The 72,089-nt window shown below is 39.3% G+C and overlaps 5 protein-coding genes across 6 annotated transcripts; all 5 read right to left on the bottom strand.

Moving 5' to 3' along the window:
* Positions 1-17,526: 17,526 nt before the first annotated feature.
* Positions 17,527-24,388, bottom strand: LOC110897395 (uracil-DNA glycosylase, mitochondrial). Its single transcript, XM_022144146.2, has 7 exons — positions 23,911-24,388; positions 21,619-21,839; positions 21,331-21,489; positions 21,208-21,238; positions 20,314-20,449; positions 19,455-19,538; positions 17,527-17,764 (listed from the first exon to the last, which is right to left on the bottom strand). Exons 1-7 carry the CDS (start codon positions 24,371-24,373, stop codon positions 17,698-17,700), a joined length of 1,161 nt encoding a protein of 386 aa, XP_021999838.1. The 5' UTR covers positions 24,374-24,388; the 3' UTR covers positions 17,527-17,697.
* A 20,177-nt stretch (positions 24,389-44,565) lies between these two features.
* LOC110897394 (probable LRR receptor-like serine/threonine-protein kinase At4g29180) lies at positions 44,566-48,518 on the bottom strand. 2 transcript variants are annotated; one of them, XM_035981505.1, is made up of 8 exons: positions 47,991-48,518; positions 47,774-47,849; positions 47,585-47,632; positions 47,203-47,305; positions 46,768-46,830; positions 46,019-46,207; positions 45,067-45,146; positions 44,566-44,945 (listed from the first exon to the last, which is right to left on the bottom strand). In XM_035981505.1, exons 4-8 carry the CDS (start codon positions 47,291-47,293, stop codon positions 44,916-44,918), a joined length of 453 nt encoding a protein of 150 aa, XP_035837398.1. In that variant the 5' UTR covers positions 47,294-47,305; positions 47,585-47,632; positions 47,774-47,849; positions 47,991-48,518; the 3' UTR covers positions 44,566-44,915. The 2 variants fall into 2 exon arrangements, with proteins under 2 accessions (XP_035837398.1, XP_035837397.1); XM_035981504.1 differs by having other exon boundaries at positions 44,570-44,991.
* A 5,404-nt stretch (positions 48,519-53,922) lies between these two features.
* On the bottom strand, positions 53,923-54,679 carry LOC118485415. The gene is made up of 2 exons (XM_035981506.1): positions 54,503-54,679; positions 53,923-54,437 (listed from the first exon to the last, which is right to left on the bottom strand). Exons 1-2 carry the CDS (start codon positions 54,546-54,548, stop codon positions 54,148-54,150), a joined length of 336 nt encoding a protein of 111 aa, XP_035837399.1. The 5' UTR covers positions 54,549-54,679; the 3' UTR covers positions 53,923-54,147.
* A 6,284-nt stretch (positions 54,680-60,963) lies between these two features.
* LOC110900419 (zinc finger MYM-type protein 1-like) lies at positions 60,964-62,744 on the bottom strand. The gene is made up of 3 exons (XM_035982113.1): positions 62,272-62,744; positions 61,681-62,179; positions 60,964-61,215 (listed from the first exon to the last, which is right to left on the bottom strand). The coding sequence occupies exons 1-3, from the start codon at positions 62,742-62,744 to the stop codon at positions 60,964-60,966; spliced, it is 1,224 nt and encodes a 407-aa protein (XP_035838006.1).
* Positions 62,745-69,231: 6,487 nt separating this feature from the next.
* LOC110902417 (extradiol ring-cleavage dioxygenase) lies at positions 69,232-70,051 on the bottom strand. The gene has a single exon (XM_022149074.2). It carries the CDS (start codon positions 70,042-70,044, stop codon positions 69,232-69,234), a length of 813 nt encoding a protein of 270 aa, XP_022004766.1. The 5' UTR covers positions 70,045-70,051.
* Between the last annotated feature and the right edge of the window lie 2,038 nt (positions 70,052-72,089).

Raw genomic sequence — 72,089 nt, forward strand, 5'->3', positions numbered from 1 at the left:
AAGGGCAGGCCGCGAAAAGCGGCAAGAAGGCCGGAATGTGACTGGAAGGACGAGCAAGTCGTCTTTCCAAAAGTCCGAGGCGGACCGCGCGATAGGCGCGCCGTCGTCATTTCAGGCCAAATAGCACACTACTGCACCGAGCGTCTATTCATCGACCCGGGCAGTACATCTGATATAATCTACGAACAATGCTTCAATCAGTTCGACCATGAGGACAAAGATCGGTTGCAAGCAGTAGATTACCCGTTAACCGGGTTCGCAGGGGAAACTGTCTTTCCCCTAGGCCAGATTACTTTTCCTGTGCGTCTTTCCAGCGGAAACCGCACAAGGACAGAAGAGGTAAACTTCATGGTTTTACCTCACACCTCCAAATATGACGTACTCCTCGGGAGAGAATCCCAAGGAGATTTCAATATGATTACGTCGTTCCCCCACTCTGCGGTTGGTTTCCCAACCGAATCGGGGGTCGCGATAATCTATGCCCGCAGGTACGTCATGATGTCGGACGAAGTACGTCCGACCAAGGTCGCAAGGCCCACCCCCAATGACCAGCCAGAAAAATGGGTTCTCAACGCGAGATACCCAGAACAAAAAGTCACATTGGGTCACGCCTTGTCCCCGACCACCAAAGCGCAACTGAAGCAGCTCCTCTTCAGGAACCAAGACATCTTCGCGTGGACACCCGCAGACATGACCGGGGTCCCACGTGATATTGCGCAACATCACTTGAATACCATGCCAGGTATCAAGCCAGTGATCCAAGGCCAACGCCACCTTGGGTCAGCTAAAAATCAGGCGATGCAAGAGCAGATCGAAGAACTGCTCTCCGCAGGCATCCTGCGGGAAGTTAAATACCAGACTTGGTTGTCCAACCCAGTCATGGTAGAAAAACCATCCGGGGGCTGGCGCATGTGCGTCGATTACAAAGACCTTAACAAAGCCTGCCCCAAGGATTGTTACGCGCGTCCAGAAATCGACGAAAAGGTCGATAATCTCGCACCATTCAGGTGGAAGTGTTTCCTCGATTGCTACAAAGGATACCATCAAGTACAAATGGCAATCGAGGATGAAGACAAAACGGCATTCCGGACTCCCACCGGAAATTACTGCTATACAAAAATGCCGTTTGAGTTGCGCAACGCGGGCTCAACCTACCAAAAGTTGATGAACGACACTTTCCGTGGCCAAATAAGCAAAAGTGTCGAAATCTACATGGACGACCTGGTCGTCATGAGCATGGAAGAAGATACCATGCTCACAGATATCGAAAGAACATTCCAAACTCTGCGAAGCGTTAACATAAAGCTCAATCCAGGGAAATGCTCGTTTGGAATGGAAGAAGGCAAATTCCTTGGGTTCATCGTGACTAAAGATGGATTCAAGGTAAACCCGGAGAAGGTCCAGGCGATCGAGCGCATGCCATCGCCTTCATCGATGAAGGATATGCAACGGCTAGCCGGCAGGCTAGCGGCACTTAACAGATTCTTAGCCAACCACGCAGCTAAGTCTTATCCGTTCATCAAGACCCTGCGGAGCTGTTCAAAGAAAGAACAATTCCAGTGGACCGCAGAGGCTGAACAGGCCTTCCGGGAAATGAAGGAGTGTTTGATACAACTCCCAACTTTAACCGCACCACGCAAGGATGAGCCACTCATACTATACCTATCCGCCGCGGACAACGCGGTGGGTGCGGTACTAATTGTGGAGCGAAAGGGGGTTCAAACACCCATCTACTACATCAGCAAGATGCTCAACGACCCAGAGACGAGGTACTCAATAATGGAGAAATTGGTGCTAGCATTAGTGCACGCTTCAAGACGGTTGCGACGCTACTTCGTAAACCACGTCATCACAGTGCTAACCAATTACAGGATCGGCCCGATCCTCTCCAAACCAGACATCTCTGGGCGATTAGCGAAATGGGCCATCGAGTTGGGCGCACACACGATACATTATAAACCGCGCCCCGCGATTAAAGGCCAGATCTTAGCTGATTTCGCCGCCGAAGTACCGGTGAATCGCATCCAAGAATGCGAAGAAGCACAAACTCCTGCACCAACGCCACCCTCCTCAAAGACATGGGCACTCTTCACAGATGGTGCCTCCAACGATGAAGGAGCGGGTGCAGGTCTGCGACTCGTCAGCCCCGACGGCCAAGAACTCACATACGCAATCCGCCTCGAATTCAAAAGCACAAACAACGAGGCAGAATATGAGGCTCTGTTAGCGGGGCTACGTCTAGCAGTCAAAATCGGCGTGCAACATCTGGAAGCCCACGTCGACTCTTTGTTAGTTGCAGGCCAAATACGCGGCGACTATGCCGCAAAGGGGGATATCATGATCCTCTACCTCGAGCAAGTCCTGCAACTAAAATCCAAATTCGCTTCATTCAATATTCGCCATATTAATCGAAGCGAAAACAAGTCCGCAGATGCACTATCAAAACTTGCATCTACCAGCTTCCAACACTTGGCAAAGGAGATACGCATCGAAATCCTGCAAAATCCTTCGGTACCCCTGCGCCAAGTCAACGTCATTCAATACGGTTCAACATCATGGATGACACCTATTATCGCATATCTACAATCCGGTGTGACTCCCGAAAGCAAATCAGAAGCACGCAAACTACAATACAAAGCGTGCCAATATCAGATGGGATACGGTATCTTATACCGCAAATCATACCTCGGGCCACTACTACGATGCGTCAACCCCCAGGATGCCACATACCTCATTCGAGAGATACACGAGGGCATATGTGGCATACACGCTGGACCGCGCATGGTAGTGGCCAAAATCATGAATGTCGGGTATTACTGGCCCGGCATGCACCTGGATGCCGTCAAAGAGTTGCGCAAGTGCATCGACTGTCAACGTCATGCTCCAAAAACCTTGCGGCCAAAAAACAACTTAGTCCCCGTTACAACTGCATGGCCCTTTCAGAAATGGGCAATTGACGTTGTGGGACCTTTCCCTGACGCTCCAGGTGCGGTTAAATTTATCATAGTGGCGGTTGATTACTTCACCAAATGGGTAGAAGCAAAACCACTCGCCTCAACCACTGCTATGATAACCAGAAAGTTCATTTGGGAACACATCATCTGCCGTTTCGGATTACCAATGTGCATTGTCACCGATAACGGCACCAACTTCGCTGCCGACGAATTTCAAAAATGGCTAGAGGAACTACACATTGAGCACATATTCTCCTCAGTCGCACACCCGCAAGGGAACGGCCAAGTCGAGAGTATCAATAAAAGCCTAGTCGAAGGGATCAAGGCACGGTTGGGAACGGCCAGGCGTGGCTGGGTCGATGAACTCCCAAGTATCTTATGGGCTCACCGCACAAGCCCAAAAACAAGCAATGGGGAAACACCCTTCAGCCTAGTCTACGGTTCAGAAGCGGTGATCCCCGCAGAAGTCGGTCTCCCCTCTCCTAGAATGTTGGCTATTGAAAAACTAGACAACAACATGGAACGCAGGATCGATTTGGACCTCTTGGAAGAAAGGCGCGAAAACGCTGCCATTAACGAGGCCAAATATAAATCCAAACTTGAAAAGTACTACAACGCGCGCGTCCGCGTTTGTACTTTCAACCCAGGAGACTACGTCCTACGCGACAATGAGGCATCTAATGCCGAGCGCCCAGGCAAACTCGCCCCCAAGTGGGAAGGACCCTACCTCATCAAAGAGGTCTTAGGGAAAGGCGCGTACAGATTGCAAACACTAGAAGGCGAACCTATCGCACGCACATGGAATGCACAACAGCTTCGACGCTGTTATATGTAAGCCATGTTCTTACATTTCTCTATGTAACCTATTGGCCCGCAGGCCATTTGCAAATAAATAAATAAGCAATTTTCTACATTATTGTTTGTTATTACTATTACAAATGCGTGTTCCACTTTGCGGTATCCCAAAAACAGATTGGCAAAATCTTCATTCGTGATACCCATACAAAGTGGTAACCACACACAAATATTGTAATAGGCCAGCAAAAGGCAAAAAGACTTGCATGTTTTATCCGGCCGGATACACAAGTTTTTGTTAAACACTTAACACAATTCCTGAGCCCAAAAAGGCAAACAATGGAATTGACGCGGACTCATACGACAAAGGTATGGAGTACACTCGACCCCATTCACAAATGGGTAGAGTTCCGGTAATATACGCTTTTACAAAGCTTAAGCAATTCTAAAAACCCTCACACGGTAAATAACAGAATTGATGCATACCCATACAACAAAAGTATGGAGTATACTTGACCCCGTTCATAAATGGGTAAAGATTACGCATACACACGTTCAGACATGCAAGAATTAAAAACACTTGTACAAACTGAACAAAGAAACTTTATATTCAAAAAATTCAAATATCCACATGATGCTTACGGAATTTACATAAAGTTCCTATTCTATACAAGAGGAATACAAAAAAGGAGGCACACTCGCCAACCTAAACCCTATTTTGTACCGCTGGTCCCCGCGTCTCCTCCGGCACCACCAGCGGGTTCTTCCTCTTCCACATCAGGATAAAGCATCCGCAAGCGGTCAACATAGTCCGCAACCTCCAAACACTCGTCCAGCTCCCCTACACAGGCAAGTGGCGTGTCATAAAAGGAGGCTACGGCCGCTTTCAGACGACCTTCGGTATCCACATCACGGAACCCGGATGCCTGATCAGTATAACCGCCTGCGGATAATACATTGATATGCCCAATGCAGCGGTTATAACCAGCCTTGAAGCCAGCATCGCGCGCACGCTCCTTAACCAGGTCCAAACCAGATGAGGTCTCAGGGGCATTCATTATAGCCTCGACAATCTGCAATAAAAGAATCATAAGTCTTGAAATACTAATCCAAGCCAATGTAAAGGCAATGGATACTTACACGCGCGATGCTATGAGTCCGCAGCCACTCACGGTCAGCTTCCAGTTGGTTAAAAGAGGACACCAAGGCATCCTTGGCCTCAGCAGCAGCGTCCGCCCGGTTCTCCGCAGCAGACACACGGGCAGTAAGGTCCGTAACCGCGACCTCCCGGGCCTGAAACTCAGCCTGTTACAAGAACAGCAAACAGTTCACTCGATAAATATTTTCAAAACAATAAAGGAAATATACAACAGAGGTAACGAAACATACCTGAAGGCTGGAAACAACCTTATCCAAACGAATGCGTTCCGCATTCGCCTCTTCCAGAGCCTTGGAAGAACGGCTCTCCTTCTCCGCGGCCTCTTCAAGGGCCTTTGAGGCACGAGCCCCGGCTTCCTTGGCCTCTTCAAGCGCCTTCAGGGCGTCGGCCTTCGCCTGCAGCGCTTTAACAGAAATGGCCTCAGCCGCAGCTTTCTCGCTGCCCAAGGCAACATTTGCCGCCTTGACATTCGCCAACTCCTGCCGAGTATGAAACAGAACGTTATTCTGCTTAGCCCAAGACTCATTCCATTTCTTGCGCTCATTGGACAACTTTTCGTTCCAACTCTTGCGCTCATCAGCAAGGAGTTTAGCAAGGGTACGCACCTGTTTCAGCTGGGCAGCGGCAGCCCATTCAGAAGTCTGTTTCTGCTTTTCAAAAGCAGCCTTGTCTTTCTCGAGCTGCTCCGCACCCACACAAGCAGCCTCGACTAACTTCTCTGCTTCCGCCCGCATACGAGTGGCCTCCTCCTCGCGGCGGCCCAGCACCTTATAATCTTCCAAAATGGCATTAGCCACAATGGAAGTCCCCACCAGCATCGATGAAAGCTGGTTAATACGCAGCTCTCGGGGCGCGGCACGGGCACGCTCGACTTCAAACGGGGTCCCCAGACCACCCAAAATCTCCCTACATGCCGCAGGGTCGTTAGAAATATCATCCCCCTGCATAACAGTTCAGGGGGGACGGTGATACACCATACTGCGACCCGGGGAGTAGGTGCGGTAATAATACTCCAATTCAGACTCCCCAGGCTGAATTGGAGGCCCGTCATAACCCGCACCACCAGCAGACGAGCCGCTACCTTTCTCCCCAGCAGGAGACTTCTGCGGCTCAGCATCCTGCTGCCGCACCTCAGCATCAGACTTCTGCTTACCGGCATCTGAAAATCTCAAGTTCAATCCGTCACCCTCATCAGGAGAGATCAGATTGTCCGAGGAGTCCACAGTGTCAAAAATCCGGTCAGCAGTCGCCTCCACCGTCTTCTCCAAAGGGGGATCACAAACTGGCCCAGCAAAAGGGGCCGCAGGCTCCTTAGGCGCGACCTTCTCCTTCAAAACACCCGCACCCGCGGCAGCAGTGTGCGGAGGAGACGCAGGGATGTCGAAAAAAGAATACCCCGCATCTCGGGATTCTGCAATACAAAGAGTATTCAATGAGTATTTCCCACCCATTGTACATACAACACAAAGAAAAGGGATATACTTACCAGCAGTAGCTACAGGTTTCTTCTGCACCGGAGCAACTCTCCTGGTCTGCAGTCTCCGCCTCTTCGGTTCACCACCACCAGCAGCTTTCTGCTCTGGTCCCCTTTTCTCTCCAACAACGGGGGGAACCACAGCAGTTCCACCCGCGGCCGCACCACTACCTACAACACCCAAACCCTCAAGGGTGTCAGATACTACGACGTAATCGGTATATCCCCGAGAACAAGATTGATAGGTACCTGCGGCTTCAAAAACGGAAGAAGGGGCAGCTGAGCCTTCAAAACTCCCCTTGCCACGACCCCGCACGGTTTTCTTCACCGTCTTCTTCTCAACAGTCTTTTTGGGGACGCGTTTCTCAAACTTCCCCAAATCCGCAAGGACACCTGGATTCACACAATCAACAGAACCAGTCAAAAGGATAAACTGAAAAAACTAATGCCATGTAAGACATACCTCTTGCGTCTTCCGGAACCGGGGCATCCAGCACCGCTTTCGACGGCACACGGAAGTTCTTCAGAATTTCAAGGTTGAAACCTTTCTTCAGCTCAACCGCAATCAGTTCAACCTGGCCCTTGAAATCAGGCTCAAACATCCTCCATAAGCCAACCGCATCCGCTGATACATGCATGCAGGTTATTACAAAAGCTTAGGAAATAAGGAAAATAACAAAGGGTAACGAGCTTACCACCACCATGTTCCCGCAACACGGGCCTTTCCTTCCTATCCGGTCTAGAAAGCATCATCCGCAATATCCACAGTTGGTCATTATCCAACTTCTTGAGTTCAATAGGCCGCAGCCTAGAGAACCAGTCTGCGGTCTTCGCGGAAGCAACAGGAATATCTTCATCGGAAACTCCAACATCGACATTCCTGAAAGACATGCTAGCATAGACCGCACAGGCTTTCACGTAGAAGAACCTCTTCTTCCAGCCTGTCACACCCTTAGGGGGTGTCATCAACTTCAGACTCCCATGCCTTTGAGTGAACGAGAAAAAACCGGTGTTCACCGTCAACTGGTAGAACCGCCGGAAATTCTCTACTGTAATGGGCAGACCATGGGCACGGAATGTGTACTCAAAATTCCGAATTCGGAACATTCCGAAAGGACTAAGCTGGGAGATATGGAGGTGATAATACTCCAATACCTCCGCCACAAACACCGTCACCGGCAACCTAAGGTTGCCGTGGTTGAAAAAATCCGCCCACAAGGTTATATAACCGGCCGGAGCATCGGCACCGGTGTCCCCCACTTGTGGGTAAGTAGCATTCCAGTCTTTGGCCATCTGAACAGTGGCCATCAGGGTTTTAAAACTACCTTTTGTCCACTTTAACACCGGTAACCCACCACCGGGAACATCAACATCATCATCTTCGTCTTCATCAGCCGATACTATCGGCTGTTCAGGGTTTTCACCCTCCACATTGTGTGGATTCGATGGTTCAGCCATCAAAAATATTCAAGAAACAAAAGATGGTGAACGGAAACACCAGCAACCTCACCGGAATTTCAGAAAAAATAGTCGGAGAAGACAGATAACAGTTTCTCTCTCAAACGGCAAATTTTTTGAATTTTCGAACAAGTGAGGGGAAACCACGAACGGTTTCCCCTTATATACCCATCGCAATTAATGCGGAGGGAGAAAACAAATGATCACGTTCAAAAAGAGCGAATCATAGGACATCACGTGTCGAGCGCCGTTTCCGCTGACGGTTATCACGCGCGCGTGGCCACCCACGCGCCTGACACAAGAGACGTTTACACTCTTCGCTACCTTTTGCTGGGCCAGTTCGTGATCCCCCTTTGGAGAAGACGGTGGAGGCGACTGCTGACCGGATTTTTGACACTGTGGACTCCTCGGACGATCTGATCTCTCCTGATGAGGGTGACGGATTGAACTTAAGGTTTTCAGATGCCGGTAAGCAGAAGTCTGATGCTGAGGTGCGGCAGCAGGATGCTGAGCCGCAGAAGTCTCCTGCTGGGGAGAAAGGTAGCGGTTCGTCTGCTGGTGGTGCGGGTTATGACGGGCCTCCAATTCAGCCTGGGGAGTCTGAATTGGAGTATTATTACCGCACCTACTCCTCGGGTCGCAGTATGGTGTATCACCGACCCCCCTGGACTGTTATGCAGGGGGATGATATTTCTAACGACCCTGCGGCATGTAGGGAGATTTTGGGTGGTCTGGGGACCCCGTTTGAAGTCGAGCGTGCCCGTGCCGCGCCTCGAGAGCTGCGTATTAACCAGCTTTCATCGATGCTGGTGGGGACTTCCATTGTGGCTAATGCCATTTTGGAAGATTATAAGTTGCTGAGCCGCCGCGAGGAGGAGGCTACTCGTATGCGGGCGGAAGCAGAGAAGTTAGTCGAGGCTGCTCGTGTGGGTGCGGAGCAGCTCGAGAAAGACAAGGCTGCTTTTAAAAAGCAGAAACAGACTTCTGAATGGGCTGCCGCTGCCCAGCTGAAACAGGTGCGTACCCTTGCTAAACTCCTTGCTGATGAGCGCAAGAGTTGGAATGAAAAAATGTCCAATGAGCGCAAGAAATGGAATGAGTCTTGGGCTAAGCAGAATAACGTTTTGTTTCATACTCGGCAGGAGCTGACAAATGCCAAGGCAGCGAATGCTACCTTGAGCCAAGAGAAGGCTGCGGCTGAGGCCATTTCTGTGAAGGCACTGCAGGCGAAGGCCGACGCCCTGAAGGCGCTTGGAGAGGCCAAAGAAGCCGGGCCTCGTGCCTCAAAGGCCCATGAAGAGGCCGCAGAGAAGGAGAGCCGTGCTTTCAAGGCTCTTGAAGAGGCGAATGCGGAGCGCATTCGTTTAGGCAAAGTTGTTGAAAGCCTGCAGGTACGTTTCTTTAACGTTGTTGCTTTCGTCCTTATTGTTTTGAACATATTTATCGAGTGAACTGTTTGCTATTTTTGTAACAGGCGGAGGTTCAGGCCCGGGAGGTCGCGGTTACGGACCTTACTGCCCGTGTGTCTGCTGCGGAGAACCGGGCGGACGCTGCTGCTGAGGCCAAGGATGCCTTGGTGTCCTCTTTTAACCAACTGGAAGCTGACCGTGAGTGGCTGCGGACTCATGGCATCGCGCGTGTAAGTATACATTGCCTTTATATTTGCTTGGATTAGCATTCAAGACTTATGATCCTTTTATTGCAGATTGTCGAGGCTATTATGAACGCCCCTGAGACCTCATCTGGATTGGACCTGGTCAAGGAACGTGCGCGCGATGCTGGCTTCAAGGCTGGTTATAACCGCTGCATTGGGCATATCAATGTATTATCCGCAGGCGGTTATACTGATCAGGCATCCGGGTTCCGTGATGTGGATACCGAAGGTCGTCTGAAAGCGGCCGTAGCCTCCTTTTATGATACGCCCCTTGCCTGTGTAGGGGAGCTGGACGAGTGTTTGGAGGTTGCGGACTATGTTGACCGGTTGCGGATGCTTTATCCTGATGTGGAAGAGGAAGAACCCGCTGGTGGTGCCGGAGGAGACGCGGGTACCAGCGGTACAAAATAGGGTTTAGGTTGGCGAGTGTGCCTCCTTTTTGTATTCCTCTTGTATAGAATAGGAATTTTATGTAAATTCAGTAAGCATCATGTGGATACTCGAATTTTTTTTGAATATAAAGTTTCTTTGTTCAGTTTGTACAAGTGTTTTTAATCCTTGCATGTCTGAACGTGTGTATACGTAACTTTACCCATTTATGAACGGGGTCAAGTATACTCCATACTTTTGTTGTATGTGTATGCGTCAATTCTGTTATTTACCGTGTGGGGGTTTTAGAATTGCTTTAAGCTTTGTAAAAGCTTATATTACCGGAACTCTACCCATTTGTGAATGGGGTCGAGTGTACTCCATACCTTTGTCGTATGAGTCCGCGTCAATTCAATTGTTTGCCTTTTGGGGCTCAGGAATTGTGTTAAGTGTTTTAACAAAAACTTGTGTATCCGGCCGGATAAAACATGCAAGTCTTTTTGCCTTTTGCTGGCCTATTACAATATTTGTGTGTGGTTACCACTTTGTATGGGTATCACGAATGAAGATTTTGCCAATCTGTTTTTGGGATACCGCAAAGTGGAACACGCATTTGTAATAGTAATAACAAACAATAATGTAGAAAATTGCTTATTTATTTATTTGCAAATGGCCTGCGGCCAAATAGGTTACATAGAGAAATGTAAGAACATGGCTTACATATAACAACGTCGAAGCTGTTGTGCATTCCATGTGCGTGCGATAGGTTCGCCTTCTAGTGTTTGCAATCTGTACGCGCCTTTCCCTAAGACCTCTTTGATGAGGTAGGGTCCTTCCCACTTGGGGGCGAGTTTGCCTGGGCGCTCGGCATTAGATGCCTCATTGTCGCGTAGGACGTAGTCTCCTGGGTTGAAAGTACAAACGCGGACGCGCGCGTTGTAGTACTTTTCAAGTTTGGATTTATATTTGGCCTCGTTGATGGCAGCGTTTTCGCGCCTTTCTTCCAAGAGGTCCAAATCGATCCTGCGTTCCATGTTGTTGTCTAGTTTTTCAATAGCCAACATTCTAGGAGAGGGGAGACCTACTTCTGCGGGGATCACCGCTTCTGAACCGTAGACTAGGCTGAAGGGTGTTTCCCCATTGCTTGTTTTTGGGCTTGTGCGGTGAGCCCATAAGATACTTGGGAGTTCATCGACCCAGCCACGCCTGGCCGTTCCCAACCGTGCCTTGATCCCTTCGACTAGGCTTTTATTGATACTCTCGACTTGGCCGTTCCCTTGCGGGTGTGCGACTGAGGAGAATATGTGCTCAATGTGTAGTTACTCTAGCCATTTTTCAAATTCGTCGGCAGCGAAGTTGGTGCCGTTATCGGTGACAATGCACATTGGTAATCCGAAACGGCAGATGATGTGTTCCCAAATGAACTTTCTGGTTATCATAGCAGTGGTTGAGGCGAGTGGTTTTGCTTCTACCAATTTGGTGAAGTAATCAACCGCCACTATGATAAATTTAACCGCACCTGGAGCGTCAGGGAAAGGTCCCACAACGTCAATTGCCCATTTCTGAAAGGGCCATGCGGTTGTAACGGGGACTAAGTTGTTTTTTGGCCGCAAGGTTTTTGGAGCATGACGTTGACAGTCGATGCACTTGCGCAACTCTTTGACGGCATCCAGGTGCATGCCGGGCCAGTAATACCCGGCATTCATGATTTTGGCCACTACCATGCGCGGTCCAGCGTGTATGCCACATATGCCCTCGTGTATCTCTCGAATGAGGTATGTGGCATCCTGGGGGTTGACGCATCGTAGTAGTGGCCCGAGGTATGATTTGCGGTATAAGATACCGTCTCCCATCTGATAGTGGCACGCTTTGTATTGTAGTTTGCGTGCTTCTGATTTGCTTTCGGGAGTCACACCGGATTGTAGATATGCGATAATAGGTGTCATCCATGATGTTGAACCGTATTGAATGACGTTGACTTGGCGCAGGGGTACCGAAGGATTTTGCAGGATTTCGATGCGTATCTCCTTTGCCAAGTGTTGGAAGCTGGTAGATGCAAGTTTTGATAGTGCATCTGCGGACTTGTTTTCGCTTCGATTAATATGGCGAATATTGAATGAAGCGAATTTGGATTTTAGTTGCAGGACTTGCTCGAGGTAGAGGATCATGATATCCCCCTTTGTGGCATAGTCGCCGCGTACTTGGCCTGCAACTAACAAAGAGTCGACGTGGGCTTCCAGATGTTGCACGCCGATTTTGACTGCTAAACGTAGCCCCGCTAACAGAGCCTCATATTCTGCCTCGTTGTTTGTGCTTTTGAATTCGAGGCGGATTGCATATGTAAGTTCTTGGTCGTCAGGGCTGACGAGTCGCAGACCTGCACCCGCCCCTTCGTCGTTGGAGGCACCATCTGTGAAGAGTGCCCATGTCTCTGAGGAGGGTGGCGTTGGTGCAGGAGTTTGTGCTTCTTCGCATTCTTGGATGCGATTCACCGGTACTTCGGCGGCGAAATCAGCTAAGATCTGGCCTTTAATCGCGGGGCGCGGTTTATAATTTATCGTGTGCGCGCCCAGCTCGATGGCCCATTTCGCTAATCGCCCAGAGATGTCGGGTTTGGAGAGGATCGGGCCGATCCTGTAATTGGTTAGCACTGTGATGACGTGGTTTACGAAGTAGCGTCGCAACCGTCTTGAAGCGTGCACTAATGCTAGCACCAATTTCTCCATTATTGAGTACCTCGTCTCTGGGTCGTTGAGCATCTTGCTGATGTAGTAGATGGGTGTTTGAACCCCCTTTCGCTCCACAATTAGTACCGCACCCACCGCGTTGTCCGCGGCGGATAGGTATAGTATGAGTGGCTCATCCTTGCGTGGTGCGGTTAAAGTTGGGAGTTGTATCAAACACTCCTTCATTTCCCGGAAGGCCTGTTCAGCCTCTGCGGTCCACTGGAATTGTTCTTTCTTTGAACAGCTCCGCAGTGTCTTGATGAACGGATAAGACTTAGCTGCGTGGTTGGCTAAGAATCTGTTAAGTGCCGCTAGCCTGCCGGCTAGCCGTTGCATATCCTTCATCGATGAAGGCGATGGCATGCGCTCGATCGCCTGAACCTTCTCCGGGTTTACCTTGAATCCATCTTTAGTCACGATGAACCCAAGAATTTTGCCTTCTTCCATTCCAAACGAGCATTTCCCTGGATTGAGCTTTATGTTAACACTTCGCAGAGTTTGGAATGTTCTTTCGATATCTGTGAGCATGGTATCTTCTTCCATGCTCATAACGACCAGGTCGTCCATGTAGATCTCGACACTTTTGCTTATTTGGCCGCGGAAAGTGTCGTTCATCAACTTTTGGTAGGTTGAGCCCGCGTTGCGCAACCCAAACGGCATTTTTGTATAGCAGTAATTTCCGGTGGGAGTCCGGAATGCCGTTTTGTCTTCATCCTCGATTGCCATTTGTACTTGATGGTATCCTTTGTAGCAATCGAGGAAACACTTCCACCTGAATGGCCTGTATGGTTCGTTTGCAGGGCGCTTTGCCGCCCTAAGGTATGTGTTGCGGGGGTGACTGGGAGGAACATAGTTGCGTCCTCCCGGTCTGCTACTGGTGTCATGTGAATCACCGCGGTAGCTATGGTCGTCAGGGTCGGTATGACCGTACCCTTCGGTGTATGGTTGTGGGCCCAATCGGCTCTGAATGCCGGGGCCGCGTCTGGAGGTTGATCGCCTCCTGTCCTCGCCATGGGGGCCAAGGCGGGTATGTACCGGTCCTCTGGTGTGGGACCCGTATGAGGAATCATCCTCGTTGAGGGTGTGGACCGAACAGTAAGACGATCCCCTTTCTTCACGCCGGCTTCTTGAAGCCGGGCGTGAATGGATCCTGCCGTCGTATTGTAAAATACGCTCAACAGGGGTGTGCGGTGCTGGGGGAAGCCCAGCTCGTATATTCGCTTCAGTACAAGCGCGGTTGTATGCTGCAGTCAGCGTAGCTGCCTGCTGCTCGTACCAGGCATGAATGGTCGTGCCTGGTGGGATCACAGATGGGAACTGTGATAAGTCATGTCCGAACATAAAGGAGGGGCTCCTTTGTGTGGACGTGCCAATGTGTCCGGGTTGGGAGGTCGAGGCATTGACCCCTACCGGGTTTGGGATTGGAGGATTTTGGTTATCCGCAGTATTGTTTTGGTGATCAGTCATGATCGTGAGAGAGGAAAAAGGGATGGATTAGAAAATGCTAAGAGTAGCGGTGGGCGCCAATGATGAAACAATGGTTAACCGGGCAGGGTTAACTCACTGGTCTCGTCAAGAAGGGTTAATCCCTTCCTCTCGAGGATCGCTGGCTGGATCACCGGTGGTCGATCTCCTGCACAAGGAAACAAGCCGTGACTCGTAACAAGGAGGATGGGGTGGGGGGTGCTCCTTGTTACCACTCTCCGGCGTGAGAATCAGTAGTTTGCTTGGGAAGCAAAGTAAGATAGTAGTAGTAGTGAGAAAGTTGTGAGAAGATACCTCAAACCTGGTTTGGGGTTGGTATTTATAGCCGAGGAGTGGAGGAGGATGATGATGGATGGACTGACGACGTGCTGCCCCTTTTCAGGTGTGTCAGGCTCGTCGGTTATGGAGGTTACGCCACGTCAGTCCATTGCTTACGTAGCTCTGACAGGTAACTGTCATTGGTGCCACTTGCACTGTGGTGTCAGTACCACTTGCTTGAGTACATAGGATGCGGTGCAAGCCGCATCGCTACGTGCGGTAACATCTGAAGTTACCGCGTCTCCTACTTGTGATCAAGGAATACGCGAGATGCGGTGCTAGCCGCATCGTCGTCTTGCCTGCATCCCTTGTCGTGACGAAAATGTCCGTATGGTGCGGTGTCAGCCGTACCACTACGTTCATCTCCTTCTATGCCTAAGGTAAGGCTTTCCTGTATTGATAGAAGTGTTCACTGGACGCGGTGCGATGCCGCGTCGCTGTGAATACTTCCGTTTTCGTACACCAGATGTGATACTATGTCGCATCACTCTACCGTTCTCCTGTTCCATGTAAGTCCTCCTTTGTTACTAGATAGATTGGATTCAACCCTTGTGTCGATGCGTTCCCGCATGGGCACAAGTGGGTTGTTAGCTAGTGGGGGTTTTGATAAGGGTAATGGTCACTCGTGGTCGATGCTGACGCGAGATCTGGGACCATACCCCTTCAGAAAATAAAAAGAATAAACGAAGAAGTTTGCATCAACATAGGTAACCGATCTCGAAATTAGTTTTCATTCTCAATTTAAATATGCGGTTTTTAAAAGCAGCTTTAATCTTTTTACCTTTTTAGAAGACAAAAAGGAAATATAATATTTTTATCAAAATCATACTTTATAGTTTGTTTGATCAACTTTACATATTAAAATCGATACGAAAATCTATTTTTTTTAAACTTTCAAGATACCATCCACTGGGTGGTTAGTATTGTGCTGCCGCCGCAGACAGGGTCAGCCCAAACTCAAGTATATTAAGGCTTGAGCTTTATGCTTTCAAATCAATAGGACCTCTAACTTTAAAAAAATTATGTATGATATTTAGGTTGGGCTGAACTTATCTTTAGACATACAAAAAATATATAAAAATAAAAAAAATAAATTAACTTCATCAACAATAAACCATTTAGTTTATTTTTCCTGTCCCAAGCCCGGTAAAGGAGGGTTTTTTTTTTTTTTTTTCTCAAACAGTGTTTTGTTTGGAAAAAGGACTCGAGTTTTTAATTCGTTTTAGACCACTAAAATGGTTGAGCCGGCCCTAGTCGCAGGCACGACTGTATATCTTAGGACCATATACATTAGTTTTCAGTAAATTTTATATTATGTAGAAAAAAAACAATATAAACAAAACTATAAGTTTAGATATATAATAGATACTTTAAACTAATAAAAACTAAATTACATTTTTAATACAAACTATACAAAAACAAAAAAAAATAAGAAAGGAACACATTTGAATCTGAAGTTACTAACAGCTATTTTATTGATTTAGAAAATTAAGTAGTTTAACAGATTTTTTTTAAATATACATTCTCTTTTTAAAATTTTCAAATTTGTGCAATTATTTTGGAAAAAAATATAACTTTTCTAGTATGGGTGAAAGCCACAAGAGTGGGGTATGGACCATGGTGTTAGTATGCTTTTACGCACAAATAACATGCTGCTGACCATGCTACCCATCTTATGTACATTATTAAAATGTGTTTTAACTTGTTAATTATTTTCATTTTCTAAGCAAAATAGGTTAAACTTAAATCATAGTTGTCATTTAACTCATTTGCTTTATTAGTTGTCAAATGTATTTTCTTAGCTGTAAATTTGAAATTTCAAGATTTGAGTATTTGACATTAGAGGTGAACAGAAAGAGTAGTTTAAATAATCGGTTCTGATTATAGAACTGGTTTCGGTTATTTGTTTTAAGGGTTGGAATTGGTTATTGTTATAACCGGTTCGGTTTCAGTTCTGGTTATTTGACCAAAAAACAATTCCAATGTGCAGTACCCGGTTCTGGGTAGTGTTTGGTTTTGGTTCTTATGAAACCAGGTATTAAAATACCCTATTTTCGGGTTTTTTTATACCATATTTCCGAGTTTTTTGAAACCATATTTTCAGGTTTTTTAATACTATATTGTGTTTTTATTACCCTATTTTTTTTTTGTCTTTTTGTTTATTATTATTAAATATGCATTGTGTATAATGTAAAAAAATTAAATTAAATGCACCAACATAAATTTTAAAGATAAATATTAGAATTATGTATTGGGTATAGCCAGGTATAATCGGTTCCGGTTCCGGTTCTGGTTTTTGTCCGGTTTCGGGTATTAATCTGGTATGATCGGTTCCGGTTCCAGGTATTGAGATCAAAATGCATACCCTATCTATACCCTACAGGTATGGTCAATTTTGAGTATAGAATATCCAGGCATTCAAAATATTGGTTTCGGGTTTTCTTAACGGGCCCGACTTTTTTGTGCACCTCTATTTGACATCTATTATATTTATATATTACTAAAAAGCGAGTTATTATAACCTCTAGCATCTATCCATTCGGTAATATTTGGTCTAAAACGTGTATTGTGTTATGCATGCACCCTATAGGCTACACAAGTTAACACAATGTCATGCCAATTGTGTAAAGGGTGTAAGCCTAACTAATTCGAGTCACTCATGAATTTACACATGATCAGCTCGCTAGAAATGAAACAAACTTAAAAGAGATCGAACTCTAGGTAAAGTGCACATTTAATAAACGAGCTCAAGCTACTTCATATGCTATGTTTGAATTGTCTTGCAAGCCTATTATTGTACATATATAATAACTTTTATTTAATATAATAAATATATAGTTACAAAAAAAAATACTACTATAGTACTATATGTATACGAAATAACAATGTGTATATAAAAGTAAACAAAAATTGATTAAAAAAAAAATAATAAATGAGCTAAGCAGAGCTCGAGCCTTAAATATAAAAACTGAGCTCAAACTTGGCTCGACTTGTTTACACCTCTAAAAGTAACCAATGTGACTAATATTGATGCTCACAAACTATCTTATTCAGTGGGTATTATATAAGATATCTACACCTATATATGACTGCTAATGAAAAAACTAGAAATATTTATGAAAATATATGGAACATGAGCAGATAAGAAGATTTAAATTTAACCACACCACAAAAGAACACTTTGATTAATGAGACCAAAATCACAAAATTTTCTTTTAAAGACTGCTATCATGTGCTAACACACGAGTCGAACCTATTAAATTCGTCACGTTAAACCTACCCTGTGACAATGATTAACGTTCGAATCAGAGTTGCCAGTCAATAGGAGTCGTCTTTGCTTCCTCCAAAATCCGATTGGTTCGAGAAAAATGCCTGCAAATCAATATTTCAACCGCTTACTAGTATTTTTACTTAGCAGTAACAATGTAACATCATACAAGTATGATTACATGCATCATCTAACGGAGATCAATAGCCATACTTCCGTTTATAGTTCCAAAATTCAAAAATTGACGCGATTCACAAACAACTTTCTATTTAGGAATAATTTCATATATCCCCTCATCATCATACTCGGTATATCTCACCAATAGCAAAGCTAAGGTAGGGTCTGAGGAGGGTGAGATGTAGACAGCCTTACCTCTACCCTGTAGGAATAGAGAGGCTGCTTCCAATGAGACCCCCGACTCGATTGTAGTTTTGCATCAAGCCTTGAACATAAGGCACATAACACTCAGCAAATGAGACAAACGCCGATTAGTGCATTTTGGGCTATCAACGCCACGACATGATGCATGATTAATCATCTCCCTCTTTTAACGTTATTTTCACGAAATTAGTAAAATAACGTTAAAATTGGTGCACTTTCACTTTTGCCCCCCAAGCGCCCACACATATATACATTATATGAGCATATCCCCTCAAAACTTGGTATATCATCAACCATGTTTACCCATCAAAAATCATAATATCACATACACTCATTTTCAAACTTACGACATTTATACCCTCCCTTTTAAACTTGCATCATGATATGAAAGTTGTAAGGAGAAAAAAAGGGTATAACGGTCATATTATAAATTGTTATTAATGAAATGGGTAATTGCATATATCCCCTCAAAACTTGGTATAGTTTCATATTTACCCAACAAAAATCATAATATCAAATACACTCATTTTCAAACTTATGACATTTACCCAACAAAAATCATAATATCAAATATACTCATTTTCAAACTTGCATTATAAATTGACAGTTGCAAGGAGAAAGAGAAGGGTATGACGGTCATATTAGTAAGGAATATTGGATTTTAATAATCCCAACTATTCGTCGTTGGCCACCAACAGTTCCAACTTAAAATATAACCACTGACAGTCCCAACTTTTCATCCCAAACCTCTTTGTAACTTTATTATAGGCCCTTAGGAACCTTTTTCTAGTAAAAGTCCCAGTTATTGAAGTCGCCGACAAACTCCCTTTTTGCCGAAAAACTTCTTTTTGGCCGGAAAACTCAACTTTTTGGCCGGAAAACAACTCAAACCTCGTTGTAACCTTAGCTCGGACCTTTAGAAACCTTTTTCTGGCCAAAAACGGTTTTCCGAAGACCGGAAACTAACGACGTTAGGGTTCTGTTAGTCAGGGTCCATTGGTGGCCAATATGTCACTAGTTGGGAGTGCCAATGGTTATTTTTGAAGTTAGGACTCTTGGCGGCCAATGGCAAATAGTTGGGATTATTAAAATCCAATATTCCAATTAGAAATTGTATTCTATGAAACGGGTACAAAATTTTAAGTGTTCTGAATGTATATTTTTGTAATAACCTTTTTAGCAGGGTAAGTATGATATTAAGTTTTCATGGGTATATATGCAATCACCTTGTTCTAGATGTTAATGTAACATTTTAATCATACTTCACCAAAGTAAACAAGTTATTGCATTAGATAGTAGAAACTAGAAAGAAATACGACGATAAATGCATCAAGTTACATATTTAGGTAAAAAAATTAGGGTAATTATGTTGGAGTAAATAGTTTTCTAAAAATTGGCGATAGAAAACAAAACCTGCAGCCAAAGAAGCCCCTATGAGCAGATAAACCAGAAGGGTGTGCAGCCTTAAGAATATGGTGCTTGTTTTCATCAATTAACCTGTAAAATATTTCCACAGTTACAAAGAGAAGGTTATGTGAGTCAAAAATATGTATACGAGGATATTTGACATTATGACTTTTTGTAGTGTTGTATAGGGCTGTAAACGAACCGAACGTTCAGCGAACTGTTCGTGAACAACTGAATTTCCTTAACGAACGAACGCGAACATAAACTTATGTTCGGTATGCGTTCGTGAACAGTTCACGAACATGTTAATTTTCTTAACGAACGAACACGAACATGGCCTTGTTCGTGTTCGTTCGGTTCGTTTACAGCCCTAGTGTTGAAAGAATTGCTAGACGCTAGTCGGCCGGAGGGGTACGGACTAGCGATTAATCGAAATAAATCAGATCGGGATTTATATATGTAATCTTCAGTTTTATATATACGCACACATTTTTATGTGTAAATTTTTTAGCAAGACAAGTTTTAACCCCTCACCAGCTCATTTTTTTAAATTAGACAAGATTAATCACCGAAATATACAAGGTTTGACCCGAAAATGACCAAATTTGTCCGGAACCACCAATTTTTGGCCGATTAGGACTGCCTAGGGCCGCCGTTGATGTCTAGCGATTAATTGGCCGATTAGAGGAAAATTACTTGGTGAACCTCCGACTAGCGATTAATCGACGACTAATCGGGATTTTTACAACCATGACTTTTTGTTAGGCGAATATGATACTACATAAGTTTTGATTTGGATATATGAAATTATCCCATAAAGAAAATAATAACTACCTTAACCTAAAATAACAAATACCATAAGTACCTAGATTTTGCTTGTGCATAGTTTCCCCAAAGAAGGAAAACAATCCCCGTTTTCTTTGCAGAAATCGTCTCTATTACAGAATCGGTGAATTGTTCCCATCCTTTCTTCGCATGAGAATTTGCTTGATGCTTCCGAACTAAAAACAATAACAAAAAAATAAAAACTAAAGTACAACAATCACCCTCTTAACCTATGCAGTTAATGCGGTAAAATATCGGATATCGGTCAAGGACCGATATTTGAAATATAGGTTATCTCGGTGAGATATCGGTGGGATATCGGTAATTTTAATATAATGCAGAATTTATATATATAGCAATTTAACACGAATAATTCAGTGATATATCAGTTATATCGGTCAAATATCAGTGATATATCGGTGATATCAGTCAAATATCGATGATATATCGGTTATATCTGTCAAATATCGGTCAATAACGCCGATAATATCGGTACCGATATTTGACACCGATATTTTACTAAAGGACCGATATATCACCGATATTAAATGCATAGCTCTTAACATACAAAATACCCTTAACATGAGAAGTGAAGGAGGGATTTTTTTTTTTTTTTGAATTTTTTTCCTATGTTATTAAGCACGTATTTTAGTCCCAAAATAAAAAAAAAATCGTGATTTTACACTAGTAGAGTAATTATGTAATTTTTGTAGAGTAATTAATTACTCTACAAAATTGTAATATCACGATTTTTTTTATATTTTGCAATTAAACATCATTCTTAACTAGTAGGGAAAAGAAATTAAAAAAAAAAAAAAAAACTTCCTTCACTTCTTACGTTAACTTCTTACGTTAAGGGCATTTTGTATGTTACCAGATCAATTCAGGTTTATACACTTCATATTCAATTAATTTCCTAAGTAAAGTATCTTACCGGTAAGAACAGCATTGAGCAACAAAACGCCCTGCACATAATAGTAGTAATGTCAGTTAATACACGGCTTTCAGATTTCAAACTTCTAACGCCTAAAACGAACAATAAAAATGAACACTTCACCTGTACGGCCCATCGTTCCAAATTCCCATGCAACGGAATTGAACATCCTAAATCCTGTTGAAGCTCTTTATATATGTTTAGCAAACTTGAAGGTAGTTTTATTCCTTGTGGAACAGAGAACGAAAGGCCCATAGCTTGACCCGGTCCATGATACGGATCCTAATACAGCAGTGTTAGTATTCATACATGATGATGATGATACATGTTCATATGTATCATTAAAAATCCCAATAAAAATTAAAAAGTACTCATTTTAGTTTTAAACGAACTCAAGATTGAAGTAGACACCTGACCGATGATGACAGCTTTGACCTGGTCAAATGGGGTCGAATTCAAAGCGTTAAAGATTAAATGTTGTGGAGGGTAAATTGGTATAGAGCTTTGTATTTCACTCTCAACAAATTCACTCAGTTTATTGGCATAAGGTTTCTGAAACTCTCCAGGAATGGCTTCCAACCATGTTTCTTCGACTAACAGTTCTTCAAGTTTCAACGTCCCTAACCCGTTACCTAAACACATACAAACAATTTATCAATGACATAATAAATTATCAAGATTTGTGTAAAACAAAGTGATCACATCACCAACACAGAGTGTTTCGACTCTTTTCCATAGCGTTTTGTGACTGATTATCTGATTATTGTCATCTTAAGCTGCAGATACTGAGTTTATAGGGTCTGGGCATATAATGAAACCAGTTCTGATTATTTATGGGTGCTGCTATAGATACACCGGTGATGCTACACAGACACCAGTTGATGTCATCGTATGGGCCATATGTTAAGATACATAGCCGAGGCCGGACCCTCTCTATGGGTCGGACCAAATTATAAGGGACACATATCCCAAAGCTCCGTCCCCCAATCACCAACAGACGGACCACCAATAGGTGCCTCCAGCCGGATGACGTCATCACAGTTGACTAATATAAATACCCCCATCAAGTACAACCCAAGTACGATTTTCTGAACCTTCGTCTTACTTTCTCTCCCTACTTTCTCTCTCTATCAAATACTTATCTTCACGCCGGAGGGTGGTCGTAGAGGGGCCCTCCCATATCTGCGGCGAGCCTAACGGTTTGTTCATCTTGCAGGTTCAGATTCTCGAGCATTAACAAGATCTAACTAAGATTACAGTCTTCGGTCTTAATCTTTGGATCTTCAATATGAAAAGGCGAAAATGGTCATACTGTCATTATGACTTTATCTGCGGTAATGTAGGCCACTTCTTTGTCGGCCACATCATACGGGCTGTATGATCGGGTGAAACCAAGTCACACTACTCGCATAAAAACATTATGGCCCATATGTCCGTAACAGGGGTGTGCACGGCTCGGTTCGGTTATTAGCATTAACCGTAACCGTCACCGAAGTCATCGGTTAAACGGTTCGGTTAATTTGTTGGTTTTCGGTTCGGTTAATAACCAAATCAAACAAGGGCTAAAATTTTGGCTTAGAAATACATGTAATGGATGTATATGTATACAGTATATATACACGAAATAGATGTATAAATACATGAAATGGATGTATATAATCATGAAATGAAAGTATAAATAAATGAAATGGAGGTATAAATACATGAAATGAAAGTATAAAACATGAAATGAAGGTACAAAAACTAGAAATATATGAAAGAGTATATTGCCATTTTAGTCCCTGAGGTTTGACCAAAATTGCCACTTTAGTCCAAATAGTTTTGTTTTTTGCCATTTTAGTCCCTAACTTTTGTCATTTTTATCCAACCCACTAACTCCATTCAAAAAATTTAGTTAACTTAGGTGAATTTTGGTCAAACCACATTTTTCTTTCTTTTTTTGCAGGTGCGATGGTGTGGGGATGGTGTTGCGCCGGTTTACAGTGAAGATGATGCCAGTGGTTGTTGGTTTTACGATGATGGCGGTGGTGTTGGTTGATGACGTGGGTGGCGGAAAAGTGGACGGTGGTGGTGGAAATGGTGGGTGGTGATGGTGGTGGGGTGGGTGGTAACGATGTAGGCAGGTGGTGGCGATGATAGAAGGTTGTGATGGGGTGGGTGGCGGGTGGTGGTGGTGGTCGATGAAAATGGCAAAAAATGACGAAAGTCAGGGACTAAAATGGCAGAAAACAAAACTATTTGGACTAAAATGGCAGAAAACAAAACTATTTGGACTAAAATGGCAAAAAAAACTATTTGAACTAAAGTGGCAATTTTGGTTAAACCTCATAAACTAAAATGACAATTTACTCTATATGAAAATATAAATGGTTCAGTTCGGTTAGTTTCAGTTAACTAACTGATGGTGCAAAAAATAACCGATAACCAACTTTCGGTTACTTCGGTTTCGGTTTATTTCGGTCCGGTTTCTTCGGTTTTCGTTTCGGTTATTGCTCGCCATTTTCACCATGTCGGTTGCTTAGCTTCCACTTTATTTAGGGATCACATAATCAGAAGCATAACCAATAAAATCACCCACTCACTTCCATTACCCAATTCCCAAAAAACCCCAAAATTACAAGAACCCCTCTTTAATTCCATACAAAATACTATCAGTTAACTAAAAAATTATAAAAACTCACGAACGATAATAAACAAACAAACCTGGAGTTGACTTCTGGACTCTTTCCGCACATACTCTGAGATTACGTTTAGCCTTAGCTAGCGACTGATTTAACTGAACCCTAAGTTTCTGTTCCGCCGTGAGACTCGAAACTTTGGCCGGTCCATCATCATCATCGATCGATTCCGGTGGGGTAGATGCAGCAGCGGCGACGGTGGTTGTGGGTTTTTGGAGAACCGAAACGGAGCTTCTTTTGAAAGAAGGTTCGAAGGACGACGGTGCTGCTGACGCTACGACTTTAGAGCGCTTAGATGGCGGGAAAAAGTCAGTGATGGGTTTAGAGGAAGACATTTTGTATGTGGGGTTTAAGGTGGAACTAGTTCCTAATAATACAGACTGTTGGTGTTGGTGTTGGTGTTGGTGGAGTAATATTGTGGCGGGAAATCTAGCAAGGAGATTGAAAGGGGCGGGGTGCGGATTGAATCTTTTGATGAAAGGACTCATACATGATACAACAAATGGGTTTCTTGGTTTAGGGAATACTTGTAAAATTAATACAAAAACTTATATGTATATGGAGTCCGGATATCCGAACCCCTAGCCCAGCTGGTCCCATGTGGTGGGGTTGGGCCGGTTCCTCCTTGGAGGTCACCGGTTTGATCCACGGCTGCGGCGTTATGGGGGGAGGACGTCCCAATGATGGATCGTTCCTACCGAGGCATGGTGCGATCCGGAGGGCAACCCGGTTTTACCCAGCTGTTACCCCAGCGAGTCTCTCGTGTGGGGGCAGTATGGTTTCCGGGCGAAGGTCAGTCAGAGCGGCAGCCGGGGCCCGATCGAACGTCGCGTCTGCGAATGCTGGGCTGACGGGTAACCGTCCTTGACCGGAACCCGGTGACCAATGGTCCATGTACATATTGAAAGTCACCCTTCAAAAAAAATATGGAGTCCGGATATAATTTAAACTTTTTTTTTTTAGAAAAGCTAGGAAATAATCTTGATCATTAATTGATTAATCAAGGACTTTGATTAAATGGGTATATTTGATAAAAAAAAGGAGGCGCTGAAGTTTGTGTAGGGTATTCTAGTCAATCCAAAGCAATAATTTCTCTCTACTTCAAATCCCCCCTCCCCCCGTTTTTTAAACGTCAATAACTCTTTCATATGATATTATTTTTTATAAAAATTCCACAAAAAAACGAGCGTTTTTTTATCTTTAAAACGAGTATACTATTGCTATATTTTTGAAAAAAATTCGAAAATCCAGATGCGTAAAACGCGATGGACAAAAAGCATAAAAATGATTTTTTTTTCTAAAACGCAATTGAAATAAAAAACACAAACAAATGCCTTGTTTCTAAAATGCAATAGACAAAAAAACACAAAAGAAATGTGTTATTTTTAAAACGCAATGGTTGAAAAAAAAACAAACAAGTGTCTTTTTTGTAAAACGCAATAGCCTAAAAATACAAAGAAAAGTCGTATTTTTAAAACGCAACGGCCAGAAAACACAAAGAAATGTCTTTTACCTAAAACATAATTGACAAAAAAACACATAAAATGTGTTTTACCTAAAACGCATTGGACTAAAAACACAATAAAATGTGTCGTTTCTAAAACGCAATGGCTAAAAAACACAAATAAATGTCTTTTACCTAAAACGCAATTGACTAAAAACACATAAAATATATTTTACCTAAAACGCAATGGACAAAAAACACAATAAAATGTGTTGTTTCTAAAACGTAATGACTGAAAAACACAACTAAAAGTTTTTTTGGTAAAACGCAATGACCTAAAAACACAAAGAAATGTCTTATTTCTAAAACGCAATGGCCAGAAAACACAAACAAATGTCTTTTTTTTTCTAAAACGCAATGGCCAGAAAACACAAAGAAATGTCTTTTTTTCTAAAACGCTGTCACACCCCCAATTTACCACCTAGGGAGTGTCCCTGTTAAGCGTGTGACAACAAGCTAGGAGCCACCAATTACATTGAATCACAAGTTCAAAACAAAGATTCATAAATTATTAGTAATAAAATTCAAGCACAAATTCTTCGAAACCATTAAGTTCAGCGGAAGCATCAACGTATCCCAAAGTATATGTTTCACACAACCAAAGTAAATAAATGTTTGTTAATAACTCATCAATGCAACCATGACCACTCGCACCCTCCAGCCAGCAAGTTCCTGCGTTCCAAGTACCTAAGGACCTGCGAGCATGTAACACGTGTATCAGACAAAGCTGGCGAGTTCACAGTTTTAGAAAACGTTTGTTACCCGTTGTATGTAAAACAGTTCAATAACCAATGCAAGTAATATTGTTAATATCTCATTTCCAAACACGGACGACTCCTGAAATACATGACTGCCCTTCCCACGTACTCCTATCTAGTACTGGGCCAGACTGGGTCATTAGTTCACCTCCGTCCTCTACAGGCACGGGGTGAGGGTGCCAAACCTAAGTAGCGCTACTAACTAATACCCGATGAGGGACTTACAAAAGATGATAGGTGAGAATATTAACCAATATACCCGTTTTTACCCAAAGACTTATCCCCCCCATGGGATACCCCCTGACTGTCCCCAACCACTGGGACACATGCTCGAATGTAGTGAACTCACCTTAGTGTGCTCGGCAGTATATTTTTCTCGTTTTACTAATCAAGTCGACCACGCCCTATATTAAATTCCGTTTAACATTAGGCTCGTTATCCAAGTATGATCATATTCACAATTATATAGCACATAGCACATGAGTCAACCTAGCACATGAGTCATTAAACATATCACACAATTCATATTTTACAAGTAGCACCAAGACAGTTCCATACCATTTGTCACAACCTACTAAACTATACATGCATCATATATTAATTTATATCAATTTGCTTGCCTAAAACATGTTCTAGTAACAATATAGGTACACTATGTGCTATTCGGTCAAACTAACCTTGACCATGCAGTCCCTAGTATTTGTGATTACATTATCAATACATAACAAAGTTTGCATGCGAGTATGTATACACACGTCCAGTTTGGGCTCTGACCCTATATGAAAGTCATAATATAGTCATGCGGCCCAGCCCAGTGAGCGGCTCAACATTTCATAACCATCCTCCCCTCCCTTGGCTGCGGCCTAAATGTTACAGGGGTGTGGGCCGATTAGTTGGGTCTGCCCCGGTTTCCCAAATAGAATCCGATCCTATATATGTTAATCGCTACAACCCCCCCCCCATGTGATCATCCTTCCCTATTGCAATCCCAATTCATCCACCCAACCATTATTATATTGAGATTATTCATAATATAATATGATGGATTACATATGCATAACTAACTTATTCTGACAATCCACATGGATTTCATATGCATACCCAATAATCGGTCCAATCCCCTTATTGCAACCCAATTATTATTTTTATTATTTGTTTCATTCCATTCATTTTGATTACCCAATCCTACTGTGCGGTCATGTGGTCCAATGCTAGCAAGGGGTGCCGCCCACTAGAACCAACCACCAATCTCCAACACTTCATTCCCCATAAACTTATATATTCAACATGTGATGTTTACACTTTACAGTTCATGTCGGCAATTATATATATTTAGTCAACATTTCATTGGACCCCAATAATCATGACAACAACTCATCATCAACATTACCCACATATATTTCATATAGCAATACTACACCTTCTGTATAAACACTTAATACGCATACTATGAAATCGGACATAATCACATTACATAAGGCTATCACACAGTTTCCTAAATTGCACCACTATATATCATCCGGCCGCATAACAATATCATCGGAAACTATACCATCGAGTAACTCACATCCAAACGATTATACACACAGCAGCTAATGATCAATCGAACAAGCGACAAGTGATTTCACCTACCCGTGAATTCCTCTAGCATGCCAGTTCTAACATATATATTTGTTCGGTTACGTGTTATTCAATGCGTAATAATTATATTAGAACATGAATGAACGATCAGTACATATGATCATAACCAGGTCACGAACCGGTGCACATACAATCGCAACTAACAAAAGATAAGGCACGTACAATCACGAACGAATAAGAGTATGATTCACTAACCGAGAGGCGAAGGACAATCGAGTACAGTAAGTCGCGAAAGGGGCGATGCTTGGAGGATGTCCGCTGCCGTCACTTTTACAAGGGGGAGGTGTTTAGGGTTTGTAAAGTGATATTGTGAGTTGTGGGAATAGAGGAAAACTCTACGTGATTTATAGTACAAGTGGGCCAGTGACTAACATGCAACACCTAAACTATAAAATACAAACATAGTGGGCCGATGACTAGCATGCTACATTAAATCATGAATTACAAGACATAGTGGGCCGAAGTGTTTAAATGTTCAGTGGGCGACCCATTTGATGTGCAGTCCCAGTGTCGAAACATTTCTAGATAAGTTATCGAATAACAAGATTATACGAGCAAAATGTATTAATCATAATCAGGAAAGGATAACAAGAAGTAAGGGTCGAAAGATGAAACGCTACCTTGAGAGTTCGGGTTGTCACAAACGCAATGGTCAGAAAACAAAAAAAAAAGTGTTTTACCTAAAACGCAATGGACTAAAAACACATAAAAATATGTTTTACCTAAAACGCAATGGACTAAAAACACAATAAAATGTGTTGTTTTTAAAACCCAATAGACTGAAAATACAAGAAAAACAATGTTTTTTCATTACTTTATAAAACGAAATGACTCAATTCAAAAACCCAGATCGTAAAAATGCAATTCAAAAATTTCTTACATAGATCGAAGCCGATTTCTTCAGATTTCTTCAACGATTGACGAAATTTGAATGCTAGAAACACTTGTCAGCGATCGAATCAAACGAATCGAGTGATTCGCTTCAAAATCACGGGAAAACACGAGATATTGTATGAAATTAAACTGGGTTTCCTCAAAAAAAAAAAAAGTTGAAGAATGAGTTCAGGACCTGTGAGTTGACTGTCACCTACTTCCGCCCAACAGAGAGGAGAACGACATTTCCGCCCATACAATGCTTCGAACGGAGCTGCCTGAATACTTGTGTGGTAGCTGTTGTTGTAGGAGAACTCTATTAACGGCAAGTGTCTTTCCCATCCCTTCCCAAAATCGATCACACATGCCCGCAGCATGTCTTCAAGTGTCTGAATAGTGCGCTCACTCTGACCATCCGTCTGTGGGTGGTAAGCGGTGCTCATATCAAGTTTCGAACCGAACAATTTGTGCATAGACTGCCATAATTCAGAAGTAAAGCGCGGATCTCGATCTGAGATGATAGAAGTTGGCACTCCGTGCCGAGCAACTACCTCCTTAAGATATACTGCTGCAAGCTGCGAAAACTTATCTGTTTCCTTGATTGCTAGAAAATGTGCCGATTTCGTGAGTCGATCAACAATCACCCATATAGTGTCGTTTCCAGCCTGAGTTCTTGGTAATCCAGTAACGAAATCCATAGCGATCTGTTCCCACTTCCACTTAGGTATTTCTGGCTGCTGTAGTAGACCCGAAGGCTTCTGGTGTTCCGCTTTAACTCTAGCACAAGTTAAGCATTTACTCACGTACGTGGCGATGAGGGCTTTCATATTCGGCCACCAATACATAACCTTAAGATCGTGATACATCTTGTCCGACCCCGGGTGAATAGAATATCGTGACTTGTGTGCTTCATCCATTACAAGTTCTCTAAGATCACCAAACAGAGGAACCCATACTCTTCCCATGATGTAGTAGATGCCGTCAGATCTCTGTTCAAACTGTTTTTCCATACCGCGCAAACCCTCAGTTTTAATGTTCTCTTCCTTCAATGCCTCGGTCTGGGCCGTACGAATCCTATCAGGAAGGCTGGAATGGATAGTGAGCTGTAATGCGCGAACGCGTTTAGGTTTCGTTTCTTTGCGGCTAAGTGCATCCGCCACAACGTTAGCTTTACCTGGGTGATATTTGATGGCACACTCGTAATCATTGAACAATTCCACCCAACGACGCTGTCGCATATTCAATTCTCTTTGGTCGAAGATATGCTGAAGGCTCTTGTGATCAGTATAGATGGTGCATTTCGTGCCGTAGAGATAATGCCTCCAAATCTTCAGTGCAAAAACCACTGCTCCTAACTCCAAGTCATGTGTCGTGTAGTTCCTCTCGTGAACCTTCAACTGTCGAGAAGCGTAAGCTATCACTTTCTCGCGTTGCATCAACACGCAACCGAGACCCTGAATCGAAGCATCACAATAAACTACAAAATCCTCAGTGCCATCCGGTAGAGATAAGATTGGTGCGCTGCATAACCTTTGTTTCAAAAGCTGGAAAGCATCCTCCTGTTTCGTCCCCCAAGAGTAAACTACTTTCTTCTGTGTTAACGAGGTGAGTGGCTGTGCAATCTTTGAGAAGTTCTGAATGAAACGGCGATAATACCCTGCTAGACCGAGAAATTGCCGCACCTCCGAAGGGTTCTTTGGTGCCGCCCAATTTCTAATGGCGTCAACTTTGGCAGGATCCACATGTATGCCTACCTCATTGACTATATGCCCCAGAAAATGTACCTCCCGTATCCAAAAATAACACTTAGAAAACTTTGCGTACAACTGTTCCCTCCTCAGGAGTTCTAGGATAAGGCGTAGGTGCCGCTCGTGATCCTCCTTGTTCTTGGAGTAAATTAGAATGTCGTCAATAAAAACGATAACGAAGTCGTCAAGGTATGGCTTGCACACGCGGTTCATGAGGTCCATGAAAACCGCTGGTGCGTTGGTTAACCCGAATGGCATAACCAAGAACTCATAGTGACCGTATCGCGTCCGAAACGCGGTTTTGGGAACGTCTTCCTCTCTGACTCGCACTTGATGATAACCAGACCTTAAGTCGATCTTAGAGTAAAAGCTCGACCCTTGTAACTGGTCAAACAGGTCGTCAATACGAGGCAAAGGATAACGGTTTTTGATCGTCATCTTGTTGAGCTCGCGATAATCTATACACATTCGTAAGGACCCGTCCTTCTTCTTCACAAATAAGACTGGGGCTCCCCAGGGGGAAGAGCTAGGTCGGATGAAACCCCTATCCAACAGCTCTTGGAGTTGGTTTGACAATTCCTGCAACTCCCCTGGCGCAAGACGGTATGGCGCACGAGCTACCGGGGCTGCCGCTGGGGCGAGGTCGATCTGGAATTCCACCTGACGATGTGGAGGTAAACCAGGGAGTTCCTCAGGAAATACGTCGGGATATTCACGAACAACTGGAAGATCTTCAATCTTCCTTTCATCTGACTGTGAATCAGTGACAAGAGCGAAAATAGCAGGATAGCCCTTACGCAGATACTTCTGAGCCTTCATTGCTGAAATAATACTAACTGGGGTCCCACTGCGATGACCCTGAACTGATAAAGATTCTCCGTTAGGGAGAGGGACACGTACGATCTTCTCCTTACAGAGAATCTCCGCCTGATACTTTGACAACCAATCCATACCGATAATCACGTCGAAGCTTCCAAGGGTAATGGGAAGTAGGTCAATGTCGAATACTTGACCCAGAAGATCGAGTTTACACCCAACTAGGACATGTGAGACTTCGATTGTTTTACCATTTGCTATCTCTACAATGTGTTTCATTACGAGAGGTGTAGGACTTAACCCTAACTGAGAACTGAACTCAAAAGACGCGTAACTCCAATCGGCACCAGAGTCAAATAAAATAGAAGCAAATATACCGTTCACTGAAAACGTACCAGTAACCACGTTGCCGTCGTTCCGCGCTTCCCCAGCTCCTAACACAAACCCGCGCCCACGCGCTACATTACCCCCATTGTTTCCAGCATTGTTATTCCCGTTGTTACCCCTTGTATTCTGCTTCAGCTGAGGGCAGTCTCGCTTGAAGTGCCCCTCAGCCCCACACTGAAAACACCCTTTTTGAGTACCCTGGTTCTGCTGAGTCTGTTGTCTACCCGCCTGCTGCGCTGGCTGCTGCTGAGCTGGAAGTGTGGTCCTACAATCCCTGGCCTTGTGCCCCGGTCGATTACACCGATGACAAACTCGAGTACACTGCCCCTTGTGATGAAAATCACACTTGCTGCACAAGGGTAGCTTCCCCGCATATGATCCCTGCCCTGATCTGTTACTCGAGTTCTGATTTACTGATGCTGTCTGACTGAAACTGCGGGTGCTGCCAGTATCCGTCTTCTTCTGAGGCTGTGCAGAGTTGGACCCCTTGTCCGCATCGTTCCACTTACGTTTGCTATCAACAGCAGATGCAGTGGAAGTAGTGGCAGCTGTGGTAGTGCTAGAAATACGAGGTGGCAATGAGTCGCTCTCCACTTCCTGGTCAACGATCTTATGCGTCAATCTAACAATCTGAGTTAGGTTATTGAGGTTCGCCGCTGTAACTAAACCCTTCACCCGTGGAGGTAACCCCTTAATAAACAACTCAATTCTTCGGGACATGGGTCGGGACAGAGTCGGACACAAATCAGCTAACTCGTACGACCGCTTCACATACGCCTCAATTTCAGACCCCACCATTTTTAGATCGTAGTACTCATTCTCTAACTTCTGTATCTCGTCTCGAGGGCAATATTCCTCTCTCATCAGTTCCTTGAAATCATCCCACGTAGTGGCGTTCGCCGCCTCAATACCTAGCAGTTGGACCTGGGCATTCCACCAGGTCAAGGCACCATCCTGAAGCGTGCCTGCTGCAAACTTTACCCTATCCCCAACTGGGCAGTTACATATCGCAAACACTGACTCCGCCTTTTCGAACCAGCGTATAAGTCCTACAGCCCCTTCAGTGCCACTGAAGGTCTGTGGCTTGCAATCCATGAAAGTTTTAAATGTGCAAACCGGTGGGTGAGGCTGGTTTTGTGGCGCCGGCTGACCTATTAACGAGAGAAAATATACCAACAAGTAAGACTCAAGTTTACGATTTAAAGGAAAGGAATGTCTGGTACATGTCATACCAGCCTGATAAGCTGCCAAGGCTGCAGCCACCTGGGCGTTGAGTAATTCTTGTAGCTCAGCTTGGGTCATATGGATTTCGCCACGCCCACCACCGCGGCCTCCACTACGTCCACCACGACGACCTCCACCACGTCCGTTCATGATTCTACAAGTATGGGAAGAAGGAACGAATTAACAGACTATTTCAAGCGGATGTCAAGTATTGCTATAGTATTCACAGTTTTCGAGGTTCTAATACAACATTGACTAACAACGCGGGATTCCTTTTTCACACTAGTCGAGATTTACTGGGACTCACATGCACCTCACGTTGTTATTATGTGTGCACCCATAATAATAACCTGATTTGCATGCTTATCTCAGTTCCTCCCTACTCATGTTAGAAGGTTTCCCCTAATTCATACAGTACGACCGTCGATATCACAACATAGATCATGTAAACACAAGAAGAGTCCTACTCTTAAAAACACGTAGTATGGACAGGTAGCATAGTAATTCGTATTGTAATGGCATGTGTGCGTTCGAGTGTGATATCAATCATGAGTATGTACTAACTATATTATACAATAGTAAACAAGAGACGAACCTTGCTGCCTGGAGCTGAGTGTCATGGTCCATGTCGTATCAGTATGTCGTATCAGTTCAGTTATAGTCTGGTTTTATAAAACATTTTTAAAACCAATTCACTATAACCAGTGGCTCTGATACCAAACTGTCACACCCCCAATTTACCACCTAGGGAGTGTCCCTGTTAAGCGTGTGACAACAAGCTAGGAGCCACCAATTACATTGAATCACAAGTTCAAAACAAAGATTCATAAATTATTAGTAATAAAATTTAAGCACAAATTCTTCGAAACCATTAAGTTCAGCGGAAGCATCAACGTATCCCAAAGTATATGTTTCACACAACCAAAGTAAATAAATGTTTGTTAATAACTCATCAATGCAACCATGACCACTCGCACCCTCCAGCCAGCAAGTTCCTGCGTTCCAAGTACCTAAGGACCTGCGAGCATGTAACACGTGTATCAGACAAAGCTGGCGAGTTCACAGTTTTAGAAAACGTTTGTTACCCGTTGTATGTAAAACAGTTCAATAACCAATGCAAGTAATATTGTTAATATCTCATTTCCAAACACGGACGGCTCCTGAAATACATGACTGCCCTTCCCACGTACTCCTATCTAGTACTGGGCCAGACTGGGTCATTAGTTCACCTCCGTCCTCTACAGGCACGGGGTGAGGGTGCCAAACCTAAGTAGCGCTACTAACTAATACCCGATGAGGGACTTACAAAAGATGATAGGTGAGAATATTAACCAATATACCCGTTTTTACCCAAAGACTTATCCCCCCCATGGGATACCCCCTGACTGTCCCCAACCACTGGGACACATGCTCGAATGTAGTGAACTCACCTTAGTGTGCTCGGCAGTATATTTTTCTCGTTTTACTAATCAAGTCGACCACGCCCTATATTAAATTCCGTTTAACATTAGGCTCGTTATCCAAGTATGATCATATTCACAATTATATAGCACATAGCACATGAGTCAACCTAGCACATGAGTCATTAAACATATCACACAATTCATATTTTACAAGTAGCACCAAGACAGTTCCATACCATTTGTCACAACCTACTAAACTATACATGCATCATATATTAATTTATATCAATTTGCTTGCCTAAAACATGTTCTAGTAACAATATAGGTACACTATGTGCTATTCGGTCAAACTAACCTTGACCATGCAGTCCCTAGTATTTGTGATTACATTATCAATACATAACAAAGTTTGCATGCGAGTATGTATACACACGTCCAGTTTGGGCTCTGACCCTATATGAAAGTCATAATATAGTCATGCGGCCCAGCCCAGTGAGCGGCTCAATATTTCATAACCATCCTCCCCTCCCTTGGCTGCGGCCTAAATGTTACAGGGGTGTGGGCCGATTAGTTGGGTCTGCCCCGGGTTCCCAAATAGAATCCGATCCTATATATGTTAATCGCTACAACCCCCCCCCCATGTGATCATCCTTCCCTATTGCAATCCCAATTCATCCACCCAACCATTATTATATTGAGATTATTCATAATATAATATGATGGATTACATATGCATAACTAACTTATTCTGACAATCCACATGGATTTCATATGCATACCCAATAATCGGTCCAATCCCCTTATTGCAACCCAATTATTATTTTTATTATTTGTTTCATTCCATTCATTTTGATTACCCAATCCTACTGTGCGGTCATGTGGTCCAATGCTAGCAAGGGGTGCCGCCCACTAGAACCAACCACCAATCTCCAACACTTCATTCCCCATAAACTTATATATTCAACATGTGATGTTTACACTTTACAGTTCATGTCGGCAATTATATATATTTAGTCAACATTTCATTGGACCCCAATAATCATGACAACAACTCATCATCAACATTACCCACATATATTTCATATAGCAATACTACACCTTCTGTATAAACACTTAATACGCATACTATGAAATCGGACATAATCACATTACATAAGGCTATCACACAGTTTCCTAAATTGCACCACTATATATCATCCGGCCGCATAACAATATCATCGGAAACTATACATCGAGTAACTCACATCCAAACGATTATACACACAGCAGCTAATGATCAATCGAACAAGCGACAAGTGATTTCACCTACCCGTGAATTCCTCTAGCATGCCAGTTCTAACATATATATTTGTTCGGTTACGTGTTATTCAATGCGTAATAATTATATTAGAACATGAATGAACGATCAGTACATATGATCATAACCAGGTCACGAACCGGTGCACATACAATCGCAACTAACAAAAGATAAGGCACGTACAATCACGAACGAATAAGAGTATGATTCACTAACCGAGAGGCGAAGGACAATCGAGTACAGTAAGTCGCGAAAGGGGCGATGCTTGGAGGATGTCCGCTGCCGTCACTTTTACAAGGGGGAGGTGTTTAGGGTTTGTAAAGTGATATTGTGAGTTGTGGGAATAGAGGAAAACTCTACGTGATTTATAGTACAAGTGGGCCAGTGACTAACATGCAACACCTAAACTATAAAATACAAACATAGTGGGCCGATGACTAGCATGCTACATTAAATCATGAATTACAAGACATAGTGGGCCGAAGTGTTTAAATGTTCAGTGGGCGACCCATTTGATGTGCAGTCCCAGTGTCGAAACATTTCTAGATAAGTTATCGAATAACAAGATTATACGAGCAAAATGTATTAATCATAATCAGGAAAGGATAACAAGAAGTAAGGGTCGAAAGATGAAACGCTACCTTGAGAGTTCGGGTTGTCACAAACGCAATGGTCAGAAAACAAAAAAAAAAGTGTTTTACCTAAAACGCAATGGACTAAAAACACATAAAAATATGTTTTACCTAAAACGCAATGGACTAAAAACACAATAAAATGTGTTGTTTTTAAAACCCAATAGACTGAAAATACAAGAAAAACAATGTTTTTTCATTACTTTATAAAACGAAATGACTCAATTCAAAAACCCAGATCGTAAAAATGCAATTCAAAAATTTCTTACATAGATCGAAGCCGATTTCTTCAGATTTCTTCAACGATTGACGAAATTTGAATGCTAGAAACACTTGTCAGCGATCGAATCAAACGAATCGAGTGATTCGCTTCAAAATCACGGGAAAACACGAGATATTGTATGAAATTAAACTGGGTTTCCTCAAAAAAAAAAAAAGTTGAAGAACACGTTGATTGAGTGTTTGAATCATTGACTGGTGACGAAAATCGCAATATAATGTAGTGATTATTGAGATAGAAAATGAAGAAAAGGCTGAAGATGGTGGGTTTTGAAAATGGTGGGTTTTGAAGTTACTGGGAAAAAAGAAGGAAGAAGATTAGATAAAATTGACTAAAATACATTTCCCTTTATTTTAAAATTTTGCCACATGTCATAATCATATTGCTTCCTATCCTTCCTAGCCAAATTAAACTTCCTATTTGATCCTCTCCTTATGTATATGTACTTATTAAAAGAGTAAATTACGATTTTGGCCCCTGTGTTTGTTCCACTTTAACCCTATTAGCTCAAAAAAGAACCCTTTAACATTTGAGACCCCAACGTAATGTTTTCTAACCCTTTTAGCCCATATCACTAACCTCATGTCACACCCCAACCGATGGCGGAAACATATGAGTGAAACGAAAACGAGATTGCTCGAGACTTCATAACACTAAATTGCGACAATTATTTAAATAATGAATTTCATTTCATTGCTAAAGAGTCAATTACATCGATTGAAATCAAATACAACAACTTAAAACAAAAGAATTACATTACATTAAGTATACAAAATTAAAAATGTGTTTCTAGGCATTCTACTAAGTTCCATGCATCATCAACGTCATCGTTAAACCCGCAACATGTTTTAAAAGCATAGTCCAGTACAAACGTATTGGCAAGTACACTATTTTTAGACACATGGCATAAGTATAAAAAGTATTTCTCAAATCCAACATGGCAATTTGGTACAAGGTTATCTAGCATGCAATACTAAGTGTCAAACCTGAGTGTCCACAAGAATTATACGTGTCCCTCGCCACAAAAGTGACGAGACTGTTTATGTATAATATAAGCTTAACAATACCCCCACGGGCGGCGTGCTACTCCTATAGCGCTATATATGTTAAGTTTGGCTAGCTAAGTTAATGACAAGTAGCAAAGTATGAATTCTAGCATGAACCTAAACATAACAAAAGCATGTATAACGGATTGAGCATAAAATATGTTTAAGTGTGTGTTTGTGAATTTTATAAGTTAACATGTTACAACCAAATTGTGTAAAAAGGAAATGAGTCAAATATACTCACAAAATTGCTAAGTCTTCCGATTATCCACGTATTGACGAGTTAATGAGGATAGGAGAATGAAGGTGTTCGGTGTTGAAGTTTATGGGGGTGTTTAGACTCGGAATTAGGAATCTAAAGTAGCGAAAGTGAGTATATATGAAAGTAATATCTAGGTTTTAAGGGTTTGTTTATGACACCATATCAAGTGGTTTCATGGGTCCCAAATTGCCCATTGGAATCATAACAAGCACCCTAGAATCATAGATATGTTAGCTTAGGTTGATGACGTATAATTATAAGTTGATTAATATCACAAACTCAGCCATGTTTTTATATAATAATATGTATATTTATATGGTAGTAATATAACCCAAAACTGTGTCCAATCCAAGATAACATGTAGCATCATGTAAGTCAAGCATGGAGGTTGAGACCTCTTTATATGAATCACCATTACACGAAATCACCAAAAGGATAATTCGGAGGGTCATGATTTACAAGAAATAAAGAACTAACTAGTGTATCATCAAGCAAATCATCAAGTGAGGTGTGGAACAAGGTAGGATAGCCAAGGCATCCAAAGTTCACATTTGCATCAAACATAAGTCTTGCCATATGAACTATGGTAGACTTATGTGACTTCAACACTTGTGGGTTGTTTAAACCCTATTAACACAGAAAGTTTAGAGAGTGTTTGCACCTTTAAACTCATAAGAATCAACCGTACACAAGCACTATAACCATGGACTTGATTAGAGGCAAGGTAGGCACAAGATTCATGTAAGAAAGTATGAGTTTAATAAAGTTTTAAAGTATAATCTTCCAAAACAGAAAGTTTGGACCTCAAAATTACCGATATCCCATAGTGTGAGGTTCATTGGGGAACACTAAAACTCCAAAGATTTATTGTTAGTTGTTACCTCCTTTGCAAGCTTTCTCAGATCTATGGCGTTTAACGTGGATTCTGTTCGACAAAGTAAAATTCGTTGGCGTTTTCTATTTTTGTTCTAGCAAATCATGCAACAGATATGGCGTTTTGTTCTTTTATCATTGTTTCATTGTTTTTTTTGTATTAGTATTTTTATAATGTGTTGTATGATTTTCAATAGCGTTATTCAATTATGCAATTTAATCGCGTTTTAATTGGTATTTAAACAATTATTAAGAACTGACAATTGGAGTTTTCAATATTAATTTTAATTGTCGTTTACATTCTAGTATATTTCTTATGTTTTTACGATCATTGGCGTTTTACATCTATTTGATTAGTTTTGAATTTTATTTAGTAGTATTTGTGAACATCAGTTATTACTATGTTGTTAATTTGTGTAAACATCAGTTTTGTTAATTATGGAGTTTTCATTATGATGTTATATTTTGTTAATTATTTATGTTGTTAAGTGTTTTTAATTATTCATCTCATGGTTTTTTTATCATGTCGTTTTTGAATTATGTGTTTATTATGTCTTGTTTATTATTCAATTAATGGTGTTTTAATATATAATATTATTATGAGACATCACTGTGTTTTTCGGATTTTTCTGTTCCTCACTGTGTTTTCTCAGACGAAGTTTCTTCCTCGAGTCAAAGGCTTTGCCCCAAAACTGGATTACCATTTTTCATTCCTGACGTCAGTGAAGAAATAAAGCCCATAATGGACATGGTATTCTCAAGCCTCCATGATTGTTATTCAATGTATGTTAAGTATGCCAATGAGTGTGGGTTTTAAGACAGGAAAGGGACTACAAAGACAAACTCTAAAGGTGTCTTACATATTAAGTATTACTTGTGCACGAGATCTGGGTTATACAAGGACAAGAAGGTTGATACGTTGGACCCCAATCAAAAGGAGCGAGTAATGCGATCTAACTTTTCAAAGAGGATTGATTGTGGTGCATTGTTATGTGTACTTTTTGAGTCTGGATCATGGAAGGTGTATAAGTTTGTCGAGGAGCACAATCATGAACTTGTTGAACGTCCTGATAAGCATTTTCTTCCAACTGAACGACACCTCACTCAGCTCCAGAAGCATGTTATACACAGCATGTCTAAGCTATTTGGGTTCCGTCAAGGCATTTAATGTTATGAAGACTTGTTTTGACGGTTTTGAAGACGTCGGTGCAAGTAAAGTTGAATTTAAGAACTATAAGAGGCAAATTAACTTGTTTATAGGGGAGTATGACGCCGATATGGTTGTGAGACATTTGAATGAAAAAAACATTCCCAGCCTAATTTCTTGTATGATTACATCACAGACGAAGAGAATCGTTTGAAGGGATTTTTTTGGTGTGACGATCAAGCCAAATGTAATTACCACGTGTTTGGTGATGTGATTTCGTTTGACGCCACGTATCGTTCCAACAAGTAATATTTTATAATTCAACTTCTTCTGGTTTTGGCGTTTTATTAGTTTACATGCAATGGCATTTTATTATTTTACATGCAATGGCGTTTTGTTAGTTTACATGCAATGGCGTTTTATATTTGACATGCAATGGCGTTTTATTAGTTTACATGCAATGGCGTTTTATTATTGTTTCAGTTCTCATGGCGTTTTCGTATGCAGATACTCTATGGTGTTTGTACCGTTCACTGGTATAGAAGCACAACGTCACACACATCGGAAAAATGATCATGAATCTCGATACAAAAGACCCCGGTTGAAGAGTAGTTACCAATTGTTGGAAGGGCAAGCTGTTGACATATACACAAAAAGTATTTTTTGTGACGTTCAAGCTGAGCTTATTGGAGTTGCGGATTGCATAAATCAACGTTACGACGATCAGCTTGATGTGTTTGTTAAGTTTCACGTAAATGACTTCCAACAGCCTTGTACATCCTAATTTGAGGTAAATAATGGCGTTTTGGTTTTTATGGCGTTTTCTGTTAATGGCGTTTTATCATATGCAATGTGTTTTTTTACTTTTTCGACAAACGTTCTATGCATGGCGTTATAGAGATATTGTTTTTGGCGTTTTTCAGCTAATGTTCTGTAAGTCTGATTGCACATGTAGTTGCTCATGCAGGCGTTTTGAACAATTTTGTTTGATATGTAGACATATATTCTATGTTTTGAGAATTATGGACATTAGGGAATTTCCAAAACAATACATTCTGAATAGATGGCGCAAAGAGGCTTCCCCAAACTGCTCTCCTGAATACTCAATTAGTCGTGAATATATGACCGAGCTTAATCCTGATGTGCAAAGTATAATGCGAGATATTATTTTTTCAACGGAATATACTTTGAACCGTTTATCTGGTAATAAAGAGGAGCTATCCTTATACAAGGATCATGTTCAATCTTATATGAAGAAGGTTCAAGATATGTAGATTGTTGCTCCTCCCGCTAGTACTAGGGATATATTTGCTGAGATAACCGGTCAATATAAAAACGACAAGAATCCAATAAGAGTCCCTGTTGGGTATAAATCCAAAGGTTCTGGTTCTAGAAAGCGCCTGATATCTAAACAGGAGATAGCAATCGACAAAAAGAAATCAAAGTTGAAACCCGGGGCCAAAGAAAGACAGTGTCAGAACTGCAAAGGCTATGGACACTACGCATCGACATGCAAACAAACCGTAATTAAAAGAAGATCGACAAGGTCTTCGAGAGCCAGTGAAGAGTAGTTTGGCGTTTTGTATTTTTCATTCTTACAGAACACACACAGATGGTCTTTAAGATCCAGTGTAGAGTAGTTTGGCATTTTGTATATTTCAATCCTACAGAACACAGACAGATCTCAGTTTGGCGTTTTACATCATTTTTATACATAATTTTTTCCATCTTTTTTTTTTCTACCTATTTGTTCATAACATGCTACTTCGAAGTTACATAACAAACAATATAAGATCGGACAAGGAAATCAAACGCCAAAAAAAAAAACAATAACGCTACTAAATAAAACTACCATAAACTTCTAATTTTGGTCATGCTAAACTCAATAATGTTTTACTGAACGAGATGGATAACATTGTTAATCCTCAGTCAAGAAAGATGTCTAACAATGTTATCCATCCCATTTAGCTAAACATTATTGAGAACAAAAACTGAATCTCCATGAAATGGCGTTTTTGAAGTTTTGTGGTTTTTGTATGTTTTGGCGTTTATATTGAGGATCTTGCTCATTACATAGAGCGGAAGTTTGTTGAGAAAATAGTGTATATCAAAGAAACATGGATTGGAATCTTTGATATTTGGGTTTTTTGGCTTTTCTAAGATTAATGGTATAGAGGAAAATATAGGTTTCGGGGTTTTGGTGTGGATTTTAGTACTTTTGAGAGTTTGTTTATATAGGAAGTTTTTGGCGCGTATTTTAGGCTCGATTTTTATTACAGTAAATGCTAGTAATTAAGTTCCGTCGTTTCAGTACTATTTGTTCAGCTTTATCAGTTAAAAACAAAGTTTGGCGTTTTATATCTAATGGCGTTTATATTATGATGAAGTGTGCTATGTGTGTTAAGGCGGGATTTTAATAGCGTGAGTTTGGCTTTTTGTGTAGAGAAGTCAAAAGACCCTTTTACCCTTAATGAAGCGCGCCAGATTAATAAAAGTTATTTTATTTACGAAAATGCCACCGCGTCATCTAGTCCATAGATCGTTTTGATCTGACGATCCATAAGCGTTCTCTCCGTTCTCACACTTTTGGGCGTTTTCTCTAAATCCTGACCCTATATATATATGAAGGTTCATTTGAGAAGAAATTTAATGTGAGATGAAAAAGAAGAAAGACTATAATGGTAAAACATTAAATAGTTTATAACTCCTCCCATTAATTATATATGTTATCTATCATTAATAAAGCAAAAAACATTTTATCCTACACATTTCAAAATTTATCCTACATATATTTTACAGTTACCAAAATTTACCATACACATATCTAAATTTATCATACACATTTAAGAATTTATCCTACACATGTCGAAAATTGTCCTTCACCCTAAATTATTTTATCTTGAAAGAGTATATTTAAAAGTGAGTTATAAGTTTAGTTAGTTAGCTAATTAATTACAATTAAAAATTTGCCTATATGCCATTATTAATAACATTAAATACACATATTAAATGAAGTAAAATGGAGCATTTCTATTGGTTTAAAACTTATTTTTTTTATTTTTATAAAATTTTTCTTATCATTTGAACCTTCTACTATATATATATATATATATATATATATATATATATAGGATTAGGTTCAAGAGTAAACACTAGTGTAGCTTGCAAACTGAGTGAACTAACCCTGGCCATACACGTGTGTAGATCAATGGCTAGGATTTGATGTTGAAATACATTAGTGTATTTTACGATTTGATGATGAGATCCTGGCCATACACGTGTGTAGATCAATGGCCAGGATTTGTTCACTCAATTCGCAAATACACTAATGTTCACTCTAGAGTCTAGAACCCATATATATATATATATATATATATATATATATATATATATATATATATATATATGGTAGGGTTCCAGCGTGAACAACCTCCCAAGAGTGAACTGTGTGAACAGATATGGACCCTCGATTTCCTTTTTAGTTGTTAAGGGTAGGATTGTAATTATATAAAAAAATAGATTTAAATCATTATTTTAATAATTGAATTAAGTTACATCTTTCCTAATTTAAATTCATTATCCACATTATGTTTATTTATTAATAAGATAATTATCAAAACAAATTACAAATCACCATATTTCAATTTTAATTTTTATTTCATAATTCATCATCAGAATTCAAATTTTGATTTTTAAGACCCACGTAACCTTCATATTTCAACGGTATACACATGTGTACTTGGATATAAATAGAACAGTACACATGTGTACTCAGCATCGTACATATGTCTACAGTAATTCACAGGTGTACATCAACATTCAATACAAAAAAATCAGAAACTTATAAAGGAAATCAAAATATTTTAAAATTAATTATAGGGTAAATTACAATTTTCGTCCTTTATGTTTGTAGCGGGTTGCAATGGATAGCCTTTTACTTTAATAATTACAGTCACCGTCCTTTATTTGGAAAACTCATTACACAACACGTCCTTTGACCCTAACCTGGTTAAAATTTTAAGTTAAATGTGGCATGTGCCTTGCACATGAGGGAATATTGTCTTTTCTCATTCTAATATAGTAAATAAAAATGGATTATTTTTTTAAACATATCCCCCCGCTCTTTCAGAACCCTCTCTGTCACCCATCTCTTTTTCTCGCACCCTTCCCCCTCTCTCTAACACCAAGTGCAGAACTGTTGCCCTTCAAGCAAGAAAGTTTCATGATTTAAAAACAAAATAACAAATAAAAATTAAGAAGCTTAAATAATGGAACAACATCTGAGAGCACTAATTATGAGACCTTTCCATCCTGTAGATGAAGACGACATCAGCAGGGCCAGTTTTAGGCCTGTGCAAGAGGTGCCATTACACAGGGCCGAAAACATTTAAGGGGCCAAAATCGTTTAGAAGTTAATATATATTCTATATACTAGTGGGGAACCCGCGCGTTGCAGCGGAGTGAACAATACGGGATGGGAACATAATTCAAACCTTAAAAGTTAAAACGATAAAGATTATCTCGTTGGTGTCCGAAGCCGCTATCATTGTATCAGGTATTCCTAATATTCTTAATGAGATTTTTTTCATTGAAAACTGATATTTCTATCTAAAGCATTTAAAAGACCCGTTTGCTCTTACTCGAAAACTTCTATTAAGTTAATTTTGAAAATGATATCTCCAAATTAAAAGAAACTATAAATCCATCCAAAAGTTTCACAAGAGTCTATAATGAGTCATTGATAATCAATTTTTAAATGGTTACAAGACTTTAGTATAGATAAGAAAACACAATACATAAATAAATTGAATTTAGAATAAACTTTTTAATATTGTTCATCATATACTGAATCACTGATCTATACTTTTGCACTACGTTCTCGTCTTAATTAAAACTACAGGGTCATCACATTAATCATCTTTCCTTATGTAAGAAAGAAAGATCCCAAACTTACCTACCTCTGTCAGCTTCTCTGTTCCCAGTTTCAATTATTAGTGGAGGAACAACATGAAAAGACGAGGATGCAATTTTAGTGTGTCTTGGTTGCGGATATAAAACGATTCGTGGATGTCATTTGCTGATCTGAAGTGTCACTGTCATGTTTCCGTCGTCTTTCTAATCTTATTATCTCGACAACAATCAAGCTACCACACACTGCAACCCCACACCCTACAAATGTTGCAAGCAGGATCGACAAAACAGGCTGCACATGAGCCTGAGCACGACATTCGAAAGATACATAGTGAGTGTGTTTTCATGTGTGTGCGAATGAACTTTGTGGGCTACTTACCACATTGTAGAAAATATGCGCGAAGACTACCACAAAAGTGAACTGAATTGATGCATATAACCACCCGAATCTTCTTCTCACTGTAAAGAGATCAGAAATTTATGAGAAGATTTACTTGTGACACCTTGTCTCTCGTACCAACCAATATTGTCCGATTTACCTATGAGCCTTACCAGAAGCTGCTCAATGAGGCAGAAGTAAGCCTTTTACAACAGACTAAATGTTTTCTTTTAAAGAAAAAGAAAATGATAGACCAGGTAAAACCAGGCAAAACTGTAGTTTGAAAAAAAAAAAGTCAAATGGCCCGTGATTAGCTCTAGAAGAAGGATCCCAAAATTGTATACATCACTCTTTTCATTCAAATTGTGAGACCTGGGGTACCTTTATGGATGCAAATTGATCATTAGTTCTTAAAGGTCATAATAATTCCATTTAACTTTATAAATACCAATGTAGGTGGATGAATAAGCATTTTGCGGGTTGACTAACATACCAAAATGGATCATATTTATAGGATGGTCGGGTTAGGTTGACCCTAAATGCTTTTTCGGCCGTATCACTTTAAACCTTTTACGTATATAACTAATGTGTTAATATGACAAGAAACACTATATTAGTACAGGGGAAATGATATCTTATGTGCAACATATGCTAATAAGATAAGAAAAAAGTTACATTTTTAGCCCTTAAACCTTTTTATATGTGCACAATCACCCCTCAGTTTTACTCCTTTCTAATTCTAATAATGATCCAATTTGTTCAAGTGATTTCGATGAGTGTATGCGATAAAATTTTACTTTTGGGGGACTCTCAACGTGTTTAGGCCATTCATGTCTAGCTAACTTTTGTAGCTTACAAAGATATCTTCTAATATAAGATAATAAATCAAATCATTAACCCTCACCTACACAAAAAAGAAGATGTACATTTTGTAGATATTATAAGTGCTTACTCTGATCAAGATAACCGGATGTACCAATAACGTCCGTCAAAATATGAGTAGTTTTATCATCAAGGAGACCCTTTGAAAGACCAAAATCCGCCATTTTAGCATCCAAATTTTCACTAAGAAGGATGTTGGCTGATTTTACATCTCTATGAATTATAGTCGGTCTGCAACCGTGGTGTAAGTATTCCAATCCTGTAATCCAAGAGGTTCGTTCAGTTACATTACTTTTTGTTATTTTTATATCACGGGTCCCCATTTCTCGTATACACAAACATAGGACCCACTATGACATCATTTTCAAATTGTTAAAACTGCATCTTTACAAGCAACTTCAAATTGTTATCAACTTATTTCACTCAAATAATCGATATACAACCCCAAACACAAATTGTGTCATAAACCAAAAAAAAAAAAAAAATTCAAAAGCATTTGTCCAATGGTACATTGGTCACAACATTGACAATACAAAAGCTTTTGTGGGTCCCACCTTCAATTATGTAAATCTGACCTATCATATCTTTATTTCTTTCCAGGACCAAAAAATGAAAACATTAAGCTGTTAATATGAATTGGACTATTGTCAATATACTCAAAATATCTTCAAATTTGACGCATTCATGCAAAAAAAAAATTATGAATCTTCAAATTTGACGCATTCATGCAAAAAAAAATTATGAAGACGGAAGAGAAGTCTCACACTGTAAGAAATGAAAAAAAAATGAAGGTTTTCAACAGTTTAGATAAGTATGCACCTTGTGCAGCATCTATCGCAATTTTGAGTCTCATTTCCCATTTCAACGGGTGGATATTTCTGTCTGCAATAAACAAAATCAATGATAGTCATACATGAGTAGTTTTAGGTCATGTTTTATCTCAAATGGTGTCATATATCATCATCATCATACTTAGTAAATCCCACCAATAGCAAAACTAAGGTAGGGTATGAGGAGGGTAAAATATAGACAATCTTATCTAATCTAACACATTAATGATGTTAAAAAGGTGAACAAAAAGTGTTTATGGGTCAATGAATCTGGCACGTTTTGTTATCACTCAACGTTTAGTTGTTCTCAACCCGAACCACTTTGAAACTTAACCAAACCCACACCCACTCACTTAACAACCTCTAACGTTAAATATCAAAATGAAATACTACGCAATACTTGATATATAACTTTTGAGGTTACCATTAGCCATGTACTCGTATACAAGCGCCATTCTGTTATTATCATGAGAATATCCCACAAATGAGGCCAAATTCCTATGATGAACCCTCATGAAGAGCTAAACCTGCAGTTAAACCATATATTTCTATAAATTTACATGTACAGCTGGCACTCATTCTTAATCTATTAGTTCTGGTTTCATTTTGTAGAGTTAGGTGCATGTGTTTTCATTCTATTTATTTATTTGGATTAACTATGTGTATATCCTTTTATATGTTTAAGATTTAGTCCTTCTAATTTCATAAAACCATAATTACTCATTCCATTGTTAATAAAATAAAAATAAGTTATCTATAGCATATTTCACTCAATAAAAATCAGTTGTCAAAGATCGTGTAGTTACCGTATATGATTTCTCTATTTTTGTAGATCAGCCCAATGCTCAGACCATCTATACAAAACACACACACCACCAATCAACCAATCTAATTCCATTCATTCAGGCAATATCACAAACACTTGGCGTGCGGCCTTTAAAACAAACATAATCACTGACACAACCTGTAAAATAGCCACTTAAGTACACACTTGCCTGCATTAAAATCGTGTCGGCGCCACCACTTTCCTGACCAAAATCCTCGCTGAAGCAGACATTCACTTTTCCACATCTAATTAACCACATAAATGGTTATACATGAATACATACACATAAATGGTGGCCCAAAGATATTCCAGGGAAACAACCAAAAATACTAATGAAACAAAAAATAGTACAGTTATAACATCAGTTTAGGGTTTCAGTTTCTTACCGACATTAAAGGGGGCATTGTGTAATGGCCTTTACATGCTTTTGCGGGATGCCGAACAAATGGGAAACATGACCACTTTGATAGTTGGTTCCGGTGGTTACTGTAGTTTTCGTCGGCTTGGGAAAAACAGAGAAGACGATGGGATGTAGCACATGATACGTACCCATTTTAAGATCTTCCAACGGTTTCCAAGGAATTATGAAATTTATGGCTTCTTGATTGCTTGAGACGGTCAAATTCTCTCCGTTAAGAAATTACCCTGCTTCATTTACCCTGAAACGATTCAATTCCGGGCTTGCATTCAATCCCACTCAATCGATATGCAGGCTCGCATTCAACACTCAGTCGATACGTAGGCTCGCATTCAATCCCCTCAATTGATCCCATTCAATTGTAAATACTGAAAGGTCGCATTGAACCATGGTGATTGATATTCAAGAATGACAATGAGTTGGAGGCCGGTTTGTTAGGGGAGAGGGGTAATAATGGAAGAAAATGAAACAAAAAAGGGGGATTTTAACTGACTTTTCACTTGCCATCTTAAAATTAGGGCTAGAAATGACTATTTTAGACATGGGAAATGTTTATATATAGTATATAGATATAGATAAACTTGCTGTAGGAAGATTTGTACATATAATTGCTTTGGCTTAGTGGGTACAACAATTAATGTTAAAGCTGACGTTACGGGTTCCATTCCCCTGTTGGTTTTTTCATTTTTTGTTTTTCATTTCTTGTTTAGGGGGAAAAAGTCTCATGTGCTCACACCAATTGCAACTTTGCAAGCTTATTTTTTAGTTTTAATTTTGATTTATGCTCACACCAATTGCAACTTTCGAAGCTTATTTTTTAGTTTTAATTTTGATTTTTCACATCTAAATTTGGGCCTCAAAAAATTTGCAAGTTCATTTTTTCTTCTCATTTAATCATTTACGTAACAAACTTTACATGTTTTCTTGTAGGTTTTTCGTTTCTCATTTAACCATTTACAATATAAACTTAAAAGAACTTAGTATCTAGTTCTATTTTTTTTTATTTATATGAAAAGGTTCGTGTTGCCAAACTAATTTGGGTGTTTACATATATTCAATTCTTTTTGCTACGCTACTTTTGTTTTGTTTATTTTATAAAAAATATAGTCGTATTGGGGTTTTTTGATATATGATTGGTGAGTTTATATTATAGGGAGGGGCCTAACTTTTTTTGTTTCGCACAGGGCCCAAAAATATTTTATCATTCTCGGGGACGGCCCTGGACATCAGTTTTGACATAAAACACCTTATGAAATTTCACTCTGCCATTATGCTTCAACATAAAACACCCTATGAAATTTCTAGCCAGTCAAGGTATCATCTACGGACTAGGTATATCAATTAGGGTTTCATATGATTCAAATAAAGGGGTACTGGAAAAGCATAATAAAGAAAATAGATGGAATGAAAGAAAATTAAAATTGAGAATCTGTAGAGTATGAGAATAAGCAGCAGCAACATTGAAAAAAAAATTATAAACAAGTAAAATAAAATTACAATAAATTTAGAAAAAAATTATAAACAAGTAAAATAAAATCCCAATAAAATGAAAAACATTAAAAGAACAAACACATAATATAAAACATTAGTAGATAACTGAACCTTAAACCCTTATTTATAATTAAAGTGACGTCATCCCGTTCGCTTTCGATACATTTGACGCTCTCGCCCCTGACGCGGTGCGGTTTCTAAAGCGGGTTCAACAGGTGGTAAGCAGTAACACCGCACATGTTAAGAGGCAGAATTTTGTGTTTAGCAGGGTAGGGTTTGCTATTCAGAAAGGGGTAGCGGCGCAGCTTGTTGATCGTTTACCTGCCATTAGTTTGTAATCGTATTGAGTTTGTTTATAATAAATATAATAAAGTTTTTTCACTAAAAAAAAGATGAAATTAAAGAAGTAATCAAAATCACTTAACGTACATCCTTCCATGGGTCATGAAATCTCCTCCTCTAGTCATCATTACAATCACCATTGTCATCCCACGGCTCATGTTGCACATGTTTTGCTCTGGGGCCATCACATACCTCTGGATTTGAGACTTTTTTTGTGAAGGTGGAGGGTTAACATCCTGTGAAGGAAGAACGTACCTCTCCCTAATTCGTGGCTGGTTGGAAACATAGCCGAACGCACAATTCCATTCTTCGTCCGTTCATGTAACTCGTTCTTCAGCTTGTACTTAGTTGTTTAGGAATTTTGCAGGTGTTCGTGTGCAAAAGGAGAAAAACCGAGCTTAAATCATGAAGAAACAAGCACACAAGAGGAAGCGAAACAAAAAAATAAAAAATCATGGTTTTTTTGTTCCAGCACGTCGCTGAAAAAGCGACGCGCTGGATTTGGAAAAGTGTTAAAACCTTGGCCCGACTATTTTTGATCCAAAACCACGTTAAGGAACCCCACAAAAGTCCTAGCGACATGCCAGGGCCACCAATTACGAGAAAAGCCCTAATTTGATGGTATATCTTGTTTTTTCCTAATTCATTCTATAATGTTTATAAGTTCCTTTCATTGAACTTTAACATAACTCTTTTCTAGTTAATCTTCCCTTAATTTTTTTAATATAACTTGAATAATCACCCAATTAAAACACTCTTTTTTGTCAAATAATGTATATAATGAGAAACTAGTAAGGAACCCGCGCGATGCGGCGAGAATGACAATTTACAACGCAATACTCGTTTTCTGTTAATTTATTAATCATCTCGTGATATATTGTATAGTACGTATATAAGTTGTATTTATCGATGTGATCTATCTATGCGACCTCCAAAGGAGGCCTCGTTCTTATCTTCATTGCGTTGCCACTCCACCGAATGATGGGGACTATTTTTTTAGTCTTGTTGTTTGGCCTTTTGTTCTGTTCTCCTATTGCCTTTAGCATCTTGCTTCGGGTAGTGTCCTTCGGGTTGTTTTGTTTAATGAGAATCTTTCTCTGGAAAGACAATTATTGAAGATGGAATTACGAAGCACAACTACATTTGTCTACCAATTGTGTTAGTGAAACTCTCAAATCATGCAAATATAAATTGTAAAATACACGTATCTGTATCATGGTGCTTTTATTGCATACATTGTCTAATTTTAAGCTTCGTTGCTAAATAAATATCAACACAACTCCTTTGTTTATATGTCATTGATATCATATGGTGCTTGAAACCTGCATAAAAATGGCAACATGTACAATTGAAAGCCAAGTGCAATGTCCTTCCGTTCATAGTGTTTGAAAAACTTGTTTTTAGAAAAAAGCCTTTGTTTTTTTAAAAACCTTTATTTAAACCGACCCGTTTTATAGAGCATACTTGATTGCAGCTTTAACATCACTTTCACTTGGGCTGGCCCTGGCTGTGAATGTTATGGCACAACGGGTAGCCCAAACCCATCACCAGGTTTCCCTCTTAATTACACTTTTCCCATCCCCTTTACCCCCACGTGAATTAATTGTTATGTGTTTTTTTTAACGTAACATACTTTAGTTCCATTGGTTTATGATATGGCTTTATTTAAAAAATAATAACGTATATACAAATTTTGAGTTAAAAAGTAATAATAATAGAAGTAAATGTAATGAAAAAAACACTAATGATAAACTACCCCTTCCACTCTCTTGGTCGGTCCCATGCTCCTCTCTCTATGTATTTAGAAATTTAAAGAACAATATAATTAAAAAAACAATTTAAACTACCTCTATAATTTTTCAATATTTTTTAAAAGTGACTGTGAGTGGGGGTGGAGGGAAATGTAATGATAAAGGTAGAAAAAAATATTATTTAATTGGAAGGAGAAAGAAAATGTTGTGATATGGAAAGAATAGTGTATTTATAAGAATAAAGATAGGGGAAGAAATGTGAATGCTCTAAGATTTGATAGAATCGCCAAATATCCCGACAAAACTTACTAAATCTCCCACTTCCCAAGGATATCTAATCTCTCTTGTAAGTTGTAAATCTGTACAAATCTTTTTAAATCTCTCACTACTCAAAGATATCTCCTCTCTTGTTAACTTTTCTTTTGAATGGCTTATCTCTTGTGACCTTATCCCACACCTCCGTTCCCTTCATATTTCAACTAACTCCTATCATTCTCGCTGATCCTAACACTGTGTTCCTGAGTTTCATTAAACGAGAGAAAAGAAAAGATTTGAAAGAAAATAATTTTTAGTTGTGCTTCAGAGTTTCATTAAAAGAGAGAAGAGAAGAGAAGAGAAAATGAGGGGTTTTTTGCCTAAATTTAATCTTTCCAATTTGGAAAGAAACGGAGAGAGGAGAAAAGAAAATGAGAAAATCATTTCTTTTCTCCCCTTAACTTAACTCGGGAACACAACGTAAATTTGCAAACTCCTAATTTTTTTCAACAGCAAACTATTTCCTATCATTCATCCCCTATCTCTCCATCTAGTCTCAACACACTTTAAAATATAAAAAACCTTTTATTTGTATTGTGTCATAATCAGGTTCTTTGGACCACACTTGGATCGGAAAAAGATTTGGACCAAGCTGCTGCTGGGCTTAGAAGTGGGCTTGCAGACAGAAGTGTGCATAAGTGGGCTTATGGACTATGGAGCTAAAGAGTTAAAGGCCCTGGTTGTGTCCGGGTATAAACAGAGATATGTGGTAACCCTTGATTCAATTCAGTCACTAAAAAACCCCTCATCCACCTAACTTTTTCTCTCTAACAATAATTGTTAGACCATGTGTAGTGGTAAGATGTTATAATGCCCTCATTATGGGGCATTATCCGACATGTAGCATCCTAGTCAGCGTTGAGGCATTAGAGCAAAAGTGGCGTAGTGGGGCATTATGCCAATAACCCCCATTCAATCATTTCACAATTATTTTTTTAACTTAAATACTTCATTAAATTAAAAAAAAAAATACAATACTAGAAGAAAAAAAAAACATCCGATTAAATTAAAAAAAAAAACACTAGTTTTCGTCTTCGCTTTCTTCACCCTCGCCAACTTCGTCTTCCTCGTCCTCCGTTTCTTCCTCTCCCTCAGGTGGTACATACCGAACCGACCATGCGTGGTGTACCAAATCAACCATTAACTGGGAATGGTACGGTTCGTAACGTAACTCTCGCGCATTACTCACTCTTTCTTCCATTGTCGCCTGTGGATGCTTCTCTTTAACGGCTTCTGGTACATAATTCTGGCATATCGCCTTTCCTTCGTCTTCCAAAATCATGTTGTGCATGATTATACAAGCGTACATAGCATCTCTCATTTTTTGCTCGCTGTTGGGGAAATTTCAGAAACCGGACGATCAGAGAGGCGTGTAATCACCCTCAGATCAAATTATTTCGGTGGTTCACCCAAATAATTCAATCGGATACAACTCTGATTTTTGAGAAATTGAACCAGTGTATGTTGTTTTGTGTGAAATGATGAACCAGTAGATTGTAACCAAAAACCGTCTACGAAATTGGTTTTTGGGGTTGTAACTGCCTCATGGCAGTTGCCTCTATTTTTCAGACAAACAATAGCCAAAAAACTGTCGTTTTTTTATCATTTCGAAAATGATAAAAATTCCAGAAAATAAAATTTTCTGATACAGTTTCATTAAGGCAATTTAATGAAAATAAAATTTTCCCTTGGACCCCGCCAGGGGCTCTGCCCCTTGGACTCCGCCAGGGGCTGCCGCCCCTTGGACCCTGCTCCCAGGGGCGCTGCCCCCGGACCCCCGCCAAGGGGGCGCTGCCCCCTTGGAACCCCCGTAGAGTACGGGCTCTGCCCGTACACTTCGAATAATAATAACTCAAACAACCGTGCACTCCCGCACCTCCTAACTTGCTTGATGTGTATTATTATTCGCTTTGATCACCAAGTCAATCCCCGATTACACTAAAATATCTAACACTTGCTCCATGCACGACAAGGATTTCTCAAGTATTGCCAGCGTTGTTTAAGAACCCCAAAGCATCTCTCAATGTCTTTTCGTGAAGACTCTTGAACCTTTTTAAAGTATGCTCTTTTTTCATCAATAGGATCACTATACGTCTTCACGAAAATCGAATACCTAGGATAAATTCCGTCGCTCAAATAATATCCATGAGGGTAGTAGTTTCCATTTGCGTAAAACGACGCTTTTGGAGCTTTGCCAGAAATCCACTCCTCTAACAACGGAGATTGTTAAAAAACATTGATATCATTGCATGACCCGACCACGCCAAAGTAAGCCGACCAAACCCAAAGGTCCTGTGAAGCAACCGCCTGAAGAATAATAGTGGGTCCTTTTTGGTTACCACGTGTGTGTTGGCCTCGCCATGCAGTCGGGCAGTTATCCCAACGCCAATGCATGCAATCTATGCTCCCGATCATACCAGGCAAACCATGCTCAGCATTATGTACCTCGTAGATCTTTTGAAGGTCGTCCCATGTGGGCGTTCTAAGATAACGCGCACCGTACACATCAATTATACCTTTATAAAAAAATATAGACAAACATAAGCTCGTTTAAAAAAAAAGTAAAGTATAAGAATTGTACCGCGACAAAAATGCTCCAAGCTGTCTCGTGTTGTTTTCTCCGCCATTTTTAGATACTCGTCGTTGATGTCGGTAGTGTTACCATAAGCAAGGATTCGTAATGCCGACGTACACTTTTGGATACCGGTAAATCCAAGTGCCCCTCTCGCATCCGGTTTTTGTTTAAAATAATCGTAGTTGGCTTCCAAATCGTCGACTATGCGTAGAAACAACCGCTTACTCATTCGGAAACGACGCCTAAAAAATTCGTTCGAAAATGTCGGCGCCTCATCAAAATAATCTTTCATCAAACGATTTCCAACTATAAAGGTTATTTAATATTTTGTCATCAAAGGCTATGAGGCTTTCGTGTAATATAAGTCAAGATCTGATTCAGTTTACATCAGATCTGTTGATTCTTGTTGAATACCATAATTTTGTCATCAAAGGCTATGAGGCTTTAGGACGTACGTGAAGTCGTCGGAGCTACTACTGAGTCACATTTCAGACATATGCTCATACCCACAACACATTCAAGACAAGTCCCGCCTATTTAGAATCAAGAAAAGGGAAGAACTCAACTTTAAAACTTCAAAAACTGATTTCCAACTATAAAGGTTATTTAATATTTTGTAAACAAGAATAACATACAAATTGTGTCTTAATATAAAATGAAAGGGCGCGCGTTGCGGCGGGGCACCAACCTTTTATGCAAAGCAAAAAATATTAATAGCTAAGAACATATCGCATGTTTCAGTGGAAATCAATGTACGAACCTTACGATAAAGACCGGTTTTCTTCTAAGGTATTGTGTTATATCCATTATAAACCTACATCAAATAACGTGTACTACAAAATAAAACGTCATGCATTTGCATAAAAACAATTGAATAGTAAATTTGTAAGAAAAACCTACAATTTAATTTAGTTGTTCTTTAGTACTTACAATGTATTTTGAAGAAAATTTATATTGTAATGTAAATATAATCATACAGCACTTACAATGGATTTTGGGAAAATAAAATAAAATTGGATGAATGGAAAAAATAGACAATTATATACTGTTTTTATTTCAACTTTAAACATGAAATAAGTTGAATGATAGATTATTTACATTTACGCTTTGTGTAATTACAACATGTTATTTTATAACAATTAAAAAATAAAACTTTGGGACAATAGGTCCTGGGTTCGTTCTCATAAGAGGATTTTTCTCGTAATTATTGGGTTTTTCCTGAATTTGTGTATAGGCATTATGTATAGTGGAGATGAATATGATCGAGTGGTTCCACTGGTAAGACGATCACTCCAATGTTCCGTCAGCGATCCAAATTTGCCGTTAAAAAAAGAATACGAATACAAAAATGGATATTTTATAGAATAATAACATTAAACAATGAAATTCAAAAGAGTGTGCCTATTGGCACACTAAAGTGCCTATTGGCACACCAAACCCTAGCAAAAGTTAGGGTTTATCTACGCTGCGTATTGGTCAATACGCAGCCTATAAGGTAAACCCTAGACGCTGCGTATTGACCAATACGCAGCGTAGATAAACCATAGATCTCAGTGCCTGATTACCAATCATTGCACAGAAAACAAGGTCCCTATACGCTGCGTATTGACCAATACGCAGCGTATACAAAACTGATGCTCATTTGGGGTCATTTTGGTAGGTTTGAAGTGTCAAATTTTTGCCAGGTTTCTATACGCTGCGTATTGACCAATACGCAGCGTATATAAACTTGGTAAAATTTGACACTTCATACCTGGAAACATTTTGTGTCAATTTCAGAAACATAAGGGACCATTATTGTAAATCCTGGAAACATCAGGGACCATTTATCTAAATTATCAAACATCAGGGACCATTTTTGTAATTTTATGAAACTTCAGGGACCATTTTTGTAATTTTATGAAACTTCAGGGACCATTTTTATAAAAAATGAAACACCAGGGACCAAAGTGTAAATATATATAAAATCAGAATAAAAGGGGGTCTTCTTTAAAGAACCGGCCCTTAGCATGAATCGAACTCGTGACCTTTCATTTAGAACCGTAACGCCTTAACCAGTTTATCCTCCGTTCCGGAGCTGTTAGAACATGGAACTTAATTCTTATATGCAGTGACTACTAATACGCTGCGTATTGACCTATACGCAGCGTATACTGACAGTTAGTATACGCTGCGTATTGGTCAATACGCAGCGTATAAAGCCTTCTGAACTTTAAATTCACACAGAACCTGGAACTTAATTCTTATATTTTTTTATTATTTAGTCGACGTCGTCCGTAAGGCGCGTACGGGCCTAACGAGCGTCGAAACTAAGCCCGTCGTTAAACGGACTTAGTTTCGACGCTCGTTAGGCCCGTACGCGCCTTACGGACGACGTCGACTAAATAATATTTTTTTAATTATTTAGTCGACGTCGTCCGTAAGGCGCGTACGGGCTTAACGAGCGTCGAAACTAAGCCCGTCGTTGCCCGTTAGGCCCGTACGCGCCTTACGGATGATAAATTTACAAAAATGGTCCCTGAGGTTTGATGTGTTTACAAAATTGGTCCCTGAGGTTTGATGAATTTACAAAAATGGTCCCTGGTGTTTCCAGGATTTACACAAATGGTCCCTGGTCAATTTCTGAAACACAAGGGACCATTTTTGTAAATCCTGGAAACACCAGGGACCTTTTTGTAAATTCATCAAACCTCAGGGACCAATTTTGTAAACACATCAAACCTCAGGGACCATTTTTGTAAATTTATCATCCGTAAGGCGCGTACGGGCCTAACGGGCAACGACGGACTTAGTTTCGACGCTCGTTAGGCCCGTACGCGCCTTACGGACGACGTCGACTAAATAATATTTTTTTATTATTTAGTCGACGTCGTCCGTAAGGCCCGTACGCGCCTTACGGACGACGTCGACTAAATAATATTTTTTTTTATTATTTAGTCGACGTCATCCGTAAGGCGCGTACGGGCCTAACGAGCGTCGAAACTAAGTCCGTCGTTGCCCGTTAGGCCCGTACGCGCCTTACGGATGATTTTTGTCAATTTTCGAAAGTTCAGGGACCATTTTTGCAATTTTCGAAAGTTCAGGGACCATTTTTGTCAATTTTTGAAAGTTTAGGGACCATTTTTGTCCATTTTCGAAAGTTCAGGGACCATTTTTGTCAATTTTTCAAAACTTCAGGGACTGTTTTGTCAATTTTTGGAAACTTCAGGGACTATTTTCGTAAAATTTGAAACTTCAGGTACTTTTTTTTGTTTTTGGCACTTAACTGGACTAACGGAGTTCTCTAACTCAGTTAGTGGTCCCTTGTATTAAATGCTAACCTAGTTAGGATATAACTATGATTTAACTAACTAAGTTAGGTTTAAACTAACCATTTTAACTATGATTTAACTAACTAAGTTAGGTTTAAACTAACCATTTTAACTAAAAATCAATTTCATGATTCTTTTATTTATTTACAATACTAATTTATTTAAAATATTTTTTATTAATTTATTTATTTAGAAAAGAAAAATAAATTGTTTATTAACTTAACTTTCTTAACTTGTTTATTTACTAAATCTTATAATTATTTTGTTAATTAATTATAATATTTTTAACAACAACAATAATACTAATAATAATAATAATAATAATAATAATAATATTTATAATTATATTTATAATTAAAGTATTTTAACAATAATAATAATTATTATAATTATATTATTTTTAACTATAATAATAATAATAATAATAACAATTATAATTATAATAATAATAACAATAATTATTTTAATGTGATACCTCATTTACTTGAAATGGATTGCTCGGGGTAGATGGTTCATAAAGTGATGTGTTACGGGACTCATAACCATATCCAACTTCATCCCTAGATCTGTCGTATACACTGTAACCACCGTCACCCCCATATCTATCGTATCCACCGTAGCCCCCATATCCACTGTAACCACCTTCACCCCCGTATCCACCATCACCACCGTATCCACTGTAACTTCCGTATCCACCTTCGTCCCCGTATACCCCATAACCCGGATACGATGGCTGCGACGGGTAATATGGTTCATCAACAGGTGCATTCTCAGCACCGTATCCACTTTGTTGCACGTACAGAGATTCATACCCGTATCCGTAATCTTGACACACTTGATGCACCGGATAATTTGGTTCATCAACAGGTGCATTCTCAGCACCGTATCCACTTTGTTGCACGTACGGAGATTCATACCCGTATCCGTAATCTGGACACACTTGATGCACCGGGTAATTTGGTTCATCAACAGGTGGAGTGGGAGTCTTGTTCAAGTCTGGCAACTGTGTTTCTTGATCAACAGGGACTCCAGACACAACCTCCTCCTCCTCATTGGCAGCATTTGATCCCCATGTGTCGTTAGAATAGCGATTACCGAAATAATTATCCTTCCAAAATGATGACATTTTAACAAGGTTGAACCAAAAACAAACAATTTACTTAAGAAGAAGATGAAAAGGAAAGCAAAGTATATGAAAAGGAAAGCAAAGTATATGTCGGATGATGGGTAACAGACATGAATGGAGGGATAAATAGACTTTCATCTGGCATGTCAATACGCAGCGTATTGATCCCTACTCACCGTATTACTTTATTCACGTGCCCTGGACAACATCGTATCAGGTCAAATCAGTCTGCCAATACGCAGCGTATTGATCAATACGCACCCTATGTAAGACTGATTTGACATGGTACGAGGTTTGACTGTCTGGTCGTGTACCTACCACTTATATACGCTGCGTATTGGTCAATACGCAGCGTATTCAGGTAACCCTATACGCTGCGTATTGACCAATACGCAGCGTATGTAAACCCTAAGTGTGCAGATAGCCTGGCTTGGTGTGCAGATAGTGAGAGCCAATTCAAAATTAAACCCTCTCTTTCTATTCCTTCCCTTCCAACCGAACTTTAGAAAACGTTTTACATCGAAAACACCAACCGGCCTCTGTAATTGATCATCTTCATCATCAAGAGACGATGAAGAAATAAACTAAATTGAACGTCTTCATCATCGAAAACACCTACCGGCCTCTGTAAATAAAGTTACTTACATGGTAGTTGATGAATTTCTGAGGATGGATGAAATGTTGAAGAAAAAATAATCTAAACCAAATCAGATTGCAAAACAGAAATGTTATAACATTAATAGAAAATTCTAGTATATATTCTTGGGGGATGGAGGAATGCATGATCAAGAATTAACAACGATGTGATCGTGTTTCAAGTAGGAAAATACAAAAAAACATAATAACCATTATAGATTTTATCAATTGAACAGAATATGAATCCGAACATAACCAAGAACCCTCCAAAATCCCAAGCCCCTCAATCTCTCTCCGTAAATAAAAAACAACCCACCATCCGCATCATGGTAACGATTCAAATTTTGTTATGTCGATACAATTAAACTGACGACGGTAATTTTTGCGGTGATGATGATGGTTAAATAGGGTGTGAAACGGTGCAAACGACCCGGACGGGTGCGGAGGAGATACGTCGGTCGGCTCAAACTGTAAAGTGACGTTGGTAGTTGTATGTATGTGTCGGTTCTATACCGGTGTGTCGACACCAGAAAGAGTTTGAAAATAAAAGGTGGCAGGTTCCATTCCGGTGTATTTTTGTTTGATCTATTACTAATATATATTGCTTAAATAATGAGGTATCAAATTGTTGATAAAGGGGAAGAAAATGATGGGGAAGAAAACGGTGGATGTTTGAGTTGCGACCGAAACCGGTGCCGGAAGCGGTTATGGTAACGGCATTTGTTAATGGACCGTTAAGTTGGCATTTGTATTATTATAAAATAAAATAAAATAACCTTTCCCCATGTCGGTTCTTTGAATTTTAAATGAATCGGTGCCAGATTAAGTGTTGCGATGGTTCATTTAAAGGCAACGCACCCTAAGTTAGTAATTGTATTAGGGTATAATTGGTAATTTCAGGATATATTTCATGTTTCTAACATATGTTTTGCGTATCAAGTCCGAATTTTTATTCAACAAAACAAAATTTTACAAAATGGTTAATCATCTAAAATCAAAATACATCACCAGTTCTGAACTTTCTTCATGGCTTTAGGATTCTTCTCCGTCACTGGTGAGAGAATGTGTGTGTTCACTGAGTGAAGAAAAGTGAGTTTGAATGGGTGTTGTGTGAAGGAAAGGTAAGAGTTTTGAATGTGGTGGGGAGCAGTGGCGAAGCTTGAAAAAAATGTTCGGGGGGCGGAAGGTACCGGACCTAAAAATAAATTCTATGTTTGGGTCGGACGTCGGTGATTCGATTCGGGTCGGATCGGGTCAAATATTAATATCAAATAAAATACGTTCTCAAACATTAAAACGTAAACATTGTTTAACAAACAATTGAACAAAGACACGAAAACATTAAAAAGAAGAGGAAGGTGGGTACCCGGTGGCCGGTTCTCCTGGATGAAGAATTATAGTTCTGCTCGTCTTCCTTTAAGATTTTTGAATTCTTCAATTATGGACTCCGAATCAAAGTTCTCAGCAATCTCCTTTTCTATGTAAATCACCATACTGTTTGCTAGATACTGATTTGACATCTTATTGCGAAGTCGATTCTTAAATATTTTCATTGCTGAAAATCCTCTTTCCGTTGTTGCAGTCGAAACTGGAAGCGTCAAGATTAGCCGACACACTCTTTCAACCAATTTGTACATGTTATTTTTCTGACATTGCACAAGAGTTTTGCAAAGATCAGAAAGAGTTGATACCTCACTTAGCTTGGGATTATTTTTTTCTTTCAACTTGAAAATTATCCAATTGACCACGTAATAGATTCCTTTCTTTCTCTGTAAAATCGTTAGGATAATACTTCTCAACAAGAAGAACAATCTAATCAATATTAATCTTTTTTGAACATAAAGACGCACTAAGAGATAACAACTCTGTCGCTTGCTCATTGAATCTACTATTCAGCTCATGTAGTTGTTTGTCCAATGTCTCTGTAAGCAAATCTACCCGGTAATAATGTTCAAATGTAACATGAAGATATTTTTTACGAGGCCGATACCGAGTAGAAGTATATGGAGAACTCATATCAGGCATATCTATGTCATGCCTTTCACAAAAAAAAACCGAACCTTTTCAAGTAAAGAATCCCATCCAGTGTTTCTAAAATTAGTTAGACTAACCTTTGTTGCAGAAACTAACTCCATTGCATTCAGGATGTCTTGGGATTTCTTTTGTAATGCTTGACTAAGTGTTTCTGTTTTAGCCATTACTTCTTTCATCAAGTGAAGAACAAGCACAAATTCAAATGATTGCAAGTAACTGTAAGCTATATTAGCATCTCCACGTTGAGAACCAGTAGCATGAGACGTGTCTTGAATTATTCCCTTGAGAACAACATGGGTGACATCAAACATGTTAACCAAACTACAAATAGATTTAAAATGAGAACCCCAACGTGTATCACCAGCCCTTAGTAATGTCCCAACCTGATTTTGTCCTTTTCCCGATTTGATTTCACCCAATTCTAATAACTTTTTAATCTCATCTGCATTCGCCATTTGTAACTCATCATGACGCTTACTTGAAGCACACACCACATTAATTATGAAAACTAAGTTTGAGAAGAATTGGTGTACTGGAGTCACATCCCTTGAGACACAAACCAAGGCAAGTTGTAACCTGTGATCAAAAAACAAAAACGTAATTTAACAACCATAAGAGTATTTTAGTAAACCCGAAGAAAGAAAGTTAAAAAAGAACAAGTAATTAACCTGTGAGCAAAGCAGTGAACATAATATGCGTAAGGACTATATTCCCGAACAAGTGCTTGCAACCCGTTCCATTCTCCTCTCATATTGCTAGCACCATCATAGCCTTGACCACGGATTTTACTAACATCAAAATTGTAATGCAATAGTGTATTCCACAAATTTACTTTTAAGGTCGCTGATAAAGTATCCATAACATGAACTAAATCCAAGAACCTTTCCCGTATCACCCCTTCAACATCAACAAATCTTAAAACTATCGCCATTTGCTCTTTTTTTGACTCATCCCGTGACTCATCAATCATGACACAAAACCATGAATCCCCCACTTCATTATTCGCTTCATTAACCGGTTCATTAGCTTCATTAACCGGTTCGCTTGTTGAAGCTTTTTGCCGTTTAATCTCATTGTTTCCATCAACTTGTTCTTCATTCTTTCTTTTAAAAAAAGAAGTTATGATTTTGTTTTTCCCCATAGTGTAATCTAACAAGAAACAAGTCAACAACAGCTTTTAACTCCCAAGTCCCAATCTCTTTTACATTGGGTAATTTTTTTTGGGCTTATTATTAATGGGCTAAGTTATAAACATACAATCCAAGTTATAATGGGCTATATAAATAATTTTATTTAGGTTATATAAATATTTTTTTTATAAAACCGGAGAGGTCGAAAACGTATATACCAAAAAAAAAATTAAATAGGGGGGTCGAAAAAAATATATACCTTTTTTTTTAAACGGGGGGCGAAAACGTATAAACCTAAAAATTTCTATACGAAAAATAGATACGTAACACTACTCCGTAAAAAGTTCGGGGAATCGAGCTTCCCCTCGGCCCCTCATATCCTGCGCCCCCGGTGGGGAGTGAGGTTACATGGAGTTTGTTTATGTAGGCAGTTAGGGGACGTATTGATTGGTTGGTGATGAGTGACCCGGATCAGGAGTTTTGACCATTGATTTGAGAAGTGCAACTTGGACGGTTGGGATTGTTCAAGGATTTTCTGAAAAGTGAAACAGGTCTCTTTAACATATGCAAATGAAGTCTTTTGGTATTTAGGGGATTGTGGGATTGTAAAGTGCTTTGAAAGTTGAATGTTATAAGCATCAAAATAGTAATTTAAGAGATTTCAACTTTCTCTCTTATATCTATTATATAGTAGTAAGGATTATGTAAGCCAAGTTTTTTTTTTTTTTTTTTTTTTTTTTTTTTTTTTTTTTTTTTTTGAAAAAACAAATTATGTAGGCCAAATGAAGGAACAAACGCAATATGAGCAATTTAAATGAGATACATAAATATATAATTTTTGGAGATGTGTCGGACACCCAAACCTCTATTAATTTGTTCAATTAAATAAGTAATAATTAACTAATGCTAGTGAGCTATAGCTCAATTAGTATTAGAAGAGAAGGAAAGATTTGGGTTTGATGTCATAGATGCGATTCCAACTGGGTTTTGTTGTAGTGGGTCAGCGGGTGGTGAGTTTTCTCTAGAACTGAAGATGGTGGGCTTGGTCTACCTGACGTGTGTCGTGTTTAAGTGTGTTGGTTTAGTCAATTTAATAACTCTCGGCACGGGTTAGGAGAGTTAACTTAATAACTTTTAATCACGATTTTATCTAGCTTTAAATTTGTATGAAATGATTAGTATTTAAACTAAACACACACAATAGGTAAGTGCATCTATCGTTTGTAATAGAGTTAACCAAGTATCGCACCCAAAGGATACGACTTTTAATAGTTAACTTTAAATTACCAACTAGTTGATTAATTTTTTTTAAACCAAATAAACAATATCATTCCATTGTAAATAATGTTGCACAGCGGTTAGATTTTGTAATAATCTTTTACACGATCAATGTTATTAGATAACGTTTATAATTTGTTTGTATACGTTGCGTCTTAATTTGTACCCCCATCCGGCCGCAACACGGCGGGGCTTTAAAGCTAGTTTGTATGAATTTGGAATAAGAAATGAGAAACTTGTAATGGACTTTTTACATATATATGTTATGTGAAAGGATCATGTACAATAGGCATCATTCGTATGAAGTGTAGGTGAAAGTTTTGGCCTTTTATCAAACAAATCCAATAGTTGAGAAGAGATTGAGTGGTTTCGAAATCTATAAATCACGTAAGAGAAAACAAGTAAAACAAGTGGGGAAGTGCAAAATAGGAAGATCCAATATTGGTGACTCATAAACCCACTTCCCTCACGATTTTTAAACGACTATAACTTTTTTATACGATAATATATATTTTTTTAAATTACACCGTATAAATGAACATTTCATTCTCTTTAATTTGATTAGGCTATTGCTATAGTTATTTAATTTTTTAGTTTTTTTTATTTTACAAGCTATGATGTTATGTGATTTTGTCACGGTTACGTGATTATGTTTTAGTACATAATATGTATTTTATTCATGAAACAAGTGTAACATTATGTGATTATGTATCAGTATGTAACAATAGTTGACTATGTATTATTGCTATGTGATTATGTGATTTTAAATACCCGTTACGGACTTCATTATAGTATTTATATGAAAACTCACTAAGTGATTACGTAATTACGTACTAACCATAACTGTAATAAAAAAACGAAACATATAATATATAGGCTAATATTTTAGGTCTAATCACGAATTAAGTATAAATGCAATACAAAACATTAAACAATCAACCTATAATAAGAACGTAATGTTGTATATTACATATTTAATCATGTAATAAAACATAAACAATTAAGTTCTCATTATTGAATGTAATCACGTAATAAACATAAGTGTAATAACATCAAGTATAACAAATCATTTTGAATGTCTAATCACGTAATGATTTATATTGAATGTGTAATCACGTAATCCGTAAAAAAAATTTAACATTAAAAAAACTATAGCAATAGCCTACTCAAATTAAAGAGAATGAAATGCTCGTAATTCAGTGTATTTTTTTTTTAAATATTATTGTATGAAAAAGTTATAGCAATTTGAAAATCGTGAGGAAAGTAGATTTATGAGTCAACAATATTTGATCTTTCTAAAATAGTTTTCTCTCCTACACTTACCAAATTACTCTCTTGTATAATATGGGAAAATATGTAATTGGCTTTTTAAGTTGAGGAAATATGTAGCTAATGATTTTAGCAAGGGGAATCATGTAAACAACTCATAGAATTATAATCTGATTTATTTTACATATAAAAGTAATATGAGATGTTAACACATATCTAAAATCTAATAAGTAGTATTAACCTTTTCAAACGTGTTTCAAATAATTGTGTACAAACCTTTAGCGATAAACGTGTTCCCCTTTAACGTACAAATTTGTGGCCCTCGCAGGGGCCCTGACACTAGTATTGGGCTCTAAGACTAACCCTCATTTATTTTTTATGTTAGCTTTAATTGAATGACTCAAACCCTATTTTATAACTAGATCGACCATTAATGTATTAAACTCTATTTAAAACCTACACCTTCACCTCACGCCCACATGAACTCCGGCTTCGTCCCCCCGACCATAAGAGAATCCGAAGTTATTTATACGTCAACGTATTGATCGCCCACCATAAAAGTTTGGTTAATCCCCTATCATATCCCCACGTCTCTGAAAAAAAATAATGCGTCCGCCATTGCTGACACATGTAGTCCTCATCCACAAACGAAGTTATCTTTTTTCGTCAAGTGATATACCTCACTCTTAAAAAAACAAAAATAAATATAAAACCATACAGATAAAAAAAAATTATACCCTTAAGAAGAAAACAAAACCCAACATATTTCCCTTTTCTCCATGTCTAAAGTCTACCTGATGGGTTGATATGTTAACTACCGACTTTCATTCACCTAACACTAATGAATTTTGTGCATCATATGTTACTTCTAATAGCAAAATTTAATCATTCTATTATTTTTTTTTTTTTTACGATTGACACCATTGGTTTAAAAAAAACTAAACCATTGTTTTCGTTGAAAAAAAGTTCTTGACATAAGTCGCATTTGAAAATATTATTAATCGTTTAAAAAAACATAAAAACTCGTAGGGGGCAACGATAAAATGTATTTTTTTATTTCAATTTTATCATGTGCTTTTTACAAACACATTGTACTTTTTTATTATGTGATTCGACCTAACCTAGCCCAAATATTTTGAATTCGGGTTATTATAATCTGAGTTGAAAAAAGTTCTGGTCTCGCCACTGATGTTAACTAGTTTAATAAACATGTTGTGTTCAGGTTAATCTATTTTTGAGATAGGTCCGTGTTTGGGTTGACATATTTAATTAAACGGGACGTGTTAGCCAACCCAAACTTGTTTTTTTCTTGTCATGTTCAGGTCGAATCAGGATTTGACACCACACTTAGACCATCGAGAGTCTTCGTAATTGAGCGAGACAGGATTAGTTGTTAGATTTCGTTTGTTTATCTTTGATTATATTTTGTTTGGATTCGAGTTAACTGGTTAGTTAGAATTTTATAATTGTATTAAGCCTTCAACTTTGTGTATATGCTCAAAAATTTTTTTCTAGTAGGGGAATTGGTCTGTAATAATCTCAGCTAGAGGTCATTAGCCATTAACAGTCACACCTTTGAATATTCCCCCACCAGTCTCATCTTTCACCTATTTTTCCTACACCAGTCCTCTGTTAAAAAAAAAAAAAAAACTTAACGGAGTTAAGTTTTTTTTCCAAATTACAAACACATTTTTAGGGCTTTTGACCAGAACGACGATACAAGTCCAATGATGTAAAACTTACCTCGAAATGATGCTTCAAATGACTTGATTTTTGTTAATTGGAAATTTCAACACCCGAATTGAAGCGTCGTTTTCTTTTTGGAGCACCGTTTCGAGGTAAGTTTTACATCAATGGACTCATATCTTCGTTCTGATCAAAAGCCGTAAAAAAACTTTTTGTAATTTGGAAAAAAACATAACTCTGTTAAGTTTTTTTTAACGGAGGACCGGTGTAGGAAAAATAGGTGAAACTGATGAAGGAAATATTTAAAGGTGAAACTATCAATAGTCAATGACCTCTAGTTGGAATTATTAGAGTCCAATTCCCTTTTCTAGTATTACTTATTTTCTTCTATCTTTTCAAGTGACAAATAAACGTGACTGATTTCCACATAGATGCTCAACCAATCGAGGCTATAAAGGCCAATATACATTAAAGTGTTAAGTATGCACATTACATAAAGAAATGCAAGTGTTAAAAATAGAGAGTTAAACAAACCTTAAATCACTAACGCATATAGACAATCTTTAATATTAATAATATATAGAGTATAATTCTATATCTATACTATATAATAAAAGAAATCTGTTTTAGGACACTTGTCATTCTCTCATTTAATTGATTAATAATAATAATAATATTTAATCTAATATAATACAACTAATAATAATATTTAATCTAATCTAATACAAATTCTTATTATTAATTCAATAACCTATTTTTAAACTAAAACTTCAATAGAATCTTAAATCCTACCTAAATAAGTTTCGAAATTCATAATAATATTAACTAGAATTACCACCCGCCGCAACGCGGCGGGGGATTCATTAGTTATATATCATGTTAGATGAAAGACAAATGTTTCTCACATGACCACGAGCCTGTGTGTAAAACCGAGAAAAAAGTAACTAAGTCGATCTCTGACTCGCACGCTGCGACAGACCTGTTAAACGGGGAAAAATAGACGCGTTGCGACGGACATGTCAAACATAAAAAATTAGATGAAAAAACGTTGAACCCCACACGCACCTTGCGGCGTGTTACGTCGGAAATTTAGAACGACATGTTAAATGGAGAACTTATGAAAGATGAAAAGTATATAAGAGACTAAAGTTGAAAGTAAAAAAGTGTTGAGATTAAATTGCAAAAGATGAAAAGCTTTGGGTTGAAAGTAAAAAAATTAAAGGGGTTAAATTACAAAAGATGAAAACTTTTGAATTAGAAGTGAAAAATCAAATTAATCAAAGGAGTTAAAATAACAAAGATTGAAACTTTAGACTTAAATTGTCAAAGATTGAAACTTTAGAGTTAAAAAAGAAATCAATTAAACAAAAGAGATAAATAGATTTAGTTAAATTGATGTTTAATATTATTATTATTATTTAATAAAAGAGATAAATAAAAAATAAGGGTGAGAAATTACCAGAGAATGACACGTGTCCAAAAATGATTTTTGTTTATTAGTATAGAAAGATATGTTAGACTAAATATATAATTGATATATATATATATATATATATAATATTATTGATATATATAACTAAAATTATTATCAATAATATTAATAATAGGTTTAGAATCAAATAAAAAGATTCAAAAAATAAGAAGTCGTACAAATGGTATCAAATAGACTCTGATTGACCTCATTCAACCGACATTAGAGCCGTCTTATCGAACTCTACGACATTAATTATTATGTACGAGTTGATGGGTTACATTTATATTAACTCATTTATGTCAATATGGTATGTAAATGTCTCTGTCTTTGTTTTGTATTTACAGGAAATATCTATACTATATAGTTTAAATTGTTCAACCCGTGTAACACACGGGGAACTAACCTAGTTCTATATATGTAGTAATTGAGCACGCATCGAGCAACAGTAAAGTTTTAAAAATCTCATTTTAGCCACGTCCTATAATTAGATTTGTTTCCTTTATATTTTGGGCACTATTTTTTTCCTTTTTTCCAACTTGACAATTAATACTATTACTAAACATATAATATAATATTATTTAAACTTTTTATTAATAATTACTAAAATTGGAAATAAGTGATAACTGATAACCAACCGAAATTGGTACTTACACCTACTATGCACCAATTTCATTATTTCAACATTATAAAGATAAAAACGTACATCACTCACATACTCCAAATGTATTACGTAAAAAGTAGATATTTATGCATAGTAATCATATAGATCGACAAGCTAAAACGCCGGACAGTTAAACGGGGACCATGAATTTATACGAAGCATAGGAAAACGCAGACCATCCCCAGCTATGGTGGATAAGCTGGCCTTTGGAATTCACACTCGCAGCACCCATCGCAACATGCAAAGGGTAGAAATGGTCGGGCGTTGGGTGCACCATGGTCGCATGTGGAGCCTTCTCCTTGTACTTGTTTACATCTTCATACCTTCCATCAACTAGTGCCTCTTTGAGCCATGTATCAAACTCTTGAGCCCAAGGTTGCACCAAAGTGGTGTCAAATCGCACCTCTTCCAGGTTATGGGTGGTCCCACCCGAACCTACAATAAGCACCCCTTCATTTTTAAGAGGTGCTAACGCCTTACCCATGTTATAATGGTAAGTGGCGTCTTTGTCCGTCTGGATGGACAACTGACAAACTGGAATATCCGCCTCTGGATACATAAGCCTTAGTGGGGACCACGCACCATGGTCAAGCCCTCGATTCTCATCCTTGTCAACCCGCTCGAACCCGGAAGCCATGAGAAGCTCCATGACTCTCTTAGCAAGTTCTGGAGCTCCTGGTGCCGGATACTTGAGCTCGTAAAGACATTCGGGAAAACCTTCAAAATCATATATGGTATCGGATGGGCCGTTGGAGACGGCGTTGACCGTCGGATACGAAGTCTCAAAGTGGCCGAAGATAAGAAGGATGGAAGATGGGCGAATAGGGTGCACCTTTTGTTGGAAGGATTGGAGGAAATGCACTAGAGGAATACATTGTTCTTCGAGGCACAAAGAAGGGGGTCCATGGGATATGTAAAATGTGTCTTGAATTTTCATCGACATGAATATCTTGAAGAATTATCGATGATCAGAACTAATAAAAATGATTAATGATCATGCAAGCCAACTGTTGGATATAGGGATATATAAAGAAAATGAAAACCGACGCTTCAATCGTACGTGCTTATGCTACAACTTTTTTTTAGGGTCTACGTAAAAAAACGAGTTTGAAGACGATCATACTGTCTACAATTTTTCAAGTGGGCTATTCAACATTTGAAGACGATCACAGTGCCATTGATGGAAGTTTACATTATTTTTCACAAGGGTCATGCAGATGAATTAAAAAAAGGACTCCATGTTACATATAGGCAAAATAAATATTAAAAAAAAGGCTAACAAAACTTCACAGTAGGGCTGTCCAAAAAGCTCGCAGCTCGGAGCTCGTTCGAAGCTCGTTCGGATTTAGCTCGGAAAAAGCTCGCTCGATATGGCTCGGTTTGAAAGTGAGCCGAGCCGGCTCGGCTCGGTTAGAAAGTGAGCCAGCTCGCCTCGGCTCGTACTAGACCCGACTTGGCTTACGCGGTAAGTAGGCTAAGTAGATACACCAGCAATCCGTGCGCGGATCATTGGAAGGCTATCACGAGGGTGCTCAGATACATAAGATACACAAGAGATTATGGACTGCATTATACTCGACAACCAGCAGTGATCGAAGGATACACTGATGCAAACTGGATATCGGATAATAAAAATTCCAAATCAACAAGTGGTTACGTGTTTACACTCGGAGGAGCTGCTATTGCTTGGAAGTCTTCTAAGCAAACAGTCATAGCAAGATCCACAATGGAATCTGAATTTATCGCCTTGGATAAGTCAGGCGAGGAGGCGGAATGGCTACGTCAATTCGTGGAATATATTCCAAGATGGCCAAAGCCTTTGCCAGCCATATGTGTACATTGTGATAGCCAATCAGCGATTGGTAGAGCTCAAAGCTTGATGTACAATGGCAGATCAAGGCATATGCGACGTAGACATAACACGATACGACAACTACTCTCAACGGGTGTTATCACAATTGATTATGTGAGATCAGCGGATAACATTGCGGACCCGTTTACAAAAGGCTTAAGCAGAGAGTTAGTAGAAACGTCGTCAAGAGGAATGGGACTAAAGCCCGTGGTAAATGGGAATATGAGGGAAACCTAACTTAGTTGACTGGAGATCCCAAGATCTAAGTTCAATAGGACAACTTAATCATATTACCAAAACGGTCACTGTGGGGGAGTACCCCAAACTAAATAAAAGGGAGTTATATAAACTTCCTAGTCCATTCCAATCAGTGACATTGAAGTGAGGCTAAGCATATTAAGGTTAACGATTTCGGGAAATCAAATAACCATGATGCTTTTAATGATTCATGGGAATCACCTATGTCAGAGAGAAGTGGGGTCGCTTCAAATGGATTTGTGGGGTGCGCAAATACTAGAGCTCTCGCAGAACCAGGCTAGTGTTCCAGGACCATAATAGGACACGACAATGAGGAGTTGGCCAAACCAGGGAGAGTATTGTGTGAAGTGTATTGTCGTTTACACAAATGGGGGTATGTTCAAGGACATCGCGTCTACACACCGCTAGTAAGCTAAGTGCGCTTCACAAAAGAAGGTTCAAAGGCTTCAACCTACCTATCTTGCAATACTCAACTGTCGAAGTTTATCGTTGAAAAGTGTAAGGAAAAGATCCATTTCCATACATGTGGGGGATTGTTGGAAATTTGATGAAAATAGCATTTTTCATGTGGGGGATTGTTGGAAAAATAGGAAAATAGCATTTTTCACAAATATAGGAAAATGACTTTTTCCTATTTTGGACTAGAAATAAATATAATAAAATGAGCGGGTTTTATGTATTTATTTGTGGGTTTATGTTCTATATTGCAAGAGTTTTGCAACGAACTAAACCATGTCCAAAACGGAGCTAAGATGAATGAGATATCGATGCTCAAAGTTGGGTGTTTGGAACATTCAATGCTGAAACTAAAGGGAAAGTAGCACCTTGTCCGACATAGGAGGAGAGATGGAACTTAAATGGGTATTTAAGGTGGAACT

Source organism: Helianthus annuus, chromosome 13 (assembly GCF_002127325.2).
Source record: "Helianthus annuus cultivar XRQ/B chromosome 13, HanXRQr2.0-SUNRISE, whole genome shotgun sequence".
In the NCBI taxonomy this organism is placed as follows: domain Eukaryota; kingdom Viridiplantae; phylum Streptophyta; class Magnoliopsida; order Asterales; family Asteraceae; genus Helianthus; species Helianthus annuus.

Excerpts from the sequence above, each read along its gene's own strand:
- LOC110897395 (XM_022144146.2), bottom strand. The coding sequence starts at position 24,373 with ATGAGTCCTTTCATCAAAAGATTCAATCCGCACCCCGCCCCTTTCAAT. Across the intron at positions 21,840-23,910 it reads AGTCCAGAAGTCAACTCCAG|GTAACGGGTTAGGGACGTTG; the intron begins GTTTGTTTGTTT and ends GTATGTGTTTAG. Across the intron at positions 21,490-21,618 it reads AAGCTGTCATCATCGGTCAG|GATCCGTATCATGGACCGGG; the intron begins GTGTCTACTTCA and ends CTGCTGTATTAG.
- LOC110897394 (XM_035981504.1), bottom strand. The coding sequence starts at position 47,293 with ATGAGGGTTCATCATAGGAATTTGGCCTCATTTGTGGGATATTCTCAT. Across the intron at positions 46,208-46,767 it reads TGCGATAGATGCTGCACAAG|GATTGGAATACTTACACCAC; the intron begins GTGCATACTTAT and ends CTTGGATTACAG. Across the intron at positions 45,147-46,018 it reads ATCCGGTTATCTTGATCAGA|TGAGAAGAAGATTCGGGTGG; the intron begins GTAAGCACTTAT and ends ATCTCTTTACAG.
- LOC110900419 (XM_035982113.1), bottom strand. The coding sequence starts at position 62,744 with ATGGGGAAAAACAAAATCATAACTTCTTTTTTTAAAAGAAAGAATGAA. Across the intron at positions 62,180-62,271 it reads GTTCACTGCTTTGCTCACAG|GTTACAACTTGCCTTGGTTT; the intron begins GTTAATTACTTG and ends TTTTGATCACAG. Across the intron at positions 61,216-61,680 it reads AGTTAGTTTCTGCAACAAAG|AAAAATAACATGTACAAATT; the intron begins GTTAGTCTAACT and ends GTGCAATGTCAG.
- LOC110902417 (XM_022149074.2), bottom strand. The coding sequence starts at position 70,044 with ATGTCGATGAAAATTCAAGACACATTTTACATATCCCATGGACCCCCT.
- LOC118485415 (XM_035981506.1), bottom strand. The coding sequence starts at position 54,548 with ATGGCGGAGAAAACAACACGAGACAGCTTGGAGCATTTTTGTCGCG. Across the intron at positions 54,438-54,502 it reads CTTGGAGCATTTTTGTCGCG|GTATAATTGATGTGTACGGT; the intron begins GTACAATTCTTA and ends TTTTTTATAAAG.